This window comes from Lathyrus oleraceus, chromosome 4, assembly GCF_024323335.1.
Source record: "Lathyrus oleraceus cultivar Zhongwan6 chromosome 4, CAAS_Psat_ZW6_1.0, whole genome shotgun sequence".
Lineage (NCBI taxonomy): Eukaryota > Viridiplantae > Streptophyta > Magnoliopsida > Fabales > Fabaceae > Lathyrus > Lathyrus oleraceus.
The window spans coordinates 190,256,340-190,328,428 of record NC_066582.1 but is presented as its reverse complement, the minus strand read 5'-3'; the positions used below and the strand labels follow the sequence as shown (position 1 = coordinate 190,328,428).

Here is a 72,089-nt window from a genome sequence, read left to right as displayed (position 1 = left end):
GTCTATGTGACACTTGCATTTTTATCATAAATAAAGGACGTATTTTTGCATTCAAATATTTCGTTCCCTGTCTTTCTATTTTTGCAGTTTTTCAAAATAAAAAAAATGGCAATGTTTTGTTTAGTTTTCACTTCTTGTTCACACTCATAAGCACATACCATCACTCATGCAGATGCACATCACCGGATCCTATTGATAACGTTTCTGCTACGGCTCGTTTCGACTTTGAAAATCCAATCTTTCAAGCTGAAGAAGAGGGTGATGAAGACTGTGAACTCCCTGAAGAGCTTACCAGATTATTAAAACAAGAGGAAAGGGTTATTCAACTGCATCAAGAGTCTGTTGAAGTGATTAATCTCGGCACCGAGGACGCCAAGAGAGAAATCAAGATAGGGGCTGCTTTAGAAGACAATGTGAAGAAAGGGCTGATTGAATTGCTGCAAGAATACGTTGACATCTTCGCCTGGTCTTATCAGGACATGCCTGGGCTGGACACAGACATCGTGGTACACCGCTTGCCTCTCAAAGAAGGTTGTCCTCCGGTCAAGCAGAAGCTCAGAAGAACAAGACCAGAGATGGCTGTCAAGATAAAGGAAGAAGTGCAAAAGCAGTTGGATGCAGGGTTTCTAGCAGTCACCAATTATCCGCTATGGGTTGCAAACATCGTCCCAGTATCTAAGAAGGATGGAAAGGTACGGATGTGTGTCGACTACCGGGATCTGAACAGAGCTAGCCCTAAAGATGATTTCCCATTACCTCACATTAACATTTTGGTGGATAATACAGCTCAGTTCTCGGTATTCTCCTTCATGGGATGGCTTTTCTGGCTATAACCAAATCAAGATGGCACCAGAAGACATGGAAAAGACAACTTTCATAACCCCATGGGGCACCTTCTGCTACAAGGTGATGCCGTTTGGTCTGGAAAATGCCAGAGCAACATATCAGCGAGCGATGGTGACTTTGTTCCATGATATGATTCATCATGAAATCGAGGTTTATGTTGATGATATGATTGCCAAATCTCAGATAGAAGAAGAACATTTGGTGAATTTGCAGAAACTGTTTGAGCGTTTGAGGAAATTCAAACTGAGACTTAACCCGAACAAGTGCACTTTCGGGGTGAGATCGGGAAAATTGCTGGGTTTTATCGTTAGCGGAAAAGGGATTGAGGTGGATCCCGACAAAGTAAAAGCGATACAGGAAATGCCAGAGCCAAGAACAGAGAAGCAAGTCTGTAGTTTCTTAGGGAGGTTGAACTACATTTCAAGGTTCATCTCTCACCTAACAACCACGTGTGAGCCAATTTTCAAATTGCTGAAGAAAGATCAGGCTATCAGGTGGAATGAAGATTGTCAAAGGGCTTTCGAGAAGATAAAAGAGTATCTACAGAAACCTCCGATCCTTATACCTCCAGTTCCTGGGAGACCTCTGATAATGTACCTATCAGTGACTGAGAACTCGATGGGGTGTGTATTGGGACAGCATGACGAGTCTGGTCGAAAAGAGCATGCCATATACTACCTTAGCAAAAAGTTTACCGACTGTGAAGTCAAATATTCGCAGCTTGAGAAAACTTGATGTGCTTTGGCCTGGGCTGCTCGCCGACTGAGGCAGTATATGTTGAACCATACTACCTTGTTGATTTCTAAGATGGATCCAGTGAAATACATATTTGAGAAGCCAACTCTTACTGGAAGAGTTGCTCGTTGGCAAATGGTACTGACAGAGTACGATATCCAGTATACATCCCAGAAAGCCATCAAAGGGAGTATTCTGTCGGACTATCTTGCTCAGCAGCCGATTGATGATTATGAGCCGATGAAGTTTGATTTTCCAGATGAAGACATCATGTTCCTCAAGATGAAAGACTGTGAAGAGCCAGTTGTTGAGGAGGGACCTGATCCAAACGAAAAATGGACTTTGTTGTTTGATGGGGCTGTCAATGCTAGAGGAAGTGGAATTGGTGCTGTCATTACAACTCCGAAAGGTGCCCACATACCTTTCACCGCTCGTTTGACTTTTGAGTGCACAAATAATGAAGCTGAGTACGAGGCCTGTATCTTGGGTATTGAGAAAGCCATTGAATTGAGAATCAAGACTTTGGACATCTTCGGAGATTCAGCTCTGGTGATCAATCAAGTGAATGGTGATTGGAATACTCTCCATCCCACTCTGGTCCCCTACAGAGACTACACGAGAAGACTGTTGACTTTCTTCACAACAGTAAAATTGTATCATATACCTCGTGATGAGAACCAGATGGCAGACGCACTTGCTACTCTATCCTCCATGATCAAGGTAATTCGCTGGAACCATGCTCCCAGGATCGATGTGATGCGCCTTGACAGGGCCGCATATGTGTTTGCTGCTGAACTGGTAGTCGATGACAAGCCCTGGTATCACGATATCAAGTGCTTTCTGAAGAATCAAGAGTACCCTGCAGGGGCATCCAACAATGACAGAAAGACTTTGAGAAGATTGGCAGGCAGTTTCTTCTTGAACAAAGACGATGTGCTGTATAAGAGGAACTTCGACATGGTTTTGCTCAGATGCGTGGACAGACACGAGGCGGACATGTTAATGCAGGAAGTTCATGAAGGTTCCTTCGGTACTCATGCCGGCGGACATGAAATGGCCAAGAAATTGTTGAGAGCGGGTTATTACTGGATGACCATGGAATCAGATTGCTTCAAATATGCTCGGAAGTGTCATAAATGCCAGATTTATGCTGATAAAGTGCATGTACCGCCGAATCCTCTGAATGTGATGTCTTCGCCGTGGCCGTTTTCTATGTGGGGTATTGACATGATTGGAAAGATTGAACCGACTGCTTCCAATGGGCATCGCTTCATCCTTGTTGCCATCGACTATTTCACCAAGTGGGTCGAGGCAGCGTCGTTCGCGAATGTCACCAGACATGTGGTTGCCCGTTTCATCAAGAAAGAAATCATTTGTCGCTATGGGATTCCCGAAAGAATCATTACTGATAATGGTTCTAATCTCAACAACAAAATGATGAAGGAGTTGTGTCAGAACTTCAACATTCAGCATCACAATTCTTCCCCTTACCGCCCTAAGATGAACGGCGCTGTTGAGGCGGCAAATAAGAACATAAAGAAGATTGTGCAGAAGATGGTCGTCACGTACAGAGATTGGCATGAGATGCTACCTTTCGCCTTGCATGGGTACCGCACTTCAATACGTACATCGACCGGGGAAACCCCTTACTCCCTGGTGTATGGTATGGAAGCAGTCCTACCTGTTGAAGTGGAGATTCCTTCTCTAAGAGTCTTGTTGGATGTCAAGTTAGACGAAGCCGAATGGATTCGGACAAGGCTCAATGAGTTGAGTCTTATCGAAGAGAAGCGAATGGCAGCCATTTGTCATGGGCAGTTGTATCATAGTCGGATGAAGAGAGCCTTTGATCAGAAAGTGCATCCTCGTTGTTTCCAAGTCGGAGATTTAGTGTTGAAAAGGATCCTTCCTCCTCAAACAGATCACAGGGGCAAGTGGACTCCTAACTATGATGGACCGTATATTATCACCAAGGTTTTTGATGGTGGGGCCTTAATGCTTGCAACTATGGATGGTGAAAACTTCACTTCCCCTGTGAACTCAGACGCAGTTAAAAAATACTTCGCATAAAATAGACCCGCTGGACAGTAAAAAGAATAGTCCAGGCAAAAATGGGCATCCCGACGAACCAAGAAAATGAAAAGGTTCGGGCAAAAATTAGGGATTAAAAATGAAAAGATCGTACACCCGGTAAGTTGAAAACCTGAAAAGGCAACTTAGGCAAAAATGGGTATCCCGGTGGATTGAAAACCCGAAAAGGGCGATCCAGGCAAAAGTTAGGGATTAAGCGAATGACTGCGTTCTGAGTTAGTTCTGAATCTCATCTCATGTCGATGACTGGAAATTTTCGAAAGGTAGGAAACAGTCCAATCACCTTTTCAGAAGGCTGATCATCTGGAGGATCTTGAAGACGAGCAAGTCATAGCAGAATTGGAACCCAATAGAAATCCATTTCACATTGCCATTAGATTAATTTTTGTTTTTATCTTTTGTGCGATTACCTCTTTCCAGGGATTGCTTCCTGATGTAAATGCCTATTCAGAGGCCATTCAATCAATAAAATCATGTTATTCAGTATATCTCTGTTTTCATTTTCATTTTACTGTTTTGTTTGCAAAAATGACGTCCGAAATTTTGATAAACATTGCATCATGACACATAAGGGCTTTACAGGTACATGCTTAATAAACATTTAAAATTGCTGTAAATTTTAAGTGCCTTGGATCGTCTATTCAGAACAGATACCCTCGGGGCATTTCCTTAAAATCCCCTGCAGATGATCGTGAATATCTTCCCCAGTGAAGTCGCCAACAGACGAATCTGGTGTCTTATCCCTGCAGAGCTGATTAGAGTATTGGATTCTTCAATCCCCAGCAGGTTCTCACCACTGTACTTCCCCAAGCGTTTGTTTCAGGACATACACTCCCTAGTAGAGTTGACAGTGCCAGACTATATATCCCCAGCGGAGTTGACAGTGCCAGACTGTATCTTCCCAGCAGAAGTGGCTGCTCCTTAGAGTTCGAGGCCAGATCGATAATCCCAATGCCAGATCCATGGTTTCTTTCCTTGAAGCAGAACCTCGGTACCGTATCAGTGTTTGCTTCCCCTGCTGAGTCATCTCTCGCAGATTGTGGTTGCCAGAACCACTATCGCTTTCCCCAACAGCAGGTGTTCAGTGTCGTTCTCTCCCCAGTCAGAATCTCGGTATCTCGTCATTGCTAGAACACCGTGTGGCGGGTCATTTCCCCACAGAATTCTTTGCGCTGTGCATCTCCAACAGCCTTGCCAGGGTCCAGAAGATGGTGATCATTTCCCTAGTAGATCCTCTTGCCTCAGCTTGGCATTCTACCCAGCATTTCGCATCCCTGCATGTAGAATCATATTGCATTGCATCCTCCCAAATCGCGTAGCATTTCCATTTTCATGGAGCATTACGCCATTGAAAGATTCAAACATACGCATGTAAGCATAAAACATTCTCGGTATCCCAAGTGATAAGCTAGAAGTTGTTTCCAGTACTCAGACTGAAGATTGTTCATGACCCACCTTGGTTATCCCCAGCAAGTGTCATTGGCCCATGCGTCGCCTCTATTTTCTTTCCATATTTCTGCCGATGCTGACAGGCATGAAGTTTTTCCGGTATTCAGATCGAAGTGGCATTCAGGTCAATTTTCCGATGTTCAGATCGAAGAAGTTTCCGACGTTCAGGTCGATGCAACTTGTGGCATTCAGGCCAGTTTTCCGATATTCAGATCGAAGTGGCGTTCAGGCCAATTTCCGATATTCAGATCGAAGTGGCGTTCAGGCCAGTTTCTGGTATTCAGATCGAAGTGGCGTTCAGGCCAGTTTTCCGATGTCCAGATCGAAGAAGTTTCCGACGTTCAGGTCGATGCAACTTGTGGCATTCAGGTCAATTTTCCGATGTTCAGATCGAAGAAGTTTCCGACGTTCAGGTCGATGCAACTTGTGGCATTCAGGCCAATTTTCCGATGTTCAGATCGAAGAAGTTTCCGACGTTCAGGTCGATGCAACTTGTGGCATTCAGGCCAGTTTTCCGATGTTCAGATCGAAGAAGTTTCCGACGTTCAGGTCGATGCAACTTGTGGCATTCAGGTCAATTTTCCGATGTTCAGATCGAAGAAGTTTCCGACGTTCAGGTCGATGCAACTTGTGGCATTCAGGCCAGTTTTCCGATGTTCAGATCGAAGAAGTTTCCGACGTTCAGGTCGATGCAACTTGTGGCATTCAGGCCATGGTTATTTCTGTGTTACCATTTATTTTGGTATCCAAGTTAACATTCTTTTTCGGTATTCAGACTGACTCTCACCGTACCAGACGGATTCTTCTTTCAAGACCACCTCTTTGCCGATTCTGACAGACATTGTTACTTCACTTCACTTCAGTGCAAATTTTTGGGCTTTTATTGTATTCAATCCCTTGATACCTCGAAAGTACGAAAGCAGCTGTCATCTTCTTTCCGGGTCTCCAGTTGATTGAATAGGGGCAGCTGTAATACCCCAAAATTTACCCTTCATTTTTCCTGAAAAAAAAAAAACGAAAAAAAAACGAAAAAAAAGAAAAAAAGAAAAAAAAGAAATAAATAAATAAGTAAATAAAATTAATTAAATAAATAAATAAAATATAACAAATTTTTTTGGACTTGGGTCTCTCTCATTTGAGCCCACAAAGCCATGGAATTCAGTCTATAAATACCAAGGCTTCACTTGAGAAAAAGGGAGAGAAGCAAAATACTCTGAGGTTTCCTTGTAACAAAACCCTGAGGAAAAAGATAGTGAGAGAAGAACTAACAGAGTTCAGAGCAGCCTCCAAACCCTGAAGGGAACTCAACTGCACAGAATCACCTCTGTCTCACATAAACCCTAAAGATTGTTTTGTAAACCTCACGGGTGCAACTCAATTTCAGTCAAGCTCTCCAATCAGGTTTGCCCTATATCCATCATCTTTATGCCTTTAATTTGAATGCTCTAAATGTATGAGGTATTATGGGTGAATTTGATACCCTTTTGATGCATGTGTTTGACAAGAGGTTTAGGCCTCCTACCCTTGGTTGCTTTTTGTGAGCTTTTTGTGAATTTTGATGGAATTATTCATGTGGTTACATTTTGATTTGGGGGCAACTCTTGGTTACCCTATCTTGTTTCACTAACCCTTTTGTTGAGTTTTTGTGAAGGCACATGACTTTTCCAGGGATAACTTGCGTGGTTTCCCACTTTATTTGTGGGATAACCCCTGGAGGTTCATTCCGATTACCTGTACTGACCCACTTTCTTTGATGATGTTAGCTTGGAAGGATCTCAGGGTTTCCCATTCCTCTAATTGTTGTTACTTCGGATCTTTATCCGCGTGGTACTTTTACATTTTTCCCGCATTTTACTGCTTTCCTAGCTGGAAGACCTCGATAGGAGGCAATGTTTTTGTGTTTACTTTATGCAGGTTCCTTTGTCCAGGGTTAAGAGCTATGAGGTCTTATCCTCATTACCCTTTTGCATGCGCGTTCCTATAATCCAAACAAACCCTTCATTGATTTTTCTTCTCTATAACACACGTTTACTCCTTCTACTACAGGCGAGTAAGTCTCCAAAGGTCGAGCATCCGGTAGATTGCGTAGTAACGTCGTTCATCCAAAACCCACTCCATAACCCCGTAGTTAGCCGAACTACGGCTTGCTCTGATTCTCATTCCAGATGAGATACGTAGGCATAAGACGCGATGTCTTAGCGAGCACACATCCCCCAACCCATAGGTCAGCCGAGCTACGAAGACTCTGATTCTCATATTCAGATGAGATACGTATGCAGTGGATGCGACATCCGTGCGAGTCATTTCTCTTAACCTTTTTAGTAAATAAACACATTAGGTAAACCCATACCCTTTAGACAAAAACCACAAAAGTGGATCCCGTAGAGTACTATGGATGCGTAGGGGTGTTAATACCTTCCCTTCGCATAACCGACTCCCGAACCCAAGATTTGGTTGCGAGACCCCGTCTTGTCCTTTCCTTTTTCAGGTTTACTTCGAGCGTTTCCTTTCCCTCCTTTGGGATGAATAACGCACGGTGGCGACTCTTCTGTCATTTTCGTTCGCCGGTTGTTTTTTTCGCACACTGTATTTTTCAGGTTGCGACAATCATGGAAGAGGTGTTAGCCCGAACACCGTATCATGCATAAAACAGACATCAATTCAAAATATGCATACACATAAAAATGCATAAATAATACATGGCATAGGATATATGACCACTCTTAGAGGTTCAATCCCCAACTATATCAACACATTTCCCCAAGCGGGAGCACTTATTGACCTTCCCCAACAAGTAACACTCCCGTAAGCACCTTTCCAATAAAAGGACATCCCCAACGAGCTCATTCACCGTGAGTTTCCCAAAACTTATCTAGTAATCGGTTATCCTCAATGATTGTTATGAACCAGTGAGCAGGTTTCACCTCTCACATCCCCAACTTAGTAAGTTATCCCACACACGGGATACCTTCTATCAGATACACCGGGGTTTTATTAAGGGATTTTATCAAGAGTTTTTATCAAGGGATTTTATCAAAAGAGTTTATCAGGAATATCGTCGAAAGATTCCATCAAGGGGTTCTGCTAGAATTTTACCAAGGAGTTTCATCTAGAGTGATTGGGGTATCAATAGAGTACTACCAGATTCCCATAAAATGATCGAATGATCATGGGAATCGTATGCAAGTTTCACCCAAAAGGGTTAAAATTGATCAAAAAGGGTTTCATCAAAGGATTCTATCAAGGGGTTCTATCAGGAGTTTCATCAAGGGATTCCATCAAGGGGTTTCACTAGATTTATATTAAGGGGTTTCATCAAGGGATTTCATCAAAAGGGTTTTATCAAGGGTTTTATATAGGGATTCTATCTGAAATTTCATCACAAGATTCCATCAAGGGGTTCTACCATAATTTTATCAAGGGATTTCACAAAGGGGTTTCATCTAGAGTGATTAGGGTATCACTAAAGTCCAACCCGATTCCAATAACACGATCGGATGATCATAGGAATCGTATGCTAGTTTCACCATGAGGGGTTGAAACTAATCATCACGGATTAATCAAGGGGTTTCATTAGGGATTTTTGAAAGGGTTTCATCAAGGTCTTATCATCAGGGGTTCCATCAGAAGTTGTATCAGGATTTCATCAAGAGTTTTGCTAGGGATTTTATTAAGAGTTTCATCATGGGTTCTACCAGGGTTATCAAACAGCGACCAGAGGATCGCTCGAGTCCTGCCCGATTTATGTGATTATGGGACTCGTAGGAAAGGAGATATTATCAGGGAAACATCAAAGTGGGATGCCAACAAAGCACCAAGGATTGCTCAATCATTGCTCAACTCTGGAGTTTATTAACCCCGCGGTCAAAATTAGAGCTCCTCTTTTTATTTAACCCTTTCTTCCATGAGAAGATGACGAGTCGTCATCCTCATCATCTTAGTTTGAAGATGATTAAATAGGGGCAATTATCGTACCCTATATTTTGACCACATCTTCTTTCTATTTTTCAGATAACGCTAACATGTTCGATACATACCAATCAAATATTCAACCTCAGTACCTAAAAAGTCAAGGGGGGACCATTTTGACTTCTTAATCCCTCTTAGGAGTTGATTTTAGTTTAAAGGTATTATTCAGATTTTTCAAAATAACATAATTTGTAGGATTATGCTAAAAAGGGTTTATAACTATTAAAATTAAATTTTAGAAAAAATAAATAGGATTAGTAAGTAGAATATTATATCTCATTAGATTATATTATTTAGAAGGGAATTAAATATAAATATTATATTAGGCTGTTACTTATTTAATAAAATTATAGATTAATAGTTTATGAGGTCTTTTATATTATTAAAAATTAGGCTAACCGTTTAGTTATTACTTGCTGAAAATATTTTAGCTATATAAATATTTAAATTATTATAAAACTATTTGTTTTTATTTAAGTATTTAGAAGTGTCATTTCATTTTGAATGAGTGCAATGACTTAATGGATGGTAGAGCTTGGGCAAGGAGTTGTGAGTATGAAAGATTATGAGTTCAAATCTCATTTTTCTCACTTTTAGTGCTTTTTTTCTCTTTTATTTATTTTTCTTTAAAAATAAAAAAATGTATTTGTTGATAATGCATTTTTTAAATATTATTTTTTCATTAAAATTATTATTTTATCATAAAATCTCAAAAATCAAATAAAAAAAGCAAAATCTTTTATCATTATTAGATTATTATATTATTTTTATTTATTTAAATAATTTTTTTATCTAAATTCACAAAGCCATGAATCCATCCAAATTCATTAGTTTGGGCCCTAAGAAATAGATAGAATCAGGTTAAATGTAACATTTCCTAAACAACTCAATTTCATTTAATATTTTTAACCTAATTTATCTATAAATAGCATATATGTTCTATATTTTTTCTCATCCACAATTTATCAATTCTGTCTAAAAAAGTTGTTGCTCTTCACACTGAATAACAACAACACCAAACCCTAAAGTCTCCATCATCATCATCATCGATCTTCCTAAAAAGGCAGGCGAGCAAAGAATTGAAATTACAAGAAGGGCAGAACCAAAAACATGAAAAGTAAGGAGGAATAAAAAAGAAAAATGTTTGTGTGGCTTGTGATGATATGATCTCGTTGTTTGAATATTTGGTGTTTTCTCGCGTTTGCTTTAACTTAATTCGCTTTTTTTATTTATTATTATTCATATATTTGGGGTAGTTTTATTTAAAATTAATTTTTTAACTAACTATTTTAAAACAATACACAAGTTTTAAAAATAATTGCATACTTTCTATAGCTGCATACATACCCACTCCTTCTTATACGTAGAAGAAAAATCTGAAATTAATACATAACTAAAACTGTTTTTTTATATTAATATAACCAAAATTGATTTTTGAATTAACCTATAACAAAAATTGATTTTTGAATTAATTTATAACCAAAATTATTTAAACTTAATCCATGACTAAAATTTGCTTCAAAGTAATATGTAACTAAACTTAAGCTACTACTGTGTAAATCAAAGGAAAAAACACAAACCAATAAAGAAGGCCATACAAACCGATTGAAAATTTACAAACCACAAACCAATAAAAAAATTAATTACTAATCAAAGTCAAAATAAAAACAGTCGAACCAATACTGAAATATATTCAAAATACAAAAACTAAATATTTATTAAAATAACAAAAACATCATATCTTATTTATTTAGCTTTTCTTGACTATAGAGTAAAATATTTGAAAATACAAAGAAATATGTCATTTATTAGGTTATGAGAGAAATTTATTTAATTATGACATAAAAAATAAAATAAAATAAAATGAATAAATAATAGAATTAATTATGGGATAAAATTATAGAAAAATTTCTAAAAAATAGGGAATAAAAATCAGGGATAAAATCGGAATAAGAGATATATTAAACCGCATCTTATTTAATTTAATTTATTAATCAAATTAAATTTTTACAATTGAATAAGGGATAAAAACAAGGGATACAAATATGAGATATAACTCTAAGAGTTTTCAAGGGATAAAAATCGGGGTGTGGAATATATTATCTAAGAGATACATTATTATTGATTTTCTTAAATAAATTAAATCTTATACTTTTGAAACAAATAATTGGGACAAAATTAATCTAAACTCACCTCAAACTGTAAGTCCTCTGCCCAGGTGTATTGAAGCATTTTTCAAAATAAATTACTTCTCCACCTTCGACGCATGTATTTTAAGGGATAAAAACAAAAAACAAACAAATAACAAGAACTACGGCGCTCTGATCCTTCATTCAACATGGGGGTACGTGGGCATAGAGTTGTAAGACTCTAGCGAGTATAATAATCAAAAACATTTTTTAGGTCTTCCCTTATTTTAATAATAAAACTTTTTTTGTAAATAAATAAATAATTAAAAAATTAATTAATGTTAAAGCAAATATTCCTTAGAAACACACTAACCCTAGAATTAAAGGAGGATCCCATTGACTACTAACACCTTCCTTTTACTTAACCGACTCTCGAACCCAGTATCTCACCCTTAGTTTATAGGTTTTATCATTATTTTCCTATTCCTTAGGAACAAATAAAGGATGTTGGCGACTCTGTCATTTTTTCCAGCCGTGCCACAACTATCGTCTGCTTCAGTCTGCAAATTTTCTAGAAAATCAAGCTATCATGTTTTGATTTCTAGCTTGTTTCAATCCAATTTCTGGATTCAATTAGCATCTTCAGTCTTCTATGAAGCTTTTTACAACAATTCCTAAGCTCTGAGACCTTCTGAAGTGCCCTGACCAGATCGAGCTTCATCAACTTCTGATCATCATTTGGACAAGGTAGTTCTGAATATCATTTGAACTCAAACAAGTTACCACAATATAGTCCTTCATTTTCTGATACTGTCCCCTAAATTATCTGTTGTTGATTGATCATGTTCATAATTTTATTTTATTTTTCGTGGCTTGCTTGTTTTTGAAACTTCTCTGAAATTCTACATACTCAGTTTAGATAAATGAATTTTGAGCATGGGTTGAGTTCGTGATGAGGAGGCGATCACATTGATGGTAGTCTCATATTCTGAATTTACCAAATGATGAAACTCTAGTGAGGGATCACCGGAGAAGATGACCGAATTTTATTTCAGTCATCTGAGTTCTATCCATGTTGGGCATTTGAAATGTTCTTATTGGTCCATTTTGAATGAGATCCTGTGTTTTATTTTGGCTAACTTCCACTGTGCACCGTGGTCTGGTTGTTGTTGGATTTGCCACGTCAATTAATGAAGTCAAATCCAACGCCTCTTATTTTTTCTTATTTTATTTCTTTTTCTTTTTCTATTTAAATTGCATTTTCTTTTAAAATTCATAGAAAATTCATCTTTTATAAAAAAAATCCCAAAACAATTTCTAAAATTTTCTTTTATTTTTCTTCATATGATTTTATTTTTCCATAATTTATTATCTTGATTTTCTATTTTTCTTGGATTTTCTATTTTTTCCTTTATTTTAATTGGTTTTAAAATACTTTTATGCATTTAAAAATCATGAAAATTTTATTTTATGCTTCTTATTTTATTTCCAACCTTCCTTAATTTTTTTGGCCATTTATTTGATATTTTGAAGAGCTTTATGGATTTCTCTTTTATTTCTCTTTTAAAATTCATTTTGAAAATATTTTTGATGCATTTTATTTTTATTTTTATTTTCTTGCATTTGATGCTTGTTTGACATTTGTTGACTTCTGTTGGCCTTAGATCTTAGTTGATTTGATCATAGGTCTCATCAAACTCAATAGGATCTTGGGTATTAATGGGGTGAAAACCCTAATCCACCAAGATGGATGATTGATTTTGATGATGACTTGATCAATCCTTTGATCCAATTTGGGTTTGGTTGCTTTTGTCTTCTTCTTCTTCATCCCTTTCTCTTACCTTTTTTATTTCGATCAATTGGATGGTTTGTGTCTATCTTATTCATGATGTGTGGATTGGTACTTGATGAACTTTCATCATTTCAAATCTACCTCCTAGTTGATCATGGATCATTTAAGGTACTTTGGATTGATGCAGAAGTTTGTCATACGTATCAGGATGTATTGATTGATGTAATAGACCACTCTTCTAACCTTTGTGCTTTATCCATCCTTTTTTTGTGGCATAACTTTAGGAGAATGATTTACATATCATTTCTCTAGCATGTATTAACACAAATATTATTATTGATCGGCCTCAGATAGTTGTGACTTCTACATAAGTCCAATTACGATTGCTTAACATAGCGCTAAATTTGTCCCGAATCAGAAAGTAAGTTATTTTCATAAGTGAGATTGTAAGTCTCCTACTCCCCATGGTATTGTGTGAGAAATATTGCTCCATTTTCACCTAAGAGTGCTTGATTTTATCCAAGTTGGAGCCCTTCTCATGGTGATGTAGAGGTCCATATTTTCACACTTGTGGGTGAATAGTTGAGTGTTCTCCCAAAAAATGATCAATTATCTTTCTATTTTTACTAACATAACTTACTAACATATTATTGCATTAACTTTACTTTAATGTCATTTGTCTTATGCTCTTATTTCTTTCTATTTACTTTATGCTTTTATTTTAGCATCTCATATCATATTGTTTGTGCTTATGCTATGTTCTCTTTGTCCATTTTGACTTCTTTTTTCTTTTAAAGACATTAATAAAGGGAAAAAAAACCTAAAAAGATGGTTCTCTTGATTCTTAGACTTGAGGTTACTATCATTTGCATTATTGTGGGATTATGGACTTAGAACTATGATCTTAACCCTTGCTTTGGGAGTTTGTGATTTGAGACCTTGGGATTCATCTGGTACCTTTGAATTTGGGCTTCTTTTAAGGACTTGGCTTGGTTACTTTGATTTCATCTAATACATGAATTATTATTTGCTTATTTGGCTTGCTTGAGGCTTAATTCAAATGAGGGAATTCTTACTTGACTCATGTCATAAAGCTTGCGATATCTTGGTTAGATCTTTCCTCCATAGATTTTACTTTATGTTCTAGGATAGTCTCTTCATCTCCTCCCCTTCTTTAATTTTAAAATCTTCTCTCTTTCTTTTCAAAAACCTTTTTATTTTCAAACTTGAACCACATTATCAATAAACCTTGACTTTTGTCAAGTAATTTTTAAAACCTTTTCTTAACAAATGCCAATACATCTTAAGCATATTCAAACCAATTTAAAAAGCATAAAAAATACATAACTCATTCAAACTATTTTGTGCCCTTTTGTGCACTTTTTGCTTTTAAAACATTTTCTCAAAGTTTAGACATGAGTTATTTCCATAGTTGAGATGTAATTATCCTATCCCCATAGTATTGATGATAATTCTTTTCCACCTAAGGGACCTAGTGGCATACTTGTTGATCTTTATCCATGTTAAAACCCTTCTCCGTGGTGATGCAAAATTCTCATACTTGTGGGTGGCTAGTTGAGTGTTCTCATTAAAATGACAAAATGTATTTTCCTTAAAAATGAATCAAAACAAACCTCTTTGTTACTTTTACTATAAACTATGAGGTTTTAATCCTTCATTACACTTTGTTGGTACGTAGGCATGAGACTCAGGAAGTCTTGACAAACACAAAATTATAAAAAATATCTCTCTCCTCATCTCCCTAATATTTTGCAAACAACACCATTTTAAAGCCAAAATTCACACATTTTCAAAGAGGTTACCATAGAGTACTATAGATGTTTTGGGTGCTAGTACCTTCCCTTTGCATAACCAACCCCCAAACCCTTATATTTGTTTTGATTGGTTTTGTTTTAAAACTTCTTTGGATTTTGTTCGTTCTTTTTCCCTTTCCTTTGGAAATAATAAAAGCGCATTAGCGACTCTTTCTTTGTGAGTTAAGTTAATCAATAACTTAATCTCAAAATTTTTACCGCTACACATGTAAAAAGCTCTAATCAATAAAACTTAGCTATTATACTCATAGGAATCATTGCTGAAGCAATAAAGAAATAGTACATAAATTCCCGGTTTGAATTTGAGTTCTGGTGATGAAAACCTTTGCTCTAGAACTTCAAAAATTGCTTCGTCATCAAATTTGAGTCACAAGAAAGCCCCCTTGTAAAATATCACTTTTTTCTTTAAAGCATCTCCAAAATGAGTCTGAGAAGCTTCCCTTCGTGGCCACTATGCTTTCTATTATGTCCATTATGCCTTCCATAATGGTCATTATGCTCTCCATCGTGGCATTATGTTGTTTTCCCCTGGATCACGACCACAATGATTTTCTTTGTGCCACGCTGAGTACCTAATGTGTCACGAAGCCACCATAATTTTCCTAATGACTATATCTTTCTGTTAGCTTTCATTTTTAAAAAGTCGCATCTCAATTCGAGTTACAAAACTTCAGATATGGTCAAATTACTGGACATACGTCATAATGTGAATTGTGCTTAAAATGTTCGTTTCTTCACAATTTCTCCAATTTTTCATCTTTTTTCTTTGTTTATTCACTTCTTAGTTTTCTTCCTATTTCTTCATAAAACTTAAATATAATTAACCTAAAATCATAAAAAACATATGGAAATTCTTAATAAAATTAAATTACATGATGACAAAGTGTTATCAATCCTTGAACAAAGAAAGAGCTTTTACCCATGTTAAACAAATGAACCGTTTAGAGATTTTCCAGTCTTATCTCAATAAGCAAAGATAAATTTTTCGGGAAAAGTTTCACACAAAAGGCAAAGATTTTATGATTGATTTATCTCACAAAGCAAACTCAATTTCTCAAGACTATCACGCTATCGAGAATTAAACCAATAACACGACCAATACAATTTCTTCCTCACAAGTAATGTTTCACTCAATAACACCGAGGCAACTTAAGTGAGAGAAAAAAAACATTTCTAGAGAGATAAAGAGATAAAATAGAGAGATAAATTTCAAAAAAAAATGTAAAGCTTTAGAAAATGGTTTGTAATGAAGAGGAGGAGAACCTCATTTATATAGGAGAAGGAAAATCCAAAAAAGGAAAAGATCCATGGGAGAAATTAAAGTCTCAATCGATTGCCTTCTTATCTCAATCAAATGGATGAACAAATTATAAATTACCTTTTTCCAATATGAAAATATTGGATATGGAGCCATTACAAGTCATTAAGATGATGTCCTAATCGTTTGATTAATTGTTTAGGCCTTCTCCGATCAATTGGCTTTATGCTCCAATCGATTAGGTAATTCAAAAGAGTTTTTTCAATCGATTGGATAGTTAAAAAAAATTTAAAAGAAAGTAGACAGTTTCTAAATCACTTGGCTCGGCCTTGAAACGATTGTTAGAGATAAAAGAGGTTTAAAAGACTGTGTGTGTGTATGTGTATGTCTCTGTGAGTTTCCTTAGTTCTTGGGAGTTACTTCCTTATTTTAACAATACTCTAGTCACTCAAATTAATACGGCCTCGCGAGCTTTCACACTTTCTCTCTTTCATAACTCTGAGGTTTCCAAGATTTTTTGCCAGATACCTCGATCATATAAGCATTTGAATATAATCTTGAGTCTCTTTTCTTGATGAACTTGAGATGTTTTTCCAATTGGCTCACCATCATAATAGAGTTGAAATCTATTTCCACCGACTTCAACAACCATTGATGTTGTCGTCATGAAAACTTCAAAAAGGACCTTTTGCGAGATTATCAACTTTATACCTGTAAGCATATAGATCCACACTTTGTATTGTGTTTCATGATATGATCTTTTTGTAGTTATATGTTATTTTTAATTTGTGTTTTCCTTTTATTCTGTTGCTCAAGTTTTTGCATTTATCTTTTACTTTGTTGTTGTTGTCTTAAATGCTTGTGAGCGATTATTGTATGTGTTACTTGTACTGATATGTATTATTGTATTAGTGACCTATTTTACTTTTGTTTTTATTTCCATTATTAGAAAATGATTTTTTTTAGTTATTTTGTTTTCTTTCGTTGCTTTCTGTTTTGAAATAATGTATATTTATTCGCTTTGTTTAATATATCTTGTTTTTTTTATATTGCTTACTTTGTTATGGATTTGTTTTTTATTTAAATTTTTTATGGAGTTTTAAATTAAAATATGTTTTAAATAGCATTTTATATGCTTTTATATATTTATTATTTATTTATCTTTGATTCTTATGAATCGATTTGTAGGACCATAATTTTGACCCTAAGATCCCTCATGCCATCTCATCGATTTGCATTGGCTTTGGGATCACACTTGGTATCCTCCTCACCCCTCATTCATTGGGTTTGCATTGGGAGAGATCACCAAGCACATTTGTGATTGTATCATACTTTGTTTTTATTTGTTTACTAACCAAAATACCAAAAATATGTCTAGTGTAGCTTTATTTCTTTTGTAGGTAGTGTGTGCATCCACCTATGCCTCATCAAGCTCATATCTAGGGTTTGAGACCCTCAGTGCAAGAGATTAATCAAATAAAGGTTCACATTGGTTCTAAACATCATATATTGATCCCCATGTTCTTTATTTGTCATGGTGATCAAGATTTCATCAAGAGTTTGAAGTTTGTTTGTCAAGAAGCCCTAATTCACCTGAATATCTTGTGTGTCTTCCTTAGCAAGTTTCTTCAAAAAATTAGTTAATATTATCGAGGGATACTCCATTGTACTTCACCATAATCATATATGATCCTCCATGAGCCTCCAAGAGCAAAATAACTTCAAGTTTGCAAGTTGGTTTTAGGAGGTTGACCAGAGAAGTCAACTGATCAAATCTAGGGTTCCCTAGACCCTATCGCCTACACTTTTTGTCATATTAAAATTATTCCAAGATAAAGGTTACTCTTTTTTACATTACAAACAACTTTCATGATGGCATCAAGAGCTAATTTTTCTTGGAAATTCATTTTTTATGGTGAAAGATTATAGGTCATTTTGTCTGTGCCCTAGATGGAAGGTCAACTTCCAAGGACCATAAGTTTCTCAATTTTAATGATATGAATATAATACAAGTTCCATGATCAATTTCAAGATGTATTCTCTAACTTTTATTCTTTGATAAAGGTCAAATTCTACTTTCAAGGGCATGTGCCAAGAGGAAACATTATAGGTCATTTTGGGCCATCAACATTGAACAAACATTTTTCCTCAACTTCTAAAATCCATAACTCTATCATGTAAAATCCAAATGGTTTAAAATTTGTGACCAAATTGAATATAATTGAAAGAGATACAACTTTTAAGAAGGAACCAAAGTCATTTGAAGCTCATAGCAAAAATTATTCAAGGTGGAAAAAGGGGTCATTTGACTTTTAACTTAGAAAATATTCAACTATGTTTGATTCCTCTAACTTCCACACCAAAATTCATCATGATACAAACTCCAAATGGAAAACGTTTCAACATAAAAGTTGTTTCCGTTCATGCTAGCTTTCCAAAGAGTCCAAGATCATGGTATTTAGATTAAATTTGAGGGACTTGCAGATGGGTACATTGCATGGCCCTATTTGGAAACTTTGATACTCAATTTTCAACCAACTTTGCATGGCTTCATGAAGTGATTTCAGCATCAAATGTGCACGAATTTGGATCTTTTGCAATCATCATCTGGGCTTGAATGCATGCCCATGCACCCATGCATACAAGTTACAATTTTTGACAATTTTTTGAAATGGTGTGAATAACACTTTGCCATTCCTATATAATGAACTCATTGGCTTCAGAATGGAAGAGGACCCTTGCCCAAGCTTTGCCCATCAATCCCAAACCTCCATTGATAGAATACCTTGAAGGTTTCAATTGAAATCGAGTTTTAGTTCTCATTCTGTTTTGGAACTGAAACTCCAAGGATTCAAAGCCTTTTGTATCCAAATCATCTCCTGAAAGCAAGTAGAAGCAAGGCCAAGCGAATTGGAATTGAGATCGAGCTCCATCACTGAAAACAGAAGGTGAATTTTCTTAAACTTCAAGTTTTCGATTCTTCCTCAATTCTCCATAATTTCACTTAATATTTGGTTGGTTGAAGTCCTACCAATGTAGGCAACAAGATTGAGTTGCTTTGAGGTCAAATTGAAGCAACTCAGTTCATCCACCTCATTTTTCAATTCCACACATCTCTTTGTATAGTGAGAATTGGAAGAAATGGAGGCTAGATTTGTGCTCCCCTTGATTTTCTCTTTAAAACCATATGTGGATCTTTCATTTTGGTGAAGTTTTTAGTTGGACCAGTCCGGTGAAGGTCACCAGAGAAGATGACCGAAGCTATGGCTCGGGTGGTGCGCTGGAGTGATCCAGACCATCTGATCTGGTCCATAACTTCTAATCATGGCCCTTGGTTATGATTACCTCATTTGTAACGCATTGACTAATGACTACCATGGAGTGCACGTGCATGGTCGTTAGATCTGTCACCTCAATTAATGAGGAAGATCTAATGACCCTCATTTTTTTCTATATTCTTTTATTTTTTTTATTAATATTTTTTATAGCTCGGTATTGTTAAACTCATAATAATTTCAATTTTGATCCAAAAATATATGGGACTTTCAACAAAAACCTTTAAATAATTTCCTCTTCCATATTTTGAATTAAAATAATTTTTTGGATTAGATTTGATATTTTTTGTGAATTTAATAGTTTTTGACTTGTTTTTATTATTTTAAATACTTTTGACTTTCCAAAAATCCCCAATTTTTTTATCTAAGGTCATTTGACCTTGTTTGACCTAGGGCAAATCTCTTGGCCATTTATTTGGTGATTTGAGGGGATTTTGAGGTTTTTCCCATTTAAAAATGTATTTTTATTAATTTAAAAATTGTTTTTTATTGATTAATTGTTTAAAAATTATATTGAGCCATTTGGTTGACCTTGTGTTGTTTCATCTTCTATTTGGCCTTGATCATAATTGATTTGAACTTCCATTTAATCAATACTATTGGATTTAGGGGGTTGATGAAGTGTGAACTTCATCCTCAAAATGAATGGATAGTATTGATCAAATGAAATTCCTCCCTTGATCAATTTGGGATTTCATTTTCTATTTCACTTTATCTATTCATCTTCATCCCTTTTATTCCCCAATCCTTCATGGACCAATGACTTCTTAGATAATCAAAGGCTAGTTATCTCATCAATGACATTGTGTTAGACGAATCAACATGAGCTTGATTGAGATAGGTCCATCTCTTTTTTTATGTGTGTCGTATGTTTTAGGAGCTTGGTTCTATGTACCATGTCTCTAGCATGCAGTAACACCAATATTTTTATTCTCTGGCCTCAGATAGTTGTGACTTCTACATAAGTCCAATTGTGATTGCTTAACATAGAGCTAAATTCGTCCCAAAGGCATAACACTTTTGTAAGTGAGATTGTAAGTCTCCCATTCCTCATGGTATTGTGTGAAGACTTAACCTTTTTTCCATTTGTGGGAGCTAGTGGCATACTTATTGATTTATCCAAGTTGGAGCCCTTCTCATGGATGATATCTTGGTTTATGTCTTCATGCTTGTGAGTGGATGGTTGAGTGTTCTCCAAAGAATGACTTAAACCATGGTTTCCCTCACTAACATTTCTTTATTATTGCTTTATCTTTGATGTCATTTACTTAATGCAATTTAAAGTTTGGTAGATTTATCATTCATTGCCATTTATATTTCATGCAAGATGTTTATGTTTCAGTCATTTTTACTTTGCTCACTTGAGCCATATCTTTGTACTTGCATATATCGTGTGCTTGTGATTTTGTTCTGTTTGTGGTCTTAGGACCTTAAAATACCTAATAACAACAAAAACCCTAAAAAATATGTTGGTGGACTGTTGGACCTCTGCCCTTGACTTGATCTGAACTTTTGGACTTAGAGTAAACAACATCCCCATGCTTTAAAGGACTTGGCCAATGCCATTATTTGAGACTGAGTTATCTTGGCCAATACCATTCATCTAATACAAATCCTTGAGAACCTCATTGGTTTACCTGTTATTTTGTCTATGTGCTTAAGTTGTTATTTTGATCTTATTGTTCATATCTGATGATTGTTCCTATGAGTTTTCCACAAGAAATATTTCATCTGATATATTTTGAAGACACTGAAGACTTCTTTCTTTTGGAGTGCTTGCTTGGATGTTGGCCATCTTTATTTGATGCCTCTGATCTTCACATTGCTTGTTTGGATGTTGGCCATCTTTATTTGATCCCTCTGATCTTCATATTGATTGCTTATATGGTTATGCTTATTGCTTGCTTAAAAGTCCAAAGGAAATGAGTTTCTATCTGACATTTTTGTCTTGTGGATTGCATCCCATTGGTCTGGTATTTTCAACTCTAAACTTTTAATTTTTTTCTACGATAGTCCCTTCATCTCCTCCCATTTCTTTAATTTCAAAATCTCTCTCTCATTTCAAAACCTTCTTTCTTTGTGTTTTTAACTTACACTTATTTTAATGAGTAGAAACTTTGGCCTTATGCCATTGGTTTTCAAAATATTTTCTTAATCAAACTTGTAAATAAACTTAATCATATTGACTTTAATTTCAAAAGACAAAAAGAACTAATAACCTCGTCTAATCCTTTTGGCCATTTTTGTGCCTTTTGCTTTTAAACTTTTTAAAAGAGAGCATTTAAATTTGAGTTATCTTTGGTTGAAATATAATTCTCCCATTCCATGATATATTGATTATAAGTCTTTCCATTTGTTAGGGGGTTAGTGACATACTTACTGATTGAATCCAAGTTGGAGCCTTCCCTCTTAAATGTTGTAAAGCATTCATTATCGGTGGATGTTTAGTCGAGTATTCTCCGTTTGATAACAAAAGATCTTTAAGCTTTTGTTAAAAAGATCCACTAATCTTTGAAATTTTTACCACGAACTACGAGGTTTTGATCCCTCATTTTATGTTGGTACGTAGGCATAAGACCGAAGGTCTTGTCAAACACAAAAATAAATAATGAGTTCTTTTCTCATCCCCTCACTTTTTTTTCTTTAGCAAACATCTTTTTCAACTAAAGACACTTACGCACAAAAAATGGCTCCCTAGGAGTACTTAAGACACTTTGGGTGCTAATATATTCCATATGTGTAACCAACCCCCTTACCTGTAATCTCTGACATTTATTAATTTTGATTTGAAAACTTGTTATCTTTGAGTTTTATTCGTAATTTTCCCTTTTCCTTTGGAAACAATAAAAGTGCGGTGGAGACTCTGATTTTATTGACGTTGAGTTAACCAATAGCTCAATAGTCATGAATTTACCGCTACACGATTAAACTAGATTAATAATCTCTTATCAACATAGAAAATCATACGCCGCCCACCGTTTTTCCTCCCCCAAAACTTAAAGTATCTGATTCATGAAGTGACTAAAATGTTTGGTGGTGTGATGAGGTCTATCCTCCGACCCCACCATTTTACTCTTTGAGCTGTTCTTTTTTCTGCGTTTTTCGGCGATGGTTGGGTTGAGTTCACCGACGACGGGTCTCTAAACTTGCAGTTCGACACATCCTCTCCGGATTGCATCGACGGTCCTTAAAAACTTGCTTTATTCCAATGGATTGATCCCTCTATTTTCGACGATTTGGTTATGACAAACGTTCGTTGCAGGAAGAACGACTAGTGTCAGACTCAAAGTTGTGTAGATTTGTTAAGATCTATAGTTAGCAAAGCGTACGGGTTGAAGCTACCACAAGAACGATTTTGTTATGTTTCGTAAGCTTGTCGTCGTAGTGATGTATTTTATTGTAGTTTGTTGTGATATGAGTCTGCTTAGCTTGAAAGAGCTTTTATGTTTGCTTTAATTTATTACATGGAGTTGTTGGTACGTGAATTGGTTCGTGTTGGCGGTCGATTCATTCACCATTTCTTAAAGATTATGAAGACCTACACAACACCTTTTCTTTTGCCATTTCGTTTTGTTCTTGTACCCAAGTTCTCTAGGTAGTGTATGTGTTGTGTGTTTTTTTATTTCTTCTTTTGGACCATTGTTGTAATAGATGTATTCTATTTGAATTATTAACTACTTTTAATATGGTTTTACTAAATCAGGTTTTTGCCCCCTCGGTATTTTTGTACTCTTTTATTTTTATTTAATATATTAGTCATTTATAAATAATTCAAGAATAGTTGAAATGTACTCTTTTATCATTAGTCTAGTCGAATCGATTCATAAGAATCAATAAAAAATCTAAAATATAAATCTATAAAAACAATAAAATTCTAATCAACATAAATTTTAACTCCATAAAAAAATTTTAAACCCAAAAACAACTCCATAATAAAGTAAGCAAGGTATAAAATAGAACAAGATATAACAAACAAATCGAATAAGTATACATTGTTTCAAAACAGAAAGCAACAAAAGAAAAAAAATAACTAAAAAATGCCATTTTCGAAGAATGGAAATAAAAACGAAAGTAAAATTAATCACAAACCAACAATAATACACACCAGTACAAGTAACACATGCAAGGATTTGAATATCTCCAATTTTTTCTCTTATTCTCTCTCATGTGCAATTATATAGGTTAGATTAATTCAATAGTTAAAAGACAATAAATGGAAGTAAATGTTATTTAAATAAAAGAGAAAAAATGTATCAATTTTAATTTTCATTTATTTTTATTTATTAATCCAATATTTAAGATATAAAAATGATTATACATTAGAAAAATAGTTTTCTTTAATTTTTGTGGTATTGATTATACAACAATCAACTCACACTAGTTGGGGCTAAATGAAGAATGTTTTAAAATTATTTAAGAAGATCAAAATAATGATTTTCTTCCCCGTAAATAAAAATTAAAAATTTAATAAAAATTAAAATCTATCTTTAATATTATAAGAAAAACTATAGTATCTCATTTTTTTTATTGTGTGAGTTATATGTTTAAATGATTTCTTTAATAACTCATTTTTAAATAAAAGAGTATTAACAATTTAAAGTGTGAAAAAATAACTCATTTTTTCACTGTTGTAGTTGATATATTATAAATTTTTGTTTTATTTTTATGTTGATCAATATGAAATAAAGACAATAATTTTATTCTTTAACCATAAATATGTATTTTGTATATAATTTTTATAATATTATAATTGTTCTTATAGAAAAAGAGTTAAATTAACTGATTAAATTAATGAAAAATAGTTTTTCTATATATAAATTATAATCTTTACACATTTTCAGAAAAATAATGTTTCAGTAATAAAGTATGGTAAATTGTAATTGATTTATAATAATAATAATTTTTTAATTTGAAAATATTATAAAATATTAAATTTAATTTGACAATATGATTGTTAAAATAACTAATTATTATTCTGATTATTCTCATTTTTATTAAATATAAAAATTAATTTAATTAATTTATTAAAAATATATATACAAATATTTTAATTATTACCAAATAAAAATATTTATTTAATAAAAAATATTAAAATAAAGAAAAAAACAATATGTAACAACAAATCATATGAGTGTGGTTTTTTTATAGTACTTTATATTCTCTAAATGAATTGGAGAGAAAAAAATTAGAGGGATCCAATTCCCGTAGAATAATCACTTACAAGACATTTAGCACGCAACAAAGTAAAAGATAAAAGAAAAAAAAGATAGAGCAATAGATACATATAAAACTCGATGTCCTATGTGAGGGGACATTGAGTTTTTAGCAAATCCAAATCAAATGTATGGGTTTCTACAAGATTGTTTGTAAACTCTAGTTTAAATACAAAGAGGATATCACACATTTTCTAAAAACACAGTATAATAATTTCGTTGCCACAAATAATCTTGTATAGGTAAGGGTGGCATCAAATTTGTATAAAACTCAGTAGGACATTTTTATTTATTAGATATTATTTTTTATTAGTAAAATAAAGAGGACGTGACAATAATATCATCTCTAGGTTTTTTATTAGTGAAATAAAGAGGACGTGACAATAGTATCATCTCTAGGTTTAGTGATAGACCAGCCAGCTTTGCTGCAGGGTGATCGGTCAACAAAGCAAATGATTTTGGTAATGACCCTTTGCATACTATTGTAGGTAGGATATCCCATATTAATTGGTTCTCATAATATGAGGACAAAAGAGATCTTTGGATCACAGACTATCTGACGTAAATGACGTAAAGGAGGTAGAGGTGAATGCTATAGAGGGGATAATGACATGCATGTTGAGGTGTCTGATCTTGAATATGTTGATAGTGATAGGGAGACACATTTGAGGTGTTTGATCTTGTTCATTTTGAAAAAACATAAATTTTAGTGTATTATAAATTATATAAAATCGTCGGTACAATCTCAAGACTTTTTTCCCCACATGCCCCTTTCCTGAAATTAAATTTCCAATTTGCCTCCAATGGTTGGACGAGGGCCTGAAGACCCATTGCGTGCAGTATGGGCTCGGCCAATCAATGGCCGAGGGCATGAAGAAGCTGTTTTATTTTTTATTTTTTAATATTTTAAATATTTTATTAAATAGTAATAATAATTAATATAATTGATTTTTAATTATTAATTCTATATTTAATTAATATAATTGATTTTTATAAAAATAATAATAATTCTTTTATAAAAATATTTAAAATAAAATGTAAATAATAATAGTTTTTCATGATAATAAAAAAAAATTGATATTATTATTTTTAAAATATTAATAATAAAAATGATTAATTTTTAGAATACTAATAATAGAAATAATTTGTGTCTTATATATTAATAATAAAATTGATATGTTTCCCTCCAAAATTTCAATAATTTTTTGGGAATGATATCTTTCCCGCCAAAAAGTTTTAGTGTTTGTACTGTCTCGGGCAATGATTGGCCGAGTATTCAAGTATTAATTTTTCTATAAATAGCAGAACTTGTAGAAATGTAACTCAAATCACCAAATCCTTTCTTTAGGTCAGAATGTCTGTTTGTGGTCTTGTATTTTATGGACACGGTGAAAAAATGAGTGTTTGCCTCGATCCGCAATGGAATTTCAGAACACTGATTTCAGCCATCCACACTGGCTTCCGACAGTTGGGCAGGCGTCGTATGAAGGTGAGGAAAGTAGAGTATCGTTGTCAATACATAACGTTGACTGATGCAAGCCCCGATGGTACGTACATGTATTACCTGGATCGTATAGAAAATGATGAAGATGTCCAGTGTATGTTTTCGTCACATAGTGGTGAAGTTAATAGAGGAGTTGAAGGTCCACTTGTGTTGGTTGTTGTTGTTGATTAGTTTTTTAATTACCAGTTGTGTTGGTTGTTGTTGTTGTTTAGTTAATGTGGTCTTACTTTGTAACCATAACCCTTTGATTAACAAATGTATTTCATAATTGTTTGTTCCCAAAAGACATTAGAAATACACAATGGTTTATATATATTACATGCATAGTAGTTAATAAATAAATAAAAAAACATAATCATCTGAACGGATACTTAAAACAACAACATAATCATCTGGAAGGTCGTTGGGATGGTCCTGCAACATTAGGACATTTCATACGCATGTGTCCTATTTCACGGCAAATTCCACACCTTCTCTTTTCCTTCTCAACGTCGTCCATCTCGGTTCTAATCCTGGTGCTGTTTGGGCACCCTTTCTTCCTCCTTCTCATAGAGTTGTTGTGGCAAAGAGTAAATCCTTCATATTGTGACCAATTCTCCTCATGGGGAAGTCCTAAGAAACTCTCCTGATAGACCTTGAAGACATTAAGAATTTTGAAGACGTCTGGAATGTGAATGGAATAGTCCTGGCGTATGCTCGAACATGCTGTGATTACATGGGAGCAAGGTAAGTGAAATGCCTGAAATTTCCCACACTCACAATGTTGTTTCCTCAGATCAACACTGAACGTTCCGGTTGGTCGACCGTCGTTATGATTAATCTTCTCTTGGACCATGAAATAAAATCTCTCTCGATCGAACTGCAAGACGTTGTGCGTGTTAGCTTTGATGACTTTCTCAGCCATCCCCTTGTTGTAGTTATCAGTGAAAACCTTCCTAGAGGCTAACATTTTTGTCCATTGATGGCCTCTTCCACCAAATAGTGATCCTAAACGATAGTACATAGATTTGACCAATGCAGTGATTGGAAGGTTTCGGGTTTCTTTTAGCACCGAGTTCATTGCTTCTGCTAGGTTAGTTGTCATGTGACCCCAGCGTTGCCCTCCGTCAAATGCCATTACCCACTTCTCGCGAGGGATGTTGTCTATCCATGATAAAGCGTCGTTGTTTGTTCTTCGGATTTCCCCCCGATAGTAGTTAAACGTTGCCTCTGTTAACGCATAACCCATGTTAACAACTATTTTCCGCAGATCCTTGTCTTTAATCTCGCGCATGAAGTTTTGCGCGATATGTCTAATGTAATAGACGTGTGATGAAGGAGGAAACTGCCATCCATTTTCTGGGTTGTTGTATGCACTCTTTATCGATTCATGCCTGTTTGATATTAGGCATAGATTTGCTTGGGGGGTAACATGCATTCTCAAATTCTTAAGAAAGAAACTATAGGCTTCCTTTGTCTCACTTTTAACCAATGCGAACGCTATCGGAAATATGTTCCCGTTCCCATCCTGTGCCACAGCCATCAACAGGGTCCCTCTGTACTTGCCATACAACCAAGTTCCATCAACCTGCACAATTGGTTTACAATACACGAAACCACGTATACATGGTCTAAACGCCCAAAACAGACGATGAAATATCCTTTGGTCACCCAAGTATGAACCATCATTTGAAATCACAGGTAAGGATTGTAATTCTATAATGGTACCTGGTAGATATGTTTTCATTACCAGTATCCACTGCGGAAGATCGTTGTAAGATGTCTCCCAATTTCCATACATCGACTCAATTGCCTTACACTTTGCAATCCATGCCTTTTTGTATGATATGATATACCTGTATTTCTCAACAACATGAGCGATGATAACCTTCACCTTAAGAGAAGCGTCCCGATTTACAAGCTCCATTATGCTCTTGCTAATCATTTCTGAACTGAGGTTTGTATGGTCTTGTAACATGGAAGTGGTTGTGCACGTATGAGGCCCACTAGACTTAGCAACTCTCCACCTTGAGTTGCCCTTGTGCAAAGATACCCTGCATTTGAAATTGCATGTTGAATTTTTACATTTGATGACAAAACGTACACTGTCAGATTTAACCACAGAAAAATCTAGATTACATTTTATATGCCATTGTTGCAACGCCAGAACACACTCTTCCTTATCTTCATACTCGATGCCCTCCTCTATTTCGTCAGAATTGTGAGTTGGTATGAAACTTCCGAAAACGGAGATTGGTTCAGCATCATCCAAACTTATGTTTTGCTTGTGCGCAGGTGGGTTGTACAAACTAATTGGTTGCGCTCTTAGTGCAACGGTCGGTGTGTCGAATATGTCCTCATTGCCATCGTTATCACTAACACCAAATAGATCTTCAAATCGAACCTCCTCAAGATCATCCTCACTATTCTCGCCTACCTCTTCATTTGGTAGGAAAGGTTCATTATTTTGAGTCGGCTCTTCGTCAATGGCTTGACTCATCCCATAGTCGTGTGACTGTACAAATTGCGTTGGATAACCGTGATTTTCGTTGTGAGTCGGTTGTTCTTCAACAACTTCATTGTGACTCGGTTGTTCTTCAAGATTATCGACTAGACGAACATATATCTCAATTCTTGGTAATTGAGATAATGTTACATGACATTGAAACATCGACCTAACATCTTCGTCGGTCTCAATCAGTGTCATTATGTAAAAGACGGTATTATCATCTCCATTAAATAATGGTTGACGATAAATGATGTCTTCAACATAACGTTGCAACTTTTTTTCAATACGGTCTTTTAAATGATGAAAGTCGGAGTTGATGTGGATTTTGAACTTAGTTAAATTCGTATTGCAAAATGAGAATCCCTCACTTGGATCTGTGAAAAGTGACCCTTCGGAATGGATAGAAAAAATTAAATTTCTTTGAGCCATGGATGTATATTTGATTTAGTTTAGGAGATATGGATGTGTATATTTGGTTTGGTGAGAATAAATGAGGATGTTAGTGGTATTTATAGGAGATATGAATGTGTATTTGGTTTGGTGTGAATATATTAATGTATGCAAATCACATGCTGATTTTCATTTAATAGGAAGAGAGAGAAGAAGGGAAACGCGTGAGGGATTGGCCTGTACAAGCTCGTCCATTGATTAGACGAGGCAAAACCCTAAAAGAGTGAACTCGTCACTCCATTGGACGAGCCAATACGGCAGACGCAGCACCTCGCCATTCCATTGGACGAGCCCACAAAGACCTAGGCGTAGCTCGTCCATCAAAGTGACGAGCCATAGTGCAGGCTTTTGCGCAGTGAATTTTCCCTTCAGCGTGGGAATCTTAATTTACAGGATTCCTTACACATTTTTTTTGCATGCATGACATGCAATGCAATGTCAAATCCCCAATTCAAATTTTTACCAATTTATTTATTATATTTTACCACTATAAATAATCCATACCTCTACACTTCCTTCTCATCATCTACCTACAATTTCTATTTCACACATTCTTACTCTCTTCAAATATTTACTCTCTTCAATTTCTACACTTCCTTCCAAGATGTCTTTCTTATGGATGGGCGAATCACACCGTGGGACGGCGACAAACATTGTCGAATACGTAAGTCTCTTTCAAATTTACCGTTTTTTATTACCGTTTTTTATTTCCGTTCTTTATCAGATCAAATATTCATTACCGTTTTTTATTTTAATTTCAGCAAGATGGTAGGTTTCGGTCCATTCGCATACATATATCCAACCAAGTGCGGTTATAATACCGTATTTGGAGCTAGCAGGTTTTGCGAATGTGGCCAAGATTGCAAGTCTAAAAGTAGACTCTAAACTCATTATGGCATTGTTAGAGAGATGGAGACCGGAGACACATACATTTCATTTACCAACAGGTGAATGTACCATCACACTAGAGGATGTGAGTATGTTATTCGGTCTCCGAATCCATGGTAAAGCTGTTAATGGCCCAACAAACGTAACCAATGACGTTTACATGGAAAATTTGGGCATTGAACCAACAACCTCAGATAAAAATGGGGCTTCTGTCAAAATTCTTTGGTTAGAAGCAGTATTAACGCAACTCAAAAATAACCCTAACCCGTCCGAGGCAGAAAATATTTTACATGCAAAAATTTATATTTTACTTTTAATTGCTACTTTTTTAATGCCAGATAAGAGTCACAATTTGTTGCATTCTTCTTGGTTACCTTTAGTAGGAGACCTTGAAAAATGTAATACATATAGTTGGGGTTCTGCTTGTTTGGCGACACTATATAGACATATTTGCAAGGCGGCCCATAAAGGAGTAAAGAGCATAGGAGGATGTGTTGTATTACTAACTGTATGGGCATTCACACGCATACCCTTGTTAGCCCCGGTTAGTAACGAGGTTCCGTCACATCCTTATGCATTAAGGTAACGATTTTCATTTAAATGCAATTTATATTTTTCAAAATTATTTATACGTCACTTTAACGTATTTTTTTTTAATATGCAAGATGGTGCAAACGAGGTATGAATTATGGAAATAATCCTCATCATCATCTACGAGGGTACCGTGTTGCAATAGAACACATGGAAGAAAACGATGTAAGAATGATTAATTATAATATTAAACTTATTTAAATTTATTTTATACATTCTAATATTATTTATAATATTAAACTTATTTAAATGTATTTTATACATTCTAATATTAATTATAATATTAAACTTATTTAAATTTATTTTATACATTCTAATAGTTATATTTCTTTTAACAGTTTATTTGGAGGCCGTACATACAATATCCAGTGCCTGATTATAATGACAGTCGAGTTTGGAGTGCAACACCATATATCATGTGTTTCTATACCGTTGAGATGCATCAGACGGATCGAGTCAAACTCCAATTTGGATTTGAACAACAAATACCGCCTCCGCCAAGATGTCTAAGTGAACATCATAACATGACTATGGTCCAAGCTTGGGACACGCATTGGCAAGATTTAAATAAAGAAGAGCTGAAAGAATGGAAAAGAAGAAGGCATTTGGTGTTACAAGGAAACTCGGTAATTGGTGAGTCTAAGCCGGGTAGAGAATACATGAATTGGTTTTTATCAATTCCTTTTATGCACGTTGCTCCGACACAATTTTTGAATGATCCCCGTCAACGTGTAGCTTCTTCAACCCAACACACAACATCACCCCCACAACAACATAACCAACCATCATCCTCAGCTCAACAAACATACCAACACATCCAGACCACCCAATAACACACCATTTATTCCACCTCAACCCAACACCATAATCCCCAAACTCCATTCCCTCAAACAAACTACGTTTACAACCAACAATATCAACAACAAACCAACCTACGCCCACCCATACAATACACTCCAATTCCTCAACCCAACTTTGAATACTCAAACCCTCATTCTCAACCCCAACCTTCTAACACCACATACGCACATCCCACTCCCACATACAACCCTGATGATGTGTATTATCCTCCTATCCAACACACCCGACCCGAAACCTACACACAAACCACACATTCACTACTCAACTTTGACCTCACCGATGACCATTTAATGAGTATGCGTTCTTTTGACGTTCAAGAACTCGACGTTATGGATATGCCTCCAAACACATCACAACAACATCAAAGTCAACAACATCAACAACAACAAGACGCCCTTGATGAATTGTCTTCCGACTCATCTCCGTCTCCCGCAAGACAAAGACAAGAAGACTTGGGCAAGGGAAAACGCAAAAAAGTTGGCACAAGATGTGGAACAGGCGGTCACTATAAATAAAATGTATTGCTTCCATTATATCAATAAAATGTATTTCTTCCATTGTAATTCTTAAAAAAACAAATTATTTCTATTATTAATATTCTAAAAATTAATCATTTTTATTATTAATATTTTAAAAATAATAATATCAAAAAAAAATTATTATCATGAAAAACTATTATTATTTACATTTTATTTTAAATATTTTTATAAAAAAATTATTATTATTTTTAAAAAAATCAATTATATTAATTAAATATAGAATTAATAATTAAAAATCAATTATATTAACTATTATTACCATTTAATAAAGTATTTAAAATATTAAAAAAAAAAAAAGCTTCTTCATGCCCTCGCCCATTGATTGGCCGAGTCCATACTGCAGGCAATGGGCCTTCAGGCCCTCGTCCAATGGTTGGACAAGCCCAATAAGAAAAAGGGGGCAGATTGGGATTTTTTTCCAGACTGGGGCATATTGGGAATTTAATTTCAGGAAAGGGGCAGGAAAAAAGTTCAATCTCAACTATCCATATAAACAAAATAAATAAAAAAGAAAAAAAAACAATTTAAAATAATTAAGTTAAAAGGGAAATATATCTTCATTGGGTTTATCTTAGATATTATTTAGTTGGTCTTTTAGTTTTAGTCATTGGCTCCTTATTTTACTATCCACTATTGTTATCACTATATATGTACTCTTAGAGTGAAGATTATGAATGAAAAAAACATGTTATTTTAATTTTTTTTAGTTTATTTAAGTTGTCTTCCTCTTTTTAATTTCAAACCATAATTTCATAGCTTTGATAGGAAAACTTTCTATCATACTCATCTGATTTTTTTATAAGCAATAGGCAACTTGGCATTAAAAATAATTATTAGGGAGGTTCACTCTTATACAATCAAGAAATTGTTAGTGTGTGAGACACTTTTAATGAGGAGAGAAAAGAGAGAGAGAATGAAGAATAATGATTATTATTATTGAATGTTATGAAAAACTATTAAAACTGAATTATAATATGTATGTATTTATATATAAAGTTACTTGTACTCTAAGTAACGAATTCTAATCCTAACCAACTCGGGCTTGAGCTACAGCTTGGATTATATAATAACATACCCCCTTATAATCCAAGTTGTCGAACATAAACTAATCATAGTTGATCTGAATTATTCCTAATTTCTTTATCATAGTTAGGAATTTGTCAATCTTCAGTCCTTTGGTGAAAATGTCGGTTAACTGTGCTTCACTCTAGCAATGTCTCACTTTAAGTTCACCCTAGTTTACCTTCCCCCTTAGGAAATGAAACCTAGCATCAATGTGCTTACTCCTTCCATGCAGAACTAGATTCTTTGCAAGATGAATGGCTAACATGTTGTCGATCTACAACACCAGAGGTTTCTTCACTTCGATCTCCATCTCTTCCAACACGAATCTGATCCAAATTGCTTGACAAACATCATATGATCCTACTGTATATTCAGCCTCACATGATGATAATTCCCCCACGGGTTGATTTCTGAAGCACCATGAAATCGGGCCACACAAATACTTGAAAGAAATAACCAGGTGTGTTTCTTAGATCTTCCTTATCTCCACACCAATCAACATCTAAATACAAATTAATCACATCTTCTTTGCTTTCAGAATCTCATTGAAATAGAATTCCATAATTTGTTGATCCTTTTAAGTATCCTAGAATTCTTCTTGCAACCTTCATGTGTGACACCCCTGGTTCACTCATGTAGCTACTCACTAATCCGACTGAGAAACCTATATCAGGTCGATTGTTGCACACATATCTCATAGATCCGAAAAATTGTTTGAACAAAGTTACGTCGACTCTGTCTTCCTTTCCATGCCTCTCCAACTTCAAATTTGGTTCGACAGGTGAAGATGTAGAATTTGAGTCTTCCATCCTGAATCTCTTGAGTATCTCTTTGCCATACTTTCTTTGATGTAGAATCATACCTTGCTTCGAAATTTGAAATTTCATGCCTAGGAAGTACGACAACTTTCCCAGATTTGACATTTCAAATTCCTTCTTCATCAGCTCTTTGAACTTCGACAAGTTCTCAAAACTATTGCCAGGTACTAACAATTCATCGACATATAAGCAAATGATTGTTATATCTTGTGCCATACTGTGAACATAGACACCATAATTATATTTTCATTTGATGAATCTCAATCCGACCAAGTATGAGTCGATCTTCTTGTTCCATGCCCTAGGTGCCTGCTTGAGGCCATAAAGCTCTTTGTGAAGCCTATATACTTTCTTAGCTTCCTCCTGTATCATACACCCACAAGGTTGTGTGACATATACCTCTTCATCTAGATGACCATTCATAAATGATAATTTCACATCTAAGTGAAATGTCGACCAACCCTGCTTATATGCCAAGGTTACCACCAATCAAATAGTCTCGAATTTCACTATTGGTGCATATACTTCAGAGTAGTCGAGTCATTCTCTCTGAAGAAATCCTCGAGCTACTAATCTTGCCTTATGTGTTACTATTGACCCATCATTATTATGCTTCAACTTGAACACTCACTTCACTTTGATAACTTTTGTATATCTTATTAATTTGACTAACTCCCATGTGTTGTTTCTTTCGATCACATGTAATTATATTACCATAGTTGACTAACATTGTTTATTCTTTAAAGCCTCACTGTAGTTGATTGGTTTAACATCTGCAAGTAAAGCGAAATGAACTAAATCTTCATCTGATGTGACTTCATCATCAACAACCACTTCAAAGTCTTGAAGCCTTGTTGGGAGTACTCTGGTTCTTTAAGGTCTTTGGCATGTACTAGTTGCACCCTATCGATTTTATGCTTCCAATTTAACTCTATTATCATATTCGATTGCAATAGTTGCTGAAGTATCATCAACTACTTCGACTTTGACTTCATCAGTTTGTTCACCGACACCATAACTCATCAAAGGTTTGTTAATTGCATCATCAGAATTCCAATCCTAGGTAGAATTTTCATTAATCACGATATCTCTACTCATTAAGATCTTCTCATGATTGGATTAAATAACATATATGCTCCAATTTTGTGATATCCTGCCAGCATCATATGTTCACTTTTATCATCAGGCTTCCTTCTTCTTGGATCAAGAACATGCTTGTAGCAAATAGAGCCAAACACCTTCAGATGACTCACTGATGGTCGTATGCCGTTCTAAACTTCTTTTGGAACCTTGTTCTTCAGCTTCTTGGTAGGGCATTAAAGTTCAAAAAAATACACAAGTGGAGGGGGGGGGGTGAGTTATGTATGCCAAAAACATGATTCACTTCTGATAATGCAACTTTAGAATCAGAACAACGTTCAAAGTCTGATATAAAAAATAGTTACAACGGCATAAATAATAAAGATCAAAAGTAAAACCAAGCAACACACAAAGATCATCCTTGTTCCTCTCCTCAAGTGAAAGTAGTCTAGTCTCATTGCCTCAACAAGAGCTTTTCACTATAATCAACAGATTACACTTTGCTCAAGCACACTTGCAAGAGACTTCACTTTCTCAATCAACCTACAAAGAGACTTCTACTCAAGAAACTTGCAAGAGACTTTTGTTCAATCAACCTAGAAAGAGATTTCACTGCTCATGTACACAGATAAGAGACTTCCTTTCTCAAGCACGCAGACAAGAGAATTCCTTTACTTTTAAACAAATAGTTTAGTAGAAATGGTAACCATTATCCTTAGATACACAATCAGAAGTATAATAATTGTGCAACAACCACAAAGGTTCTTAACCTCTTAATATTTCTAAGATGTATAAAGATAAGACATCTTAAGATCTTATGCAATAATAGTTACAAATAAAAGCTCAAAGTTATGCGCATGATATTGTATTGCATAGTTGTACACCTTCCTTCAAATCTCCAGCTTCCTTTTATAAAGGTAGAGAAAGAGTCGCTGGAGGGTTTCATCATAAGAGAAAACTTAGTGACAAAGCATGCCAAGAGAAACATTGGAGAATGTATCTAGTTAGAAGAATTGTCCACTGAATAAAGGGCATTATTCACAACACCTTTCGAAGTACTAGGTATCTACCAAAAGGTAGAACAGACTAAAGATGTCACATCACCATTCCTTGAGTTTTGAAAAACGAAACCCTAGTTTACTCTGTCCATAAATTTGGGGCTTTGACAATGTACAGATCAGAGGCTCTTCAAGCCTTCAGAGTCTGAGTTGTCACCAGAGGTAGGGACATATGACCAGAGTCAAAACCTTTAGATGTTGATGAACATGTTCATAGTTATCAGATTAAGATCAATCTGAATCATAATTATATTGCTTCTCCACACATGCTTTTCATTCAGGATGAATTATATGCTTGTTATCTTGCACACTTGAACATACGTTAGTATATCCATTTGTTCTCTAAGTACTTTGTTATATCCAAAACCCAATGGATATGAACATTCTTATTCCAACAATCTCCCCCTTTTTGATGATGACAAACAAATGTATTTAATAACAATGATTGGTCAGTTTAACTAACTTGAAAACATCAGAGTCTGAGATTTGTAAGCTCCCCATGAGTCTAATAGTCCTTAGGTTGAGTTTTTTAAGCCCCCCCTAAGTCATATCCAAGTTAATTTAAACTTATTTTGATAAAATAATGGTCGGATGAATGAAATATCAAAATAATTAGGGCTCAGGTAAAGTAAAAGCATTCAAAAAATACTTTTAATCCTCTTAAATATTCCCATAAATTTCTCCCTTTTTTGTCATCAATAAAAAGTGAGATAGAACAAGTAAGCATAGAAGAAGACAACAAAATATTTGAGGAATGAAAAAAAAACATATGGGAAAAATTGAAAATCTGATAACACATAGCAAGAATAACCTTTGCTCTTCCCAATAAAGAGAAACAACTATAATGGTTGAAATATTTATGCTTTTCTCAAGATGACCAAATGTCATTCAAGAATATCAACCATCAAAAGTAATCATTACAACATTAAATCATCACAAGTTCTTACTTCAAAGTGCAACATACAAGTCACTCAACTTCCTCTATAAAAACATACCTTTATAGACATACTTCTCATATTTTCAACCAACTATTCTTATCTTTACAGCATCATGAGTTCTCCATCGGAGAAGGCTAAAAGTATCATCCCAACAGAGCTCAATGCATAGGGAAAAACCATTACTTAGGAATAACACCTTCAGCAGTTCACTAAGGAGGCCCAACCATTTGGGTCATCTTTTGTAAGGGATGACCTCAAAATAAGGAAACCTAAGAAGAAGAAGAAGAAGAAGAAGATAAAGGAAAAGAGGAAAAGAGTGTCAAAAATAATGTTTTTCTACGACTTAGATGAAGGAAGTGAGGAGCGTGTTCCAGACTGGGAAAATTCTTTTCCGCTAGGGGTTATTGTTCTGATCCCGAAAAATTTATGTAATCCTTGGAAATATTGTACTCCTTCCCAATGATTAAAATATTTTTCCCTTTTTGCAATGATTTTTTGAATAGTTGTTTCATTTGAATGTGTTAATCATCCAAGAAGTACTCATAAATAGTTCATCCAAAAAATAATACAAAGAAAGCGATGATTATTTCTAACACCTATCAGATAAGAAATAGTGTTTCTCAGAAAATATAGCTTACAGAAAATCTCATGAGCATAAAAAATATGACATGCAAAGTAGATAAAGAAAGTAAAGTCATGTATTTCTTGGCATCCATAGACCTCATTCTATTATCCATTTCAATCTTCTTGACAGCCAAGGCTTGTTGGGCAGCAACAATATAAGCCAGGTTCTTCTCCACAAGATCTCGCCTATAACAGGAGGCTGCAACATACTCTTAAGTTACATCCTTCAGATTCTGAATAACTGATACAACATAGGTCTGGAGAGAATCCCACTTAGAAGAGTATGTTACTGGATCAAATGCAAAAGGTATCTCATTGACCAGACTTTGTACTTTATCTAAAAAAATCATTTTTGATTACATCCATGTTAGTTTGGATAGTTTTCGAGAGGGATGAAGTGCTTGTAAAAGAGGATTCAGGTTCAGATGATTGGTTTGCAAGGTTAGGTAGGTCTAGGAAGATTTCAGGGTAAGGGTTGTAAATTTCAGGGTGAAGGTGTGAAAAGGGAATCTATTCAGACTTAACTCTAGGTTCAGAAGAAAATTGAACTAAAGATAGATCTTGAACATATTGTTCAGTTTCACTCAGAAATTCATATTCAAATTTATCTAAAGGCTAACTATGAATAGGGCTAGAAGGTTTAACTTGAAGAGATAAGATTTGAATGGGAATGGCAGGGATAAATTTGAGGTTAAGATGAGCTTCAAACCCTTCTGCATCATACTCTGACTCAGAGCTAAAAGAGGTAGCTTTCCCGCTAGAAACATCTATAAGGGGTCTAGCATTTTGTTTAGAGGTCATGGTTATTCAGAAGTAGAGAATATGCTTAACTAATTCTGAACATCAATCGGTTCATCAATAGGAAGGCAATGGTGCTTATGATATTGATTGGGTGAGGGAATTGGTGAGGGACTTAGAGATATGTGGTTAAGGGTGGTGTAATCAAAATCATCTTCAGAGACTACGTTTAGAATAATACTTGTTACACCGGTAATTAGAGCTTCTGAAGTAGAAATAGTATCTTAGACAACTTCTTCAGGAACAACATCAGATTCTAATTCGCAGCAACATCATTGCTTTAACAGACTTTAGGCTGACCATAACTTCAGCAGCCTGAATATCAACAGATTCCAATTCATTAACAACATCATCGCCTTGATTCACAACATTATAGGTTTCTGGATGATTCTTAGACTGATATAAAATAACATATGATAATAGTTGATCACACTTGAGGGTAGGCTCAAATACACTCTTCAGAGCAGTGCCATATATATATATATATATATATATATATATATATATATATATATATATATATATTTTTTTTCCTGATCAAGGACACACTGGCATCCTCTTTTTCTTCTTCCACCTCAATCTCGGACAACTTCCTTAATCTTTTCTTATTTAAAGGTGCTTCTAAAATGACAGAAACAGAAGCAACCTTCTTGGTAGACTTTCCACTTCTGGTTTGGAAAGACATCATCTCAATAGGCAATAACTTCTTCAATTTCCTTCTCAACCGCTCTCTTCTTAGAAGGTTTCTGAACATCCTTCAGAACAACTAAAACCAAATTCTTCCTCTTATTAGAAGGTTTAAAAACATCAGTAGGCTTGTCAGAAATATATTTGTATATGATTACTTTTCCTTCCTTAAACACATGTTCGATGAAATTCTTGATTACTCCAGGGTTATCCATCTTGGTGATGACTAGATAATCCTTAAGATAACCTGAACTGGTACATCTAACAGATAGAGGTACCTTTGAAGCAACGACATCACTTTTCTTCACCAGCTTCATGTTATCTAGATCAGAAGTAGATAATATATTCCCATAGATCTCTTCCAGATCCCCATTGTCGGGCAAGTTATTAAGGGCATCAATTGGACGACCATGATAAAACAATTTTTACAATAATCTAGCATAAGGCACATTCTTCTTGCGAAGCTTTGTAATATCCTTGATTGATTCACATAGATGATTGAAGATGTATGCAAAGAGATTTATCTTATCTTCATTCTTTAGGTAGAAAATGAAGTTGTTTGTGATCTCATGAAATCTGATAAGTGCTTCCTTCTTTGGGGATTAGACAAACAATTAAAATATTGAACATAAGCCTGAGTTTTTTCTTCATGTTCTTGACTTTTCTAAAGTCAGAAGAACACGTATTTTTAGTATTATTAAACATACACCACTTGATAGCATCTGTTTCATGACTGTTTTCTTTGGTGCCCACAACAAACCTTCTAGAGTTTTGTGTACTTAAGAGTTTAACAATAGTTTTATGAGTGATGATCATATCGATACCCATTAAAACAGGTACTATTTCAACTTCTTCAAACTTCTTTAAACCTACTTCTTTTATGCTCTTCGCCTTTAAATAACTGATATTTTCCACAAGAAGTTTAAGTTCCTCACATGCAGCAAGTTCATCAAAAACTTCTGCTCTAACCCAAAAATCTTTCACAAGATGAGGATAGGTAGGTCCATTAAGCATAATAAAAAATTAGAGACCACTATTGAACTCTAAAGAAGCTCGAAAGATCATACCCATTATGACTGAATGAGTCAAAGTCAACAATCTGTTCTACCAAAAGCTTCAGATCATTTTGTCTCAAATCCATGGTTTTGGGCTTGATAGTCATACTTTTTCCAGATTCAACGATCATATGTGCATGTCGAGCATTTGAAGAAGACACCATTGATGAAAGAATCTATTAGGGTTTCTAGGGTTATCTTTTTGAAAAGGGTTTTTTCATAGTAGTTTAAAGAAACCAAAAGTGTAGGTAGTGAATTAGTGGAATGTGTGTTTCTGATATAAATAGAGTGTTTTTGAGTGAAAAGAAAATTGTAAACAAAACACAACATAAATGCAGAAGGAAACAAGAATAAATTAAAAACAAAAATAACCAAGAAAAGAGGAGTTTTTACTCAATAGTTTCATTCCACGTGTCAAGAGACGTTTCATATTTATTACACATAGCAGGACATATGCCAAAGGTAGTTACCATAAAGCATCCATTTGTGTGCATATCAGAGGTAGTTAGTCTTATTCATATTATTAGAGGTTGTGATGCTTCAAAGGCGTTTTATTCATCAAAAGCTGATAAGAATCTTATGATCAAGGAGGCTTTTGAACATCATCAGATTCAGATATAGAGAAAGATTATTTACCAACTGATAGAAGTAGAATCATCACAATAAGGTGTAGTTCTTCTTTCATAAATATGAAGTTTTTCAAACAAACATTAAAAATGTTAGGATAAAAAATGGTTGCATAAAAACACAATCATACCTCTCTTTGCAGTATAAACTTTTGAGATTATCCAAAAAGAAAAATATAGTTCCAATATTTCTCTTATAAACATTACTAGAAGTCTCTTCATACTTCCCAAAACAAATGGATAAACTTCAGAGACATAACAAGGAGTCTGAAGCACCATTTCTTCATATGAGGCTTTTAGTCTTCCCAATACCAGTAATCTTGTCTTACTGGTTTCTTCTAGATTCCACATCTCCTTCCTCCTTCAGAGTTAGGATTTGGGATGTAAGCTTCTTCTTGTTGAAGGTTTTATGCAACCTTTTTCCTAGAGCAATTGTTGCTTTATTTTTTCCTTTAAGCATATCTGCAGCAAAAACAATCTCATTCTTTGGTACCCATACTTTTATGGGTCCTCTGAGGTTAGTTTTATAGGGATTCTCATTGCTTTGTGCATTAGCCTTATAGTAAGGTTTAGACTCATTCCAGACTTGTTTTCCATTAACATTTTGTCTAGGATAAGTCTTGACCTTGACTTCTGAACCTCTAGGAACTTTAGATATAACAACTTTGAGATATGAGTTCTTAAAGACCTTTGATTTGAGATAATTTTTTTGTAATTTTCTTAAAACTTTTGACCCTTGAGTCTGAGATCTTGAGTCCTTCAGAATTTGTGAATTATCTATCATAGGTTCTAATTGGTTCAAAATTCTACCATTTTCAATAGTAGGCATAATGTAAACATTCATCCCCTTTTGAGAAGTGCGTGAAAAAGAAGGGTTTTATGGTTTCATCAAGATATTAGTCCTTGGATTGTAAGGTTTCTGATGATAACCATTTGATCTTAATTACTCCATAGATCATGGAAGCAAGTTTGGTTTTTTCACATCCAGATATAATGAAATTTTGAAGAGCTAATTCATTTTTATCCAGAGCTTTGTCAGACATACCTTTTAAAAGATCATATTGCTTCTTTAAAGTTTTCATATGTCTGAATTTCTGCTGGCATCTTTCCATAAGATCATGACATAGAGTGCTTAAATAATATTTAGAGAGATTATAAAATACTTGTTATGTATCTTCTAACTCTGAGTCAGAACCAACTTTAGATTCCGAGTCTGAAAAAGTTAAGTCCATCAAGGAAAGATTGACTTCTTCATCTTCTCCTTCATTTTTAAGTTCTTCCCATGTCGCCATGAGACTTTCCTTGAACTTGCTTCTGAAGTTGTTATTCAGGAAGCTTTCCTTTGTGCTTTTGTATTTTTGAATATCAGGATATTCAACAATAAAATGACCAGGCTTCTTGCAGTTGTAACATCCATCATGGTCTTTACTCCCAGAACTAGACCCTTTGAAACCATCTCTTCTACCAGGAAATTGTTTCTTCTTCCTGGTCAAGTGTTGAAATATTTTGATGATAAAGGCTAATTCATCATCATCAGATTCGTCATCAGGAGCTTCATCATGAGTGGTTTCTTTTAGCTTTTTAGTTTGAAAGGATTTCTCAGATCTCCAAACTGATTTTAAAGCCATGGTTTTAACTTTCTTTTCAGGTTCATCGCCATTTAAATCCATTTCATGACTTTGGAGATTGCTAACAAGACCTTCAATACTTAAAGAGTTTAAATTTGTAGCTTCTTAAATAATAATTACTTTAGGTTTGTATTTGGCAGAAAGACTCCTAAGAATCTTCTTGACATGATCCATAGTGGTATAGCTCTTGTTCAGAACCCGAAGTCCAGATACAAGAACTTGAAATATTGAGAATATTGATTCAATGTTTTAATCATGTTTTGTTATGAACAACTCATATTGCTGAACCAAAATATTTTCTTTACCTTCTTGAACTTGTTGATTACCTTCTTATGGAGCACATAGATATTTAAAGATAGTCTTAGTACTAGACTTATCAATAATCTTTATATACTACGAATGAGGGAAGAAATCAACAAGAATGCCTTTCACTCTATAATTGTTTCTATAAGTATTTTTTTGATCTGTAGTGAGATAGTTTCTGTCAGAAACCATTCCAACACCATTGACTTAAAAGTCAATGCCATCTTCCAAGATATCCAACAACGCATCATCCAAACCAATGATGTGAGTGTACATCTTGTTATTACCACGAGGAGAACCTCCAAAAGGGCTAGTTACTTTAGAACTACCAACTATGATGGAAAAAGTATTTTTCTCAAGATCTTTTATGTACCACGGTTAAGTGTTTAGTACAGATCAGACTCTGATACCAACTGAACGTGAGAAAAATACACAAGAAGGGGGGTTGAATTGTGTATTCCAAAAAACTAGATTAACTTCTAATAATGCTTTTTCAGAATCTAAACAATGTTTAGAGTCTGATATCAGAAATAATTATAGCAGCAGAAATAATAAAGATCAGAAGTAAAAACAAGCAACACATAAATATTATCTTGGTTTCTCTCCTCAACTGAGAGTAGTCCAATCTCATTGCCTCAACAAGAGCTTTTCACTATAATCAACATATTACACTTTTATCAAGCACACTTCCAAGAGATTTCACTTTCTTAATCAACCTATAAAGATACTTCTGTTCAAGCAACCTTGCAAGAAACTTTTGCTCAATCAACCTAGAAAGAGACTTCACTGCTCAAGTACACAGACAAGATAATTCCTTGCTCAAGCACACAGGAAAGGGAATTCCTCTATGTTAAAAAAATAGTTTAGTAGAAATGGTAAGCAGTATACTTAGATACACAATCATAAGTATAGTAGTTTTGCAACAACCACAAAGGTTCTTAATCTTTTAAGATTTCTAAGATATACAAAGATAAGAAATCTTAAGATCTTATGCAATAACAATTACAAATGAAATCTCAGAGTTATGCTCAATATATTTAATTACATTGTTATACATCTTCCTTCAAATATTTAGCTTCCTTTTATAGAGGTGGAGAAAGAGTTGTTGGAGGGTTGGAACATAAGATCAAACTTAGTGAGGAATCATACCAAGAGAGATGTTGGATAATGTATACGGTTAGAAGCATTATCCACTGAATAATGGTATTATTCACAACAACTTTCGAAGTACTAGGTATATACCAAAAGGTAGAACAAACTGAATAGGTCGCATCACCATTTTTTGAGCCTTGCAAAATGAAACCCTAGTTGACTTTGCCAGAAATCTGGGGCTTTGACAAGACTAACCTGCTTTAGTACAATGTACGGGCCAGAGGCTCTTCAAGCCTTTAGAGTATGAGTTGTCACCAGAGGTAGGAACATATGACCAAAGTCTGAACCTTGAGAGGTTGATGAACACATTAAGAGTTATCAGATTCTGATCAATCAGAATCAGAATTATATTGCTTCTCTACATATGCTTTCAATAAGATTTAATTATATGCTTGTGATCCTACACACTTTAACATATGTTAGTATATCCATTCATTATTTAATTAATTTGTTATCATCAAAACCCAAGGGATATTAACAATCTTGTTCAAACAGGAACCTATTCATAATATAAACAGTAGTGGTGATAACTTCACCCCATAAGGACTTTGGCAAGTTCTTTTTCTTCAGCATGCTTCTCGCCATATACAGTATGGTCATGTTTCTTTTTTATGATGTTCCATTATGTTGAGGTGTGTAATGAGTAGTTACATCATGATCAATACCATTTTATACACATAACTCCTCAAATATCTTGGATATGTATTTTCCTCCTCCATCTGTTCGTAGAACCTTGATCTTCTTTTCACTCTGTTTTTCAACAATATCTTGAATCTCTTAAAGATTTCAAATACTTTGTCCTTTCACTTGATCACATGGATCCAAAGCTTTCGACTATACTCATCGACAAATGATATAAAATACTTGTGTCCACCAATGGTATGATCCCCAAATGGGCCACATACATTTGAATGTACTACTTTTAGTATGTAAGAGTACCTCAATTGTATAATCGAAACAAAAGAATTTATGGATTTCTTCTATACTAAGAAAACTTCAAAGAGCTCGTCGGGAATCTCAAGACTTGGTATAGGAGTTATCATATCTTGAGTAATCAGTTGATTGAGTGACTTCAAATTCAAGTGGCCAAACCCAAATGCCACAACTAACTATTCTTGCGGTCGATAACTTATTTTAGGCATTGTACCTCATTCGAATTGATCATGGTCTTAAATGTCCTATTATTTGATAGAGGATAATTTAGGACAAGATTTGTTTGAGTGTTCAATAGTTTCAATGCTCCATCACTCATAACCAGTGAGAAACCTTTTTCGACCAACTTTTCAACACTTAACATATTACACTTCATTCCAGGTACATAGAGTATGTAACACCCTGATAATAATATGATAATTATTTAAATTAAGTTAATAATATATTTATTAATTTAATTAGATAATTGGATTATTATTATTATTATTATGTTGGAATTATTGAATTATTATTATTATTGGAATAATAATATAATTTGGAAAATATATAAGTGGGAATTAAGGAAAAAGAGTTCATTTTGGAAAATAAGGTTTTTACGTGAAAAGCAGAGAAGCGATCGTGAAATAGGAAAAGGGGCAAAGAGGAAGAACCAGAGAGCAAAGGTTGGAGAAGAGCTTGGAGCTTAGAGATTTTGCCGGATTAACTCAGGTAAGGGGGGTTTATCGTCGATTAATGGGTATTATGGGATAATATGTGATGGGTAGTGATAAGCCGTTAATTTGACCCTAATTGGGATTATTGATGCTGAAGAATTTTGTTGGATAAATTGTATTTAGACTGTAATTGAATCTGTGTTTGGGTTAGTTGTGAAATTCCGAACGTATAGCTTTTTTACGGAATCGGAATCGGAGGTCCGGAAGTCCTCCAACGGCGGAAAATGCGGAGAATTCTGCATTCTGCTTTGTGTTAGCGCAGGAACTGCTGTTTTGTCTGCGTTAACCGGTTAACCCAGGGCGTTAACCGGTTAACACTGTTGCGAATTGTGAAATTGGTGCTGTTTTGCCTGCGTTAACCGGTTAACCCAGGGCGTTAACCGGTTAACACTGTTAAGTTTTGGGCAGTGAGCGTGTTTTGCCTGCGTTAACCGGTTAACCCAGGGCGTTAACCGGTTAACACTGTTGCAGAGTGGAAAAATTGGCTTTTTAATGTTGTGTACATAATTGAGAGTTGGCCTATGTTGGCGTATGATGTAATAGGGATTATTTCCCGCTGTTTTGAGCAGTATAGGTATTAGTAGAGTGTACTAATACTGTGTTTAATTGATTTACATGATAATGATGTGTTGATACATGTGTTGATGATGTATGATGGTATGCATAATGATGTGAATGTATGTATTATGCATGTATGTGTGAATGGACTGTTGTATGGCTTAGAGTGTGAGCATATGTCCGTTGTGAATTGTTGTTGATGCTGCATTGCTAGATGATTAGCGTGCATAGCATAGCCTTTGGGGCTGTAGCTAATTCCCATGGTGAGGAATTAGTGAGTGAATCATTGTGGATTTGTTGTTGATGTTGCATGCTAGATGATTAGTGTGCATAGTCTAGCCTTCGGGGCTGTAGCTAATTCCCATGGTGAGGAATTAGTGAGTGAGTCACTAGGTCTCAAATGAGTGGGACTAGTGAGCTTAGTAGCCGTATCTGGAGGGATCGGTGAGCTTGAACTATATGTTCAAGAATAGTCGGTACCGCATGTGTGGAGTCTCATTGCATAATGTATGTATGGCGTATAATATGAATGGATGTATTCCAATATTATACGTGTGTTTGTGTTGTTATGGAGTATGATTTGAGATTATACTTGTGTTTTATGTTGGTGTTGAGTATGAGGTTGAGCTGATGTGCTGTTACTGATTGTATGTTGCGATTAGGGTGATTAATGTGTTAAATTACTTAACATGACATTATATTCTATAATGCTTATTATATCGGTTGAGGAACTCACCCTTACAACTGTTTTTCAGGTAACGAGAAATGAGTTGAGTAGAAGCGAATGCTTGGAGTCTAGTGTAGTCTCCCTAGTGGGTCGTGCTCTGATAGATGTAACATCGGGATGGGATGTTTTATGTTGTTGAATAATTTACATGTGAATGTTACATGTTTTACATGATTGAGGAGATCTCTATCCGCTGCGTTTTATGCAAATGTTTAATTGATTAATAAAAGAGCATGACCGTTATATTGTGGAATGGTGTGAATAATTGTGTGACACCCTTGAATGGCATAATTACTCTGAATTGTTATATGTTTATTATTTTTAATTAAATATTTGGGGTATTTTAGAAGGGTGTTACATTAGTGGTATCAGAGCATAGTCGGTCGAGTCGAGTCGTAATTATTCTGTTTCCCCTGTACGGGATAGGTGTTGTGTAACCCTATCAGTACTTATTGTTTTAGCTTGTTTGGGTTTTCAGAATAGAGATGGCTGGAAGAGGTAGAGATGATGCTGCGATTGCTGAGGCTCTGGGTATGCTAGCTGGAGTACTTGGAGGAAACCCGAATGTTGTGGGAATGGGAGCTGCTCGTCAACTGAGTGAGTTCCAGAAGAACAATCCTCCAATGTTCAAGGGAGCATACGATCCAGATGGTGCTCAGAAGTGGTTGAAGGAGATCGAGAGGATCTTCCGAGTGACTGAGTGTGCCGATAACCAGAAGGTCAGGTTCGGTACACATATGCTGTCAGAGGAAGCAGATGATTGGTGGGTTGCTACCCGCACCGAGTTGGAATCTGCTGGGAATGCTGAAATCACTTGGGCTGTGTTCAGAGAGAGATTCCTGAGGAAGTACTTTCCAGAGGATGTCAGAGGAAAGAAAGAGATAGAGTTCTTGGAATTGAAACAGGGTAACAGGTCTGTTACTGAGTATGCTGCGAAGTTCACAGAGCTGTCAAAGTATTACACTCCCTATATTGAGGCTGCTGGAGAATTTTCGAAATGTGTGAAGTTTGAAAACGGGTTGCGTCCCGAGATCAAACAGGCTATTGGATATCAGCGGATCAGAGTGTTTTCTGACTTGGTTGACTGTTGCAGGATTTTTGAACAGGATTCCAAAGCCAGAGCAGAGAGCTATCAGCAACGAGTTGATAGGAAAGGCAAGAATCAGAATGATCGTGGGAAACCGTATGCAGCTGGCAAAGGTTTCCAGAGACAGAGTGGGATGAAGAGGCCTAGTGGGGGAGACTCTAGTGCCCCTTCTAAGTGTTATAGATGTGGTCGGGCTGGACATCGTGTCCATGAGTGTACCAGTGCTGAGATGAAGTGTTTCAAGTGTGGCAAAGGTGGTCATTTGGCTGCAGAGTGTCGGTTGAAGACTGTAACTTGTTTCAACTGTGGAGAGTTGGGTCATATCAGTCCACAGTGTCCTAAGCCGAAGAAGGAGAATCAGTCAGGAGGCAAGGTCTTTGCTTTATCGGGTTCTGAGACTTCTGCAGATGATCGTTTGATCCGAGGTACGTGTTATATTAATGGCTTTCCTCTTGTAGCTATTATTGACACCGGTGCTACTCATTCCTTTATATCTTTGGATTGTGCTGTGAAACTTAAGTTAGAGATATCTGAGATGCATGGTAGTATGGTGATTGATACTCCTGCAAAGGGTTCAGTGACTACTACTTCAGTTTGTTTGAATTGTCCTTTGAGTATTTTTGGTAGAGACTTTGGGATAGACCTTGTGTGTCTTCCCCTAGTGCAGATTGATGTTATCTTGGGTATGAACTGGTTGGTGTTTAACCGAGTTTCTATCAACTGTTTTGATAAGACTGTGATATTTCCTGAGAGTGAGGAAGGAAAGAGTTTGTTTCTATCAGCAAGGCAGGTGAATGAGGAAGTAGCAGATGGGGCAGAGTTGTTTATGCTTTTAGCGACTTTAGAGGCTAAAGATAAACTGGTGATTGGCGATCTAGCCGTGGTGTGTGATTTTCCTGATGTGTTTCCCGAAGAAGTGAATGAATTACCGCCAGAGCGTGAAGTTGAGTTCTCGATTGATTTGGTACCTGGTACTAGACCGATATCGATGGCTCCGTATCGTATGTCTGCTGTTGAGTTAGCTGAATTGAAGAGTCAGCTGGAAGATCTGTTGGATAAGAAGTTTATTCGTCCGAGTGTGTCACCGTGGGGTGCGCCAGTGTTATTGGTTAAGAAGAAAGAAGGTACTATGAGGTTGTGTGTAGACTACAGGCAACTGAATAAAGTGACGATCAAGAATCGGTATCCTTTGCCGAGGATTGATGATTTGATGGATCAGTTGGTTGGTGCAAGTGTGTTCAGCAAGATAGATTTGAGATCTGGGTATCATCAGATACGTGTAAAAACTGAGGATATTCAGAAGACTGCTTTCAGAACAAGGTATGGACATTATGAGTATTCTGTAATGCCTTTTGGGGTGACTAATGCGCCTGGAGTATTTATGGAGTATATGAATAGGATTTTCCATCCGTACCTAGACCAGTTTGTTGTGGTATTTATTGATGACATTTTGGTGTATTCGAAATCTGAAGAAGAGCATGCTGAGCATTTGAGAGTGGTTTTAGAAGTTCTACGAGAAAAGAAGTTATTTGCTAAACTCTCTAAATGTGAATTTTGGTTAGAAGAGGTTAGTTTTCTTGGTCATGTGATTTCAAGAGGTGGTGTTGCTGTTGATCCTTCTAAGATAGAAGCGGTATCTAAGTGGGAAGCTCCGAAGTCAGTTTCTGAGATAAGGAGTTTTCTTGGACTTGCAGGTTATTATAGGAAGTTCATTGAGGGATTTTCTAAGTTGGCGTTACCGTTGACGATGTTGACTAGAAAGGGACAAGCGTTTGTTTGGGACTCCAAATGTGAAGAAGGTTTCCAAGAGTTAAAGAGAAGGTTAACTAGTGCTCCTATTCTGATATTACCGAGTCCGTCGGAACCATTTGAGGTTTACTGTGATGCTTCATTGTTGGGTTTGGGTGGTGTGTTGATGCAGAATAAGCAGGTTATAGCTTATGCTTCGAGGCAGCTGAGGGTTCATGAGAGGAACTATCCAACACACGATTTAGAGTTGGCAGCTGTGGTGTTTGTCCTGAAGTTATGGAGGCATTATTTGTACGGGTCAAGATTTGAAGTTTTCAGTGACCATAAAAGTTTAAAGTATTTGTTTGATCAGAAAGAACTGAATATGAGACAGAGGAGATGGTTAGAATTTCTGAAGGATTATGACTTTGGTTTGAATTACCATCCGGGTAAAGCAAACGTAGTGGCTGATGCATTGAGTCGGAAATCATTACATATGTCTATGTTAATGGTTAGGGAATTGGATTTAATTGAGCAGTTTAGAGATTTGAGTTTGGTGTGTGAGAGTACTCACAATAGTGTTAAATTGGGAATGTTGAAATTAACGAGTAGTATTCTGGATGAGATTAGAGAGGGTCAGAAATCCTATGTGCTTTTGGTTGATAAGTTGACTCTAGTGAATCAAGGTCAAGGTGGTGAATTCAGAGTTGATGAGAATGGTATTTTGAAATTTGGTAGTCGGGTGTGTATTCCGGATGTTACTGAGCTTAAGAAGAGTATTCTTGAGGAAGGACATCGTAGTGGTTTGAGTATTCATCCTGGAGCTACGAAGATGTATCATGATTTGAAAAAGTTATTTTGGTGGCCGGGAATGAAAAGAGAAATTGCAAGTTTTGTTTATTCCTGTTTGACTTGTCAGAAGTCAAAGATTGAGCATCAGAAGCCGTCTGGGCTAATGCAACCGTTGGCTATTCCAGAGTGGAAGTGGGATAGTATCAGTATAGATTTTGTTTCTGGTTTGCCGAGGACAAATAAGAATTTTGAAGCCATTTGGGTGATTGTGGACAGGTTGACAAAATCGGCTCATTTCATTCCGATCAGAATGGATTATCCGTTAGAGAGATTAGCCGAGTTGTATATTGAGAAGATTGTAAGTTTGCATGGTATTCCGTCGAGTATTGTTTCGGACAGAGATCCTAGATTTACATCGAAGTTCTGGGAAGGTTTGCAGAAGGCTTTGGGAACTAAGCTGAGATTGAGTTTTGCATATCATCCGCAGACTGATGGTCAGACTGAGAGGACGATTCAGTCACTAGAGGATCTTTTAAGGGCTTGTGTTTTGGAAAAAGGAGGCGCTTGGGATTGTTATTTGCCTTTGATTGAGTTTACCTACAACAATAGTTTTCATTCGAGCATTGGTATGGCACTGTTTGAAGCTTTGTATGGTAGGAGATGTCGGACGCCTTTATGTTGGTATGAGTCCGGTGAGAGTGCTGTGGTTGGACCGGAGATTGTTCAACAGACTACAGAAAAGATTAAGATGATTCAGGAGAAGATGAGAATTGCTCAGAGTCGTCAGAAGAGTTATCATGATAAGAGGAGGAAGTCACTTGAGTTCCAAGAGGGAGATCATGTGTTTCTTCGCGTTACTCCGATAACTAGTGTTGGTCGAGCTTTGAAGTCGAAAAAGTTGACACCTCGATTTATTGGTCCTTATCAGATTTTGGAGAGGATAGGGGAAGTAGCCTATCGTGTCGCTTTACCGCCGTCGCTTGCGAATTTGCGTGAGGTTTTTCATGTGTCTCAGTTGAGGAGGTACATTCATGATCCGTCGTATGTAGTCCAAGTAGATGATGTACAGGTGAGAGATAACCTGACTGTTGAAACATCACCTATGAGGATCGAGGATCGGGAGTTGAAGCAGTTGCGGGGTAAAGAGATTGCCTTGGTGAAGGTAGCTTGGGGAGGACCAGCAGGTGGCAATGTGACTTGGGAACTTGAGAGTCAGATGAAGGAGTCTTATCCGGAGTTATTCGCTTGAGGTATGTTTTCGAGGACGAAAACTCTTTTAGTGGGGGAGAGTTGTAACACCCCGATAATAATATGATAATTATTTAAATTAAGTTAATAATATATTTATTAATTTAATTAGATAATTGGATTATTATTATTATTATTAGGTTGGAATTATTGAATTATTATTATTATTGGAATAATAATATAATTTGGAAAATATATAAGTGGGAATTAAGGAAAAAGAGTTCATTTTGGAAAATAAGGTTTTTACGTGAAAAGCAGAGAAGCGATCGTGAAAGAGGAAAAGGGGCAAAGAGGAAGAACCAGAGAGCAAAGGTTGGAGAAGAGCTTGGAGCTTAGAGATTTTGCCGGATTAACTCAGGTAAGGGGGGTTTATCGTCGATTAATGGGTATTATGGGATAATATGTGATGGGTAGTGATAAGCCGTTAATTTGACCCTAATTGGGATTATTGATGCTGAAGAATTTTGTTGGATAAATTGTATTTAGACTGTAATTGAATCTGTGTTTGGGTTAGTTGTGAAATTCCGAACGTATAGCTTTTTTACGGAATCGGAATCGGAGGTCCGGAAGTCCTCCAACGGCGGAAAATGCGGAGAATTCTGCATTCTGCTTTGTGTTAGCGCAGGAACTGCTGTTTTGTCTGCGTTAACCGGTTAACCCAGGGCGTTAACCGGTTAACACTGTTGCGAATTGTGAAATTGGTGCTGTTTTGCCTGCGTTAACCGGTTAACCCAGGGCGTTAACCGGTTAACACTGTTAAGTTTTGGGCAGTGAGCGTGTTTTGCCTGCGTTAACCGGTTAACCCAGGGCGTTAACCGGTTAACACTGTTGCAGAGTGGAAAAATTGGCTTTTTAATGTTGTGTACATAATTGAGAGTTGGCCTATGTTGGCGTATGATGTAATAGGGATTATTTCCCGCTGTTTTGAGCAGTATAGGTATTAGTAGAGTGTACTAATACTGTGTTTAATTGATTTACATGATAATGATGTGTTGATACATGTGTTGATGATGTATGATGGTATGCATAATGATGTGAATGTATGTATTATGCATGTATGTGTGAATGGACTGTTGTATGGCTTAGAGTGTGAGCATATGTCCGTTGTGAATTGTTGTTGATGCTGCATTGCTAGATGATTAGCGTGCATAGCATAGCCTTTGGGGCTGTAGCTAATTCCCATGGTGAGGAATTAGTGAGTGAATCATTGTGGATTTGTTGTTGATGTTGCATGCTAGATGATTAGTGTGCATAGTCTAGCCTTCGGGGCTGTAGCTAATTCCCATGGTGAGGAATTAGTGAGTGAGTCACTAGGTCTCAAATGAGTGGGACTAGTGAGCTTAGTAGCCGTATCTGGAGGGATCGATGAGCTTGAACTATATGTTCAAGAATAGTCGGTACCGCATGTGTGGAGTCTCATTGCATAATGTATGTATGGCGTATAATATGAATGGATGTATTCCAATATTATACGTGTGTTTGTGTTGTTATGGAGTATGATTTGAGATTATACTTGTGTTTTATGTTGGTGTTGAGTATGAGGTTGAGCTGATGTGCTGTTACTGATTGTATGTTGCGATTAGGGTGATTAATGTGTTAAATTACTTAACATGACATTATATTCTATAATGCTTATTATATCGGTTGAGGAACTCACCCTTACAACTGTTTTTCAGGTAACGAGAAATGAGTTGAGTAGAAGCGAATGCTTGGAGTCTAGTGTAGTCTCCCTAGTGGGTCGTGCTCTGATAGATGTAACATCGGGATGGGATGTTTTATGTTGTTGAATAATTTACATGTGAATGTTACATGTTTTACATGATTGAGGAGATCTCTATCCGCTGCGTTTTATGCAAATGTTTAATTGATTAATAAAAGAGCATGACCGTTATATTGTGGAATGGTGTGAATAATTGTGTGACACCCTTGAATGGCATAATTACTCTGAATTGTTATATGTTTATTATTTTTAATTAAATATTTGGGGTATTTTAGAAGGGTGTTACAGAGTACATATTTGACCATAGATTTTTCTCCATTTCTCTTTTGGATAACAATGCCGCTAGTACCTTCTGCTTGCAACGACATATTATCATCAAGTTTAACCTTGCTCTTCTTCGACTCATCGAAATCTTCTAACCATACTTTTCGACCAATCATGTGATTCGAACAACCTGGTTGAGAAACCAGTTCTTGGTGTCGACATGCTCATCTATAACTGCAACCATAACCACCATGTCTTCAAAATCATCTAAATCTTGTCGTGCAAGGCTTGCTCCTTCATTCTTGCCTTTCTTGTACCAACAACATTTGGCTAAGTAACCCCATTTTTCACAATTATAGCACTGCACACATTTTTTCTCTTCTTTGTCTTTCTGATTGGAGTTTCCTTCTCCTTTTTCGAGGATTAAGAATCCCTATCATCGACCTTATACTTTTGAGGTTTCAACCAAGATTTCTTGCCCTAAGTCTTGTCTTATTTCCCCTTGAAGTTTTTGTAACCACCGTTTTCTTCCATGTTTGGGCCTGTAGAGCTTGTATTGAATCTTCGACACCTTTCCTTTCGATAATCCTCATCTCATGTTCCTCCAACGAACCAACCAAATCTTCCAATCTCAATGTTTCAAGATTGCTAGATTCTTGAATAGCAACGATAATGTGATCAAGTGAGAGGTCAACATACACATTACCTTCTAAACTGTCATCTTATTAGTTATGGTTTCACCACAACCGTTCATGAGATGAACAAGCTTTTGCACCTTAGAGACATAGCCTGCAATATTTTCTTCTTCTCCTATCTGTAGTAATTCATGCGACCTTCACAATGTTTGCAATTTTATGACTTAAACCTTCTCACCTCCTTCGTAATACTTGATAAGAATATCACATGCCTCCTTCTTTGATTCAGCATGAGAAATCCGATCAAAGTTCGCCGCGTCTACCGCCGATTGAATATAAAGTGCAACCTTGTAGTCTTTCTTCTAGGCCCCCTTCTTTGCAACTCTTTGAGCATCAGTTGCATTCTCAACAAGTTCAGGGGCACCATTAGTAACCACTTCTAGGGTTTCATGAAAGAGAAAAAGAGATTGCATCTGTTTTCTTCATGGGATCCAATTCTTTCCATAAAGAATTGGAAGAGAATTTGGAATGCCATTGTTACCATTCATCTTTATAGCAAGCGCGATTAACAACCCATGATCCCAAAAACACGATCACCGATGTGTGATTCTTAAAAACATGATCAAGAAACTAATTGGAGCTCTAAATACTAATTTTTTAGTACGTGAGGCACTTTAAGTGAGGAGAGAAAATAGAGAGAGAATGAAGAATAATGATTGTTATTATTGAATGTCATGAAAACCTATTAAAATTGAATTACAATATGCATGTATTTATATACAAAGTTACTTGTACTCTAAATAACAAACCCTAAACATAACCAACTTGGATTATATCACAATAGAAACCAATAAATAACTAGCAACAAATAACAAACAACCATAAAACAAGAACTACTCCTAACAAGTCCCGAGATTATTACACCCATCAACCAAGATATGTTCCTTCCTTTCTTATGGAAAACATTGAAGCAATCCTAAGCTATAACCTTAATAAAACTCAACACATCCAAACTTAAAAGAGTACTTACCCTTAAAAAGAATGGAATTCCTACAAGATTAAATAGACCAACAAAAAGCAAGGCCAAAAACTCAAATGATCAAATTTTATAAAAAAATTGATTTAAACGCACATTAGATATTTCTTTTCATATAAATATTTGGTTAAGTTCATAAAGTTTTGTGAAAAAGTGTTAAGATTTGTATCGAATTTTCTAAATAATTTCTAGATTTGTCAATTTTAACTATGTCACGGAGAACATTTTTTTCAAAATTTGTAAGGTAAATTATGAAAAGATCAAAATTGACGTTTTCAAAATGAGGATTTCTTAATGTACCCCATGTGCTTCTTACGCACCATGCAAATATACATAAATGTCCCCCAGATATCGGAGACGCATCTTCGGATGTACCTAAAGGTCAGTTAATATTAAAAAATTTCAGAGATGCATCTCCAGAACATTTTGGAGGTTAAATCGTGCCAGACTCTTCTCCTTCCCCACTTCTTATTTTCCTCAAAACACTTCTTCAACACTCTCTCAAAATTTTCTCTGCACCAACTCAAAACTCAATCATGAAGGCTTAAAGGAATTTCAATCATCATCTCTAACATCAGAAACATAAGAAACATCAATTTCTTGTGAGTTTTTTTTTTAATTTTCGTTAAATTTTTGAGTTTTTGTATAAATGAGTAGAAATCAAAGATTAGAGTTAGAAATGAGTATAAAAAGCATTTAAGACAGTTTAGAAATATTGTATTAGATGGTTTTTGGCAGAAAATTAGAATTAAAACAAGTTTTTTTGACATTGCATGGGGTACATTGACAACATTGAAGCAACTTCTGAGTTGCAGAAAATTCCAGAGATGCATCTATGGAATTTTTCTGCATTTTAGTTTCCTAGGTTTCAGAGATGCATTTCCAAAATTTTCTGCAGTATGTTTTTTTGTTTGATTTTATTGCTTGCTTTGTTTTCCTACACTAATGGTCGACCTTACTTTAAGTTACAATGGTTAATAGATAGGATAAATTAAGGCATGAGAGGGTTTCTTAGCACACATCTGTGTGGCGAGAGAAGAGTCAGCAGGTTTCGAGGATCCTTATCCCTATGGTCAGGAAAAGCCATATACTTCTAGGGCTCATGCTTATCCTCATGTCACTCCATCTTCTTCTTCCCGTAGGAGACAAGACTCACCATCTGATGCATCACTCCCTACATCCTCCTGCAGGCGTCAGGTTTAACCAGTGCCACCTCATATTATAGATGTTACTGATCCAGTCCCACCTCCTACTATAGATGTTGTTGATCTAGTGCCACCTCCTACTATAGATGATGTTGATCCAGTCCCACCTCCTACTACTGATGTTTTTGACCTAGAGGAATTTTAGAAGGCCCAATTGATTCGTCATTATTGCTTATGTATCCAGAACATACTGCCATACATATCTGGAACATAGAGGTAGTATTAGTTGGATTCATTATTTTTTTAACGTTAATTTTAATTGACAAATTTCTGACATTGATTATTGTAGCGGAAAATTCATGATCATCAAGCTATGGATAAAATTGACGTCAATAAAACCAGAGTCGCCACCGCGCTTTTATTGTTTCCAAAGGAAAGGGGCAAACGCACGAACAAAGTCCAAAGATAAGAAGTTTTCAAATCAAAACTAATAAAATGTCAGATATTATAGGTAAGGGGGTTGGTTACATAGAGGAAAGGTGTTAGCACCCAAAGTGTCCTAGGTACTCCTAGCGAGCCATTTTTTGTGCGCAAGTGTTTTGGTCAAAATGATGTTTGGTAAAAATATAGAGTGAGGGGATGAGAAAAGAATTAACTAATTATATTTTTGTGATTGACAAGACCTTCAGTCTTATACCTATATACCAACATAAAAATGAGGGATCAAAACCCCGTAGTTTGTGGTAAAAATTTCAAAGAAGTTGGTGAATTGATTTTAATTAAAAGTTTAGAAGAAAAGGCACAAAAGGCCAAATACTTGAATGGAATTTTTAGTTCTTTTTTTGTCTTTTTGAAATTAAAGTCAATATGGTTAAGTTCATTCACAAGTTTGATTTATGAAAAAGTTTAAAAATTCAATGGCATAAGGCCAAAGTTTCTAATCATTAAAACATGTATAAGTTGAAAAACAAAAACAAAGGAAGTTTTGAAAAGAGGGAGAGATTTTGAAATTTAATAAGTGGGAGGAGATGAAGGGACTATCCTAAACAAAAATTAAAAGTTAAGAGTTGAAAAGATCTGACCAATGGGATGTAATCCACAAGACAAGAATGTCAAATAGAACCCTATTTTCCTTTGGACTTTAGAAAGCAACAAGGATAAGCAATATCCAAGAAAAACATATGAAGACCAAGGCATCAAATAAAGATAGAAATAATATCCAAGCAAGCACTCCAATAGCTGACAGTCTTCAATGTTTTCCAACGTATCAGATGAAATATTCCTTGGGGTAAACTTAGAAATAATCATCATACATAAACAATAATAACAACATACAGTCAAACATAGAGACAAGGTAATAGATGAATCAAGAGAACTCAAGGCTTGCATCAGATGAAAGACACAATTAGGGATAACTCAGTCTCAGATAATGGAATTAGACAAGTCCTCATATCATATGGAAGTTTCCTGTTCTAAGTCCAACAGTCCCCCAAGATGTCTTTTAGGGTTTTGTTGTTATTAGGTATTTAAAGGTCCTAAGACCACAAACAAAACTAAATCACAAGCAAACAATATATACAATCACAAGATATGGCTCAAGTGAGCAAAGTGAAAAGGACATAAACATAAACAAGTTGCATGAAATATAAATGGCAATGAATGATAAAGGTACTTAAATTTAATGTGGATTAAGTAAATGAATTGATAGTAAAACATTATTAATAAAGTTTTAGTCAAAGGTTAGTGAATAGTTTTGATTATTTAAGTCATTCCTTGGAGAACACTCAACCATTCATTCACAAGTACGAATTCATGAACCAATACATCATCCATGAGAAGGGCTCCAACTTGGATAAATCAACAAGTATGCCATTAACTCTCATGAAAGGAAAAAAGGTCAAGTTTTCACACAATTCCATGAAGAACGGGAGACTTACAATCTCACTTACAAGAGTGATATACCTTTTTTGACAAATTTAGCTCTATGTTAAGCAATCGTAATTGGGCTTTGTTAAAGTCACAACTATCTGAGGCCGGGAAATAAAAACATAGGTGCTAATGCATCTTAGAAATTTGGTACAAAGAATCAAACTCCTAAAACATATCAAACACTAAAAAAAGGGAGCGACCTATCTCAGTCAGGCTCATGTTGATTCATCTGACACAAGGTCATTGATGAGTCAACTAGCATTAGACATGGAGAGAATTCATTGGTCAATGATGGATTGGGGAAGAATAGGGATGAAGATGAAGAGGGAAGGGGAAATAGAATCCCAAATTTATCATATGAGAAATTTCATCTGATCAATATTATCCATTCATTTTGGGGGATGAAATGTACATTTCATCAACTCCATAAATCCAATAGTATTGGTCAAATAAAAGTCAAATCAACCATGACCAAGGCCAAACAGAAAGTCAAACATCACAAGATCAATTAAATGGCTCAACACAATTTTTAAACAATTACTCAATTAAAAATCAAATTTAAAATGAGTTAAAATGCATGATTAAATGGACAAAACGTCAAATCCCTTCAAAACACCAAATAAATGGCCAAGGGATTTATCCTAGGTCAAACAAGGTCAAAGGACCTTAGACAAAAAATTTCATAATTTTTCAAAAGTCAGAAGTATTTTGAAATATTTAAAAACAAATCAAAAATAATTTAATTCATAAAAAATATCAAAACTAATCCATAAAATGATTTTTATTCAGAATATGGAATAGAAAAATATTTAAAGATTTTTGGTGAAAGTCCCATATTTTTTGGATTAAAAATGAAATTTCTATGAATTAAATAAAATAAGAATATTAAAAGGAAAATTAGAAAAAAAATAGAAAAACACGGGCCATCAGATATCCCTCATTAACTGAAGTGGCAGATCTGATGGCCTCAAGTTTGTGCTCCATCATGCACCACAATCAACGCGTGTACATGCTTGGTAATCAGAAGCAAGGGCGAGGATTAAAATGTTCACATGAGATCAAATGGTTAGAAGGGCGCCAACGCAGCACCGAAGCCCTAGCTCCAGTCTCCTTCTCCGGTGGACCTCACCGGAAAACCACCAATCTCCATAAAAATGGAAAATGAATACACTAATCGAAAGGAAAAATGCTCAGGAGCTCGAATCTAACCTCAATTTCTCCCAATTCCAAGTATATTAAAACATACATGGATTTGAAATTTGAGGTGCATGATCTGAGTTACTTCGATTTGGCCTCAAAACAACTCAATCTTGTTACCTACATTGGTAATTCTTCAGACAATCAAAGATCAAGAAAAAATAGTTGAGAATTGAGGGAGAATTGAATAAGAGAAAATCCATAAATTTCACCTTCGGTTTGCTTCAATTGAGCTTGATCTTGCTTCCAATTTGCTTTGGCTCGCCTCTAACAACTTGCAGTAAGTGAAATGGATGATTAAGAAGCTTGGATTCTTGGAGTTTCAATTCCCAAGCATAATGAGAATTGAAACTCGATTTCAAATGAAATATTCAAGTTTATCCTTTAATGGTGGTTAGGGAAGCAGCAGTCCAAAGCTTGGGCAAGGTGGATCCCTTTTCTGATCAGCAAGGGCATGTATTTATAGCCTAAAGAATAGAAACCCTTGGTTGCATGCTTTCATGAGCTTGTGATATGCCCATTAAATGATGCAAAAATGTCCAACATTATGTGTTAATCAACCTGAAATGATAACATGTGATCATGCATTAGGGAAATGGAAATTGGACATTGAACTTACCAAATGAAGCCATGCATTACACCCAAGTGCAAGTCCTCGAAAAATGCTCCAAATGACATGATCTTGGATGTTTTGGAAAGCTAGCATGAAGGGGATCAACTTTTATGTTGAATACTTTTCCATTTGGAACATGTATCATGATGAATTTTAAGGTGGAAGTTGGAGAAATCAAACATGGTTGAAATTTTTCTAAGTATAAAGTCAAATGACCACTTCTTCCACCTTGAATAACTTTTGCTATGAGCTTCAAATGAAAATGGTTCCTTCACCAAAGTTGTATCCCTTTCAATTATCTTAAATTTTGTCACAAATTTGACATCATTTTAATCTTGTTGGAAGGAGTTATGGATTTTAGAAGTTGAGGAAAATTGCTTGTTCAATGGTAATGGCCCAAAATGACCTATAACGTTTCCTCTTGGAACAGACCCTTTTAAGTAGAATTTGATATTTCTCAAAGAATCAAAGTTGGATAATACATATTTAAATTAATCATAACACTTGTATGGACTTTATATCAAGAAAATTGAGCAAGTTATGGTTCTTAGAAGTTGACCTTCCATCTAGGGCACAAACAAAATGACCTATAATCTTTTACCATACAAAATGACTTTCCAAGCAATATTAGCTCTTAATGTCAACATGAAAGTTGTTTGGAATGTCATAAAGAGTACCTATTCTCTTGGAATAATTTTCATATGACAAAAATTGTAGGAGATAGGGTCTATGGAACCCTAGATTTGACAAGTTCACTTTCTCTAGTCAACCTCTTTGAACCAACTGGCAAACTTGAGGTTCCTTTGATATTTGAGGCTCATGGAGAATGATATATGATTGAGATGATGTATAATGGAGTATACCTTGATACATTTGACCAAATGATGAAGAAACTTGCGGAGAAAGTCACACAAGATACCTAGATGAATTAGGGCTTCCATGGAAAACAAGCTTCAATCTCTTAATGAATTCTTGATCAAAATGATAAATAAAGAAAATAGGGATCCATATATGATGCTTATAACAATTGTGAACCTTTCCTTGATTGATCCCTTTCATTGAGGGTCTCAAACCCTAGATATGAACTAGGTGGGGCACAGATGGACGCACATACCTACAAAAGAAACAAAGCTAAACATAAACATATTTTTGATATTTTGGTTAGTAAACAAAAGAAAATAAAGTTTGATATTTTATCATACAAAAGAAAATAAAGTATGATAAAATAAAGTATGATACAATTAAACAAACAAATTTTGGTCCCTAAGAGACCTCATGATGCATATGATATGTATGCAAAAATAATCTTTGTGGGGAATATATATTGCCACAAAGGAAAATAATCCGGAGAGATTAAAAGTCCTCAGGAGTGCAAGGCATTCCATAATGAAAAACTCACTGGGGGAGACAAAGACTCTGGGGATAAAAGCTATGCGTAGGCCAGACTACGACTTGAAAACTGCTGGAGATACGAGGGGATTTTCCATGAAAATAAAACAGTGGAAAGACTTGGTTGGGGAAAAAGGAAATCTGCATGTATTGGGATAACACCAATGTAACAAGAAACACCCGTCGGGGAATGTGTAAATCAGAACAAGGATGATATACTCAACCGCAAAAGGGAATTCTATTTCTCAAAGAAATACGAAACCAAACACAATTGGGGAAGAAAAACTTCAAGACAAGAGCAAAAGAGATATATTATCTATTAATGGTTGGTGGGTAAGAAGATAATACACTCGGACAGTGGGACATCCATTACCGGTTAGGGTAAACATATCAAGGATGACTTGCTGAGAAAAATGAGGCATATTCATTACTGATTATTGGGTAAGAATGAACTACTGGGAAAAAGGAACCAAATAGGAATTACAACTACGTGTTACTGGGCAGAAGACCAAAGAAAGAGTATTTGTCACCAATTAAAGTCAACATATTAAGGATAAACTCAAAAGGAACAATATTCATCACTGGTTAAAGTGAACATATCATGGATAGACTTCTCTGGGAAAATAGGATTTACAACTACCGGCTACTGGGTAGAAGACCGAAGAAAGAGAAAATTAGTCACCGGTTAAAGTGAACATATCAAGGGTGAACTCGGAAAGGAGAATAGGATTTATATCTACCATTTACTGGGCAGAATACCGCAAATAGGATTTACAACTACCAATAACCGGGTAGAATACCAAAAAAAGAGAAAATCTGTCACCGGTTAAAGTGAACATATCAAGGATGAACTCTCTGATTCAGCCTAACGTATGGTTCCTTCAACTGTTCCAATACGGTCTAGCGTACGACCCATTTGGATATTCATCCCCTCAGATACTACCTAGCGTACGGTACATTCTGAAATGTAGTCTAGTGTATGACTACCCCTTTTTTCATCAGATACAGCCTAATGGACGGCTCATTCTACTACTCAGATACGATCTAGCGTATGATCCATTCTGATCTTTTATCCTCAGATACAGCCTAATGGACGGCTCATTCTGCAACTCAGATACGATCTAGTGTACAACCCAGTCTGGCTCTTCTCACCAGATACTACCTAGCGTACGATACATTCTGAAATGTAGTCTAGCGTGCGACTACTTTTTATCGCCAGATACAGCCTAACGGACGACTCATTCTACTACTCAGATACGATCTAGCGTACGATCCATTTTGATCTTTATTTCTCCAGATACAGCCTAACGGACGGCTCACTCTGCTACTCAGATACGGTCTAGCGTATGACCCATTCTGATCCTTATCTCATCAGGTTCAGCTCACCCTAATATCACCTAATGGATGACTCATTATACGGTCTAGCGTACGACCCAGTGTGACACCCATGTCTTCAGATATGGTCTAATGTACGACGCACTCTGAAGCTCTCATCATCAAACTTTCTGGATGGCATCTTTAAGCCTATCTCCATCAAGACTATCTTTTAATTAACAAGTGCAAATTTTTGGGGCATTCTAAGTGTTCAATAATCTTCCACCTCCAGATCACGAATGGCGTACATACCATTCTAATTCTCTCGGTTTAAGAATATTGAACAGGGGCAGCTGTCATACCCCAAAATTTACCTGTTAATTTTTATGATAAATTGATTCATGCATGGCATTCATTTCACATTTGTATTCATTCATTAGCATACATTCTCATATAAATTATAAATTTTAATTTATTTATTATGTGATACAGATATAAAAAATAATAATAATTTTGGTTATCTGTATGATATAAATAAATTATATATATATATAAATAAAATAGTTTTAATTTAATGATAAATAAAAATAGATTTGAATTTTAATTGTATAATTAAAATTTTAAATTAATTTTATTTGTTAAAGCTCATTAAATTATAATAACTATTTTTTATAATTTAGTGACTCATGTTCCATTTATTCATTATTTATAAATAGTATTTATTTAGTAATTCATGTTTTTTACTTAATAAAATTTATTTATAAGAGTAACATTTTTTTAAGCCCATAAATTATAAAATAATTTTGGTTGATATAAGTAAGAATAATTTTAATTTTTTTTTAAATGATGAAAGTAAAAATAGAAATAGGTTTAAATTTTAATTCAATTATGTAACTAAAATTTAAATTAATTTTTATTTAAATTATTCATTATTTATAATAATATTTGTATTTAATAAATATTTAGCAAGGTTAAACCCTAACTCTCCTAAAGTATAGGAAATGATCCAAATATTTAGCAAGGTTAAACCCTAACTCTCCTAAAGTATAGGAAGGGATCCAAATATTTAGCAAGGTTAAACCCTAAAGTATAGGAAGGGATCCAAATATTTAGCAAGGTTAAACCCTAATTCACACTATTATAAATACTTCATATGGCTGCAGCAAGAGAAAAAAAGAGGAGAGATACAGGAGAAGAAGATACACAAGGTAAGGCAGAAGCAAGAAGATTCACGGGCAGGGGAAAGAGAAGCAACCATAAAGCACTCATAGCTTGAATAAGAACAACACACATACAGTGAGCAAGCTAGAAGAATCAAATCCCCAGTAAGTGTTCATTAGGGAATTTGCATCCAGCATGATTACCTTGCAATACTCCTTAATTCATGCATGAAGAATATTGGTTTAATATATATATTGAGATGATGTATTCATGGTTTGGTGGATGTTGATATTGCTTTATTCAAGTATGCATCTGTTCTTGATATGTCATAGCATGTTGGAGAAATTCTGTTTGCATGATTAAAGAATTATATCTGCCATTTAATTATTATTATATGAGTGTTCTTTCTAGCATGATTATGTTTATTTCACATGCTGTTATTACATAATAATGATGATGATGATATAATGGTGATAATATAAATCCTTGGTTGTCTTTAACATGTATGTGTAAGGTTTGTTTTATCATTATCAGTTGCAGTAAAGAGAACTAATACATGAGTAAAATAATATAAGCTTCTTGATTTGTGCATGGCTATTTTTATTATTGCATGATGATTACATATGATCTTATTTTATGTGTGTGGTTTGATATAAGATAAAGTTACAGGTTTGTTATATTCACATGAAAGAAACAGCATGAGAAAAAATAAAGTAGCTTGCCGTAAGATAGAAAACTATAACATGCATGGTGGTGTTGTGTCAGAATGGAAAAATCCATGTAGAATTAATATATATTTTAATGAAGGCGAATAAATAACGAATGGACCAACATGGGTTCGAGCCCCCAGGACCTATTTTTTAGCTTTTCAGTGTTTTATTGTGTTTACTCCCTTTCCACTATAATTAATTCACCACTATTTTTCTATTATTAAAATAAAACCCATTAATTAATTTTCTAATTAATATATTATATTAGTTATTTAAACTAGGATATAATTTAATCTAGTTTATTAATTAAATTTTCATATATCACTTAATTAATTAAAATGGGCTATTTTGAATAATAAAAATCTAATCATATTTTTTTTCCTCTTTTCTTTTAAAACTTCTATCAATTTAGTCTAAGTTTTTTCATAAATTCATAAAAAAAAGTTTCTATTATTATAGACTAAAAATATTCTTAATTCATTCTTAAATTTAGTTTATTTATTTCATTTGTCATGAACTTTCTATGTAATAGATTTAATTAGGATTTTTTATTTCTTTCTTTTTAGTTTAATTAGGTTTTATTATTTTGTATGCCCTTTTAATTTTGTACTCGTTAATTAAGATTTAGATATTTTATATCCCCTTTTAAATTATGTACCCCCATCCCGAAGCCTTGTAATAGCGTAGTCTTATTTTTCGCACTTTAATTTTTCCGTATTGTGAATATAACTGTCTAGATGTATGCTAACAGGATTGCACGGAAAGATAATTAATCGAACTTAGATAAATTAATTCAAGATAATATATCATTTCCACACTTGCACCTCTAGGGTAACCCTCTCTTTGTTGCCTTACGATATTACGGTCATATCCCGCGAATGTGGGGATACCCTTGGCAAAGACCCTTTCGATTAAATCATCATCATCCCTAAACAGATAAGTCATAGTCCCTTCGATCAAAAAGTCAATGTCCCTACAAGATAAATCATAGTCCCTCGAACGTTGCCTTCGAATATATGACCTTGTCCCTCGAACGTTGCCTTCGAATATATGACTTTGTCCCTCGATGACCCTTCGTTGTAGCCTACGATTAAATGATGATCGTCCCTTCGAATGCTAAGGTATCTTTACAAATGTTGCCTTCAATGGCCAATCGACGACCCCACGATGTCCCTTTACATCCAAAGGATAAGACTACTTACTTCTCAATAGTAAGGACAATTTTACCCTCCTAAGGATATAAATCCTAACTCAAAATAATATTCAAATCAACTCTTGCTGAGAAAAGGCATGGAAAACATGTGTCTAACCTAAAGTGATACGGATAAAGAGGGATCTGCTAAGGATCCTTATCAGAGCAACAAGTCATCACTGTGGGGAATTTTAAGTCAACACCATATCAAATAGGAGACACCCTTGTATGGGACACCATCAATACTGCTCATAACCAAATACTGCCTAAAGGAAGAAGTCTTCTATCAGAAGATGAAGTTTCGCTGGGGTCTCAAGTCCCAACAGAAGGTAAAAACTCTGAGTGAGGAGAACCAGACAATCTACTAGGGATTCCATCCAAAAACATATCTATGGGGCTTCACTGGGGATACAACAATTTTCCAGGACAAATCAAAGACCATAGGAGGATACGGAGATCAGCAATAACTTCCTCATAAGGAAAGTAATAGTCATCAGACTCTTCTTGGAGATTGAGAAATAACCCAATTCCAAGGTACCAAAATATCAACCGGATCTATAGACTCATGCAAGGGAGAAACTTTCACGGCTACACAACATACAAATAAAGGCATTGGAGATCTGAAGACCAAATAAAGGTTCCAAGATAATCTAGGGTTCATTCACCAATAAACTAACTAGGAAAGGCAAAAAACATGAACACCTCAGCTAGGGAAAGATGAATTGCACAGGGAACAACATATCAGCTCTTCCAGGGATGAAAACCCACCAAACATGTTAGGGATGAACAACAAACTATTGTGCAGGTAAAGTCACCAAACCACTGATCGGGGAAGACAAATAATGCTTCACACATCAAGACTTACCATCCTTGAGATTGTTGTTGATGTTCCTTTTTTGAAACCGATTATTCTTAAAGTAAATGCCTTATTATTTAAAGAAAAATGATTGTTTATTGATTTATTCATTTAAAAATTATCATAATAAAAATTCAGTTTTAAAACAGAAACAAATAAGAATACGAAATAATTGGATAAAAGCTCAACTTTATTTAATAGAGTGGTAGTTCGGAAATGGCGGGACTCCATGGATCTTTACAAAGTTTGAAAATGGTAATTTACATGGAAAAGGGCTACATTGAATACTGTAGCGATAAATTCATGACCATCGAGCTATGGATAAGCTTAACATCAATAAAACCAGAGTCGCCACCGCGCTTTTATTTTTTTCAAAGGAAAATGGAAAAGTACGAACAAAACCCAAAGGTAATAAGTTTTCAAAACAAAACTAATAAAAGGCCAGAGATTACAGGTAAGGGGGTTGGTTATATAGAGGGAAGGTGTTAGCACCCAAAGTGTCCTAGGTACTCCTAGGGAGCCCTTATTTATGTGTGCATGTGTTTTTGGTATAAATGATGTTTGAGAAAAATAGAGTGTGGGGATGAGAAAAGAATTCATTGATTATATTTTTGTGTTTGACAAGACCTTCGATCTTGTGCCTACGTACCAACATAAAAATGAGGGATCAAAACCTCGTAGTTCGTGGTAAAAATTTCAAAGTTGGTGAATTGCTTTTAACAAAAGTTTTGAATGAAAAGGCACAAAGGGCCAAAAGTTTGAATGAAGTTGTTAGTTGTTTTTGTTTTTTTGAAATTTAAGCCAATATGGTTAAGTTTATTTACAAATTTGATTAAGAAAAGATTTAAAAATTCAATGGCATAAGGCCAAAGTTTCTAATTATTAAAACAAAGTCTAAGTTTAAAGTCACAAGCAAAGAAAGTGTTTGAAAAGAGGGAGAGATTTTGAAATTTAAGAAGTGGGAGGATATGAAGAGACTACCCTAAGCACAAATTCAAAAGTTAAAAGTTAAAAAGATCTGACCAATGGGATGCAATCCAACAAACAAGAATGTCATATAGAAACCCATTTTCATTTGGACTTCAATCAAGCATTAATCAATAAGCAATGAGCAATATCCATACATCATGAAGATCAAGGCATCAAATAAAGATAACCACATCTAAGCAACCAATTCCCATAGCTAGCAGTCTTCTTTCTCTTCTCATGTACCAGATGCAATATTCCTTGATCATCTCAGAGCAAAGCATCAGACACAAGATTAAAATACCAATTAAGCACAAAGACAGAGTAACAGATGAATTCAAACAAATCCCAAGGCTTGCATAAGATGAAGGCTCAATTCAGGATAACTTGGTCTCAAAATGTTGCCATTGGCCAAGTTTTTTCTCCATAGGGAATGTTGCCTAATCCTAAGTTCAAAAGTTGAGATCAAGTTCAACAGTCCACCAGATGTTTTTTAGGGTTTTATTATTATTAGGAATTTTAAGGTCCTTGACCATAAACAAAACCAAAACACACAAATAATATATATAATTACAAGATATGGCTCAAATGAGCAAAAGGAAAATGACATAAACATAAACAAGTTATATGAAATGTAAATGACAATGAATGGTAAATGACTGAAATTTAAATTGCATAAAGTAAATGACTTGAAAGTAAAGGAATATTAACAAGAGTTAGTCAAATGCTAGTCAAAAGTTAGTCAAGTGTTAGTGGGGTTTTTTAATTGATTAAGTCATTCTTTTGAGAACACTCAACCATTCATTCACAACTATGCATCCTTAAACCAAGACACCTTACATGAGAAGGGCTCCAACTTGGATAATTCAACAAGTATGCCACTAGATCCCATTAAAGGAAAAAAAGGTCAAGTCTCCACATAATTCCATGAAGAATGGGAGACTTACAATGTCACTTACTAGAATGTTATGCCTTGAGGTTCAAATTTAGCTCTATGTTAAGCAATCGTAATTGAACTTATGTAGAAGTCACAACTATCTGAGGTCGGGAAATAAAAATTTAGGTGTTAATGCATGTTAGAGATTTGGAATGAAGAACCAAACTCCTAAAACATACCACACACTAAAAGAAAAGATCAAGAGGGAGGGGCCTATCTCAATCATACTTGTATTGATTCATCTGACACAAGGTCATTGATGAACCAATTAGCCTTTAGACATTAGAGATTTTATTGGTCAAATGAGGGAATGAGGAAGAATATGGATGAAGATGAAGAGGGAGGGGAACATAGAAACACAAATTGACCAAGGGAGGAATTTTATCAAATCAAAACCATCCATTCATTTTGGGAGATGAAATGTACATTTCATCAATCCCCTAAATCCAATGGTTTTGATCCAACAAAAGTCAAATCAACCTTGACCAAGGCCTAAACAGAAATTGAAACATCACAAGACCATAAAAATGACTCAACAATATTTTTAATCATTTAATCAATTAAAAATCAATTTAAAAACGAATTAGAATACATTTTAATTTGGTTAAAACCTAAAATCCCTCAAAAACACCAAATAAATGGCCAAGGGATTTATCCTAGGTCAAACAAGGTCAAAGGACCTTAGACAAAAAAATTCACAATTTTTAAAAAGTCAGAAGTATTTTTAAACAATTAAAAATATACACAAAAGAATTTAATTCATGAAAAATATCAAAATTAATCCAAAAAATAATTTTAATTCAGATTATGGATGAGAAAAATATTTAAAGATTTTTGGTGAGAGTCCCATATTTTTCGAATTAAAAATGAAATTTCTATGAATTAAATAAAATAGAAGGATTAAACATAAAATCAGAATTCAAAATAAAATAAGAAAAAACAAGGGTCATCAGATCTTCCTCATTAATTGAGGTGGCATATCTGATGGCCACGCGTGTGGTGTGTACCATACAACCTAGTCAACGCATTGCAATGTGGGTAATTCAAACAAAAGGCTAGGATTAGATCATTGGACCACAATCAGATAGATGTGAAGCTACCAACATACCACCGGAGCCCTAGCTCCGGTCATCTTCTTCGGTGGAGCTCACCGGGCTAGTTCACCTTCAACTCAATGAAAAATGAGAAACAAGGACACTATTTCAAAGGAAAAATGCTTAGGAACTCGAATTTGCCCTCAATTTTCTCCAATTCCAAGTATATTGAAAGATACAGGGATTTGAATTTTGAGGATCATGAACTGGGTTGCTTCGATTTGACCTCAAAGAAACTCAATTTTGTTGCCTACATTGGTAGGACTTCATCCAACCAAAAATAAAAGAGAATGGTGAAGAATTGAGAGAGAATTGAAGAGAGAAAATTTATGAAAAATCACCTTCGAGGAGCTTGAATCTTGCTTCCAATCAGCCTTGGCTTGACCTCAGAAGCTTGCAGGAAGTGAATTGGATCAAAGAATAACTTGGATTCTTGGAGTTTCAACTTCAAAACAGAAGTGAAATTGAAACTCAATTTTCAATTGAAAACCTTCAAGTTTATCCTTTAAGTGTGAAGGGTAGGGTTGAAGGATAAAAGCTTGGGCAAGGTCTCCTCAATTATTAGTATAAGGCAATGTATTTATAGGCTAGGCAATTGATTTCCATACACTTCCATCAAAATGCCAAAAATAGCAATTGTCACTTGCATGGATGCATGGGCGTGTGATAGTCCTATGAAATGATGTAAAAGGGTCCAAAATTGATCATGAGCAATGCTGAAAGTGTGCCATGAAGTCATGATTAATTTTGAGGTGGAAGTTTGGAAAATCAAACATATATGATGTCTAGAATCAGTTTGAACCATCTCTTGATCGGTCTCCTTGCAATGAGGGTCTCAAACCCTAGATATGAGCTCGATGAGGTATTGGTGGATGCACACACTACCTACAAAAGGAACAAAGCTAAACATAGACATATTTTGGTATTTTGGTTAGTAAGAAAAGAAAAACAAAGTATGATACAATCTAATGTGCTTGGTGATCTCTCCCAATGAAAACCTAATGAATAAGCGGTGAGGAGGATGCCAAGGTGTGATCCTGTCATACCCCAAAATTTGCCTGTTAATTTTTATGATAAATTGATTCATGCATGGCATTCATTTCACATTTGCATTCATTCATTAGCATACATTCTCATATAAATTATAAATTTTAATTTATTTATTATGTGATACAGATATAAAAAATAATAATAATTTTGGTTATCTGTATGATATAATAAATTATATATATATATAAATAAAATAGTTTTAATTTAATGATAAAATAAAAATAGATTTGAATTTTAATTGTATAATTAAAATTTTAAATTAATTTTACTTGTTAAAGCTCATTAAATTATAATAAATATTTTTTATAATTTATTGACTCATGTTCCATTTATTCATTATTTATAAATAGTATTTATTTAGTAATTCACGTTTTTTACTTAATAAAATTTATTTATAAGAGTAACATTTTTTTAAGCCCATAAATTATAAAATAATTTTGGTTGATATAAGTAAGAATAATTTTGATTTTTTTTAAATGATGAAAGTAAAAATAGAAATAGGTTTACATTTTAATTCAATTATGTAACTAAAATTTAAATTAATTTTTATTTAAATTATTCATTATTTATAATAATATTTGTATTTAATAAATATTTAGCAAGGTTAAACCCTAACTCTCCTAAAGTATAGGAAGGGATCCAAATATTTAGCAAGGTTAAACCCTAACTCTCCTAAAGTATAGGAAGGGATCCAAATATTTAGCAAGGTTAAACCCTAAAGTATAGGAAGGGATCCAAATATTTAGCAAGGTTAAACCCTAATCGACACCATTATAAATACTTCATATGGCTGCAGCAAGAGAAAAAAAGAGGAGAGATACAGGAGAAGAAGATACACAAGGCAAGGCAGAAGCAAGAAGATTCACGGGCAGGGAAAAGAGAAGCAACCATAAAGCACTCATAGCTTGAATAAGAACAACACACATACAGTGAGCAAGCTAGAAGAATCAAATTCCCAGTAAGTGTTCATTAGGGAATTTGCATCCAGCATGATTACCTTGCAATACTCCTTAATTCATGCATGAAGAATATTGGTTTAATATATATATTGAGATGATGTATTCATGGTTTGTTGGATGTTGATATTGCTTTATTCAAGTATGCATCTGTTCTTGATATGTCATAGCATGTTGGAGAAATTCTGTTTGCATGATTAAAGAATTATATCTGCCATTTAATTATTATTATATGAGTGTTGTTTCTAGCATGATTATGTTTATTTCACATGTTGTTATTACATAATAATGATGATGATGATATAATGGTGATAATATAAATCTTTGGTTGTCTTTA

The 72,089-nt window shown here is 35.0% G+C and overlaps 1 protein-coding gene across 1 annotated transcript; it reads right to left on the bottom strand.

The window, feature by feature from the left end:
* Window positions 1–26,541: 26,541 nt before the first annotated feature.
* On the bottom strand, window positions 26,542–28,839 carry LOC127136629 (uncharacterized). The gene has a single exon (XM_051063166.1). The coding sequence runs from the start codon at window positions 28,837–28,839 to the stop codon at window positions 26,542–26,544; it is 2,298 nt and encodes a 765-aa protein (XP_050919123.1).
* Window positions 28,840–72,089: the final 43,250 nt, after the last annotated feature.

Coding starts and splice junctions, on each gene's coding strand:
- LOC127136629 (XM_051063166.1), bottom strand. CDS start 28,839: ATGACACTGATTGAGACCGACGAAGATGTTAGGTCGATGTTTCAATGT.